The sequence below is a fragment of the Moschus berezovskii genome, chromosome Y (genome assembly GCF_049115385.1).
Source record: "Moschus berezovskii isolate FMDL1 chromosome Y, NW_MosBer_1.0, whole genome shotgun sequence".
Taxonomy (NCBI): domain Eukaryota; kingdom Metazoa; phylum Chordata; class Mammalia; order Artiodactyla; family Moschidae; genus Moschus; species Moschus berezovskii.
In genome coordinates, this window is record NC_142489.1 from 6,606,511 (window position 1) to 6,678,599 (window position 72,089).

General features: G+C 42.3%; 2 protein-coding genes across 2 annotated transcripts in view; one reads left to right on the forward strand and one right to left on the reverse strand.

Annotated features, from left to right (window-relative positions):
- Positions 1-4,086: 4,086 nt before the first annotated feature.
- LOC129535568 (odorant-binding protein-like) lies at positions 4,087-46,848 on the forward strand. Its single transcript, XM_088834382.1, has 6 exons — positions 4,087-4,164; positions 4,637-4,776; positions 11,368-11,435; positions 15,957-16,067; positions 17,993-18,094; positions 46,730-46,848. The coding sequence occupies exons 1-6, from the start codon at positions 4,087-4,089 to the stop codon at positions 46,846-46,848; spliced, it is 618 nt and encodes a 205-aa protein (XP_088690508.1).
- Positions 46,849-63,820: 16,972 nt separating this feature from the next.
- The window catches only part of LOC148773031 (odorant-binding protein-like), a 16,365-nt gene continuing 8,096 nt past the window's right edge, over positions 63,821-72,089 (reverse strand). Inside the window, exons 3-6 of the mRNA XM_088834394.1 lie at positions 68,478-68,588; positions 66,824-66,925; positions 66,567-66,610; positions 63,821-63,938 (exon numbers count right to left, since the gene is read on the reverse strand). Of these exons, the coding sequence (XP_088690520.1) occupies positions 66,591-66,610; positions 66,824-66,925; positions 68,478-68,588 (233 nt within the window). The 3' untranslated portion in view covers positions 63,821-63,938; positions 66,567-66,590. The remainder of the gene's footprint in view (positions 63,939-66,566; positions 66,611-66,823; positions 66,926-68,477; positions 68,589-72,089) is intronic.

Below are 72,089 nucleotides of genomic sequence, written 5' to 3' on the forward strand. Positions count from 1 at the left end.
AAGCAAAAATATACAAATGGGACCTAAGTAAAATTAAAAGCTTCTGCACAGCAAAGGAACCTATAAGCAAGGTGAAAAGACAGCCTTCAGAATGGGAGAAAATCATAGCAAATAAAACAACTGACAAAGAATTAATCTCAAAAATATACAAGCAACATCTGCAGCTCAATTCCAGAAAAATAAACTACCCAATCAAATAATGGGCCAAAGAACTAAACAGACATTTCTCCAAAGAAGACATCAGGTGGCTAACAAACACATGAAAAAGTGCTCAACATCCCTCATAATCAGAGAAATGCAAATCAAAACCAGAATGAAATACCATTTCACACCAGGCAGAATGGCTGCTATCCAAAAGTCTACATGCAATAAATGCTGGAGAGGGTGTGGAGAGAAGGGAACCCTCTTACACTGTTGGTGGGAATGCAAACTCGTACAGCCACTGTGGAGAACAGTGTGGAGATTCCTCAAAAAACTGGAAATAGAACTGCCATATGATCCAGCAATCGCATTCCTCGGCATACACACTGAGGAAACCAGAATTGAAAGAGACACGGGTACCCCAATGTTCATCGCAGTACTGTTTATAACAGTCAGGACATGGAAGCAACCTATTTGTCCATCTGCAGACGAATGGAAAAGAAAGCTTCGATACATGAACACAATGGAGTATTACTCAGCCATTAAAAAAATACATTTGAATCAGTTCTAATGAGGTAGATGAAACTAGAGCCTATTATACAGAGTCAAGTAAGCCAGAAAGAAAAACACCAGCACAGTGTACTAATGCATATATATGTAATTTAGAAAGATGGAAATGGCAACCCTGTATGCAAGACAGCAAAAGAGACACAGATGTATAGAACAGTCTTTGGGACTCTGTGGGAGTGGGTGAGGGTGGTATGATTTGGGAGAATGGCATTGAAACATGTATATTATCACATGTGAAACGAATCACCAGTTCAGGGTTGATGCATGTTACAGGATGCTCGGGGCTGGTGTGTGGGGATGACCCAGAGGAAGCATAAGGGGAAGAGGGAGGTTGGAGAGGGGTTCAAAAAGGGGAACTCATGTACACGCGGGGCAGATTCTTGTCAATGTATGCAAAACCAACCAATATATTGCAACATAATTAGCCTTCAATAAAAATAAATTTAAAAAAAAAAAGAATAAATTACCACACAAATTCCGAAGGCTGGCCCATCCTGGGATGTTCTGCAAGACTGAAAATCCTTTTTACTTTACTTTCTCACTGACTCTCACACTCTATTCTGCCTTTTGACTTTAGTTTGTCATCACTGCTCTCCCTCTGGCTCTATAAAAGACCTGGCCTCCAGACCCTGACAAGATGGTTTCTTCGAGACATTCGTCTACCATCGTCTCAGCCAAATGTCCAAAGTAATTTCGATTCCTTGCAGTCCCACCACCTTTCTGGGATTCACTGGTCTGTCAGTAGCACAACTAGAGAGTCCATGTGCCATGACTAAAGACCCCAGCTGTGATGAAACAAAGATTTTGCGTGCAGCAACTAAAACCTGGTGCAGACAAATAAATTAATGCAGAAATAAATAAATCTAATACTATATTTTTGTAATAAAAGTCATATACACAATTACTTTCTTAAAAATAGTGGGCTTGTGTTTTGTTGGCTCAACCTTAGACTCTAACTGCATTGCAACCTTGACCATGTATCCTGGAGGCAAGCTGGAATTTTGAGTGGCCAAGATCAATAGGCCTCCTAGCACTGTTTAGTTAGGAGTTGCGCAATCTAAAATGTAAAAACAGTGGTTACAGAAAGAAACAGAAAAGTAAAGCAAAATTAATAACCTGTTGTTAGAGGCTTCTCAGTTTCAAAAATACGAATAAATTTGAGGAGAAAACAGGAAGCTGTACCAAGCAGTACTTAGCTTTATTTGGAGGGAGTTACAGCAGTACTGTTTTTGTAAGATGGTTCTGGTTTTATTTATTATTCTATTGCCTACATTTTCACCAATATTAAGGAGAGCTGGGCTGAAAGGGCATACAAGACCTTTCAGTACAAAGCAATAGGTTTTTTTTTTTTTTTAATCAGTTTCCTTAAGAATGAAATCTTATTTCTTTTCAATTCTATCTTTTAATTGGTGGAGAATGTTTTACAATGTTCTCTGGGCTCCTGCCAATGCAAATCAGCCATAATTATTCATTAATCACCTCCTTTTTGTGCCCCCTCCCCTCACCGCATTTCACCCCTCCAGGACATCACAAGCGCCTCTCTGGGCTCCCTGTGTTTCACCAACTTCTCATCAGCTGCATATCGTTTGCGGGGAAGAAACAGAGAGGCAGATATAGAGAACAGAGTGTGAGCACAGGGAGGGAAGAAGAGTACGGAGGCCAGTGGAAACCAACAGGATTACTGCAACTGTCGCAAGAATCTCTGAGAACTAGTGTCTAATTTCCCCTTGATTGGCAGTTAGAAAGACTTCCTAAGATTGGATGGGCCTAGGATACACTCCCAGGGGACACACGTTGGTAAGAGTACAAAAGGAAACTTTGGGAATGCTGGTGGTACAAAAGTAGAGATGGAGGGGTGATGATAAAGGGTATTAGCTGGGATCAATTGACCACTCAAATTTATCTGAGTCAGGGACTTCTCTCGTGGTCCAGTGGTTAGGATTCTGTCCTTCCCCTGCACAGAGTATAGGGTTCATACGGGTTTCATCCCTGCAGGAGAACTAAGAACCTGAATGCTGAATGGGTCAGCCTAGATAAAGAAACAAACCAAAAAAAAAAAAAAAACAAAGAAAATTAATATCTGGGTCAAAGACCAAGGAGAGGAAACGGATTCAGGATATTCAAAGATATGAAACCTTCAATCACGCACTTTCCAGCTGAAAATATGACACGATAATATACAGAGGAATGCAGGAACAATGGAGATAACATGATAAAGTAAAAGGAAAAAATATAGATACTATTGTCAGTCCAGGTGAACATGAAGGGAAGTGATCCTCTGAGGATGTGAGCTGAGGCCGCCCTTGAGACGACAAACTCCCCTCAAAGGTCTGAATTCAATCCAAATGAAGGAATCTGAGCTCCAATCAGTCCCAGGAGCAGACAGCACTGGGTCAATTCTCACTTAGTTGACTCAGGAAATGTGAATCTCATTTCTTCTTTCCTATACTCAGAAAAAAATGAATCTTTTAAAGTATTTATTTGACAAATAACAGTGAATGAAGATGAAAATAAGTAAATTTTGATTAAAAAAAAAGACCAAAAAATAAAAAAATACTCACTGTTTCAGTGACCTACTGTTAGGAATTTTGATTTTTCCATTAAAAATTCTAACAATGGCAGGAACCTCTGTCCAGCGTTTTTTGCTCACTGTGAGAAACAACTGAGTTAGTGAATAAATATTGTATTACAGATTAAATTGGTAAAACGGTGTCTGGACAGAAATCACTGAAAATAAACTACTGATAGGCCTTCTTCAGATGACTTTCAGCAGTGTATTACCAGATCGCCCTCTTAGTACTTAGGAGGAAAAAGCCCACATTGGGGCAGGAGAAGGTGATGAATACTCTGTGCTGACCTGCTCCCCACCTCAGAATAATAGGATTCTTTCCAAGGTTCTCTTAGGAAATAGTGTTCCCTTGGCTAAACCACACTGTCAATCTTTACTTTTACAAAATAAATCTTACACTATCTCTTCCATATTAACAGAACCATGCAGAAGTGAGGCATATGTACCTGGGACAGCTCATCTCATTTTGGATCTCTTGATAAGCAGGAAAATAAATAATTGTCCTCTTGCTATATTGCAGGTACTGCAGTTTCTCACTTTAAAGGTCAAATGCCCACATCAACATATGCTTCTCTTAAAACAAATATCATTATTAAAATGACAGAATGCCAGAAAAGTTTATCTCTGCCAACAAGGATACTGAAGGTGCCATCTGCTTTAACTGTGGTCATATGACGAACAACCATTGGTTCAGGATGTGTCACGCCAACAGATACAGGCTATAAAAGCGGCAGCACTTTTGTATCCTTTCCAACCACTGGGACACCCTCGGCTTCTAGAGCAGAAGGGCCACGAGACTCAACAAGATGAAGGCTCTGCTATTCAGTCTTGTCCTCGGTCTGCTTGTTGCCAGTCAAGGTGAAGCTCAGACAGACGCCTCACAGGTACCAGGGCATTTGAACGGTGGACAAGCTTGGGAGGAGTTCTTAGCGTGTATCCGTGTGAGTGTCCTTTTCGAGGTTTTGGTCATGTGGACTGCTAAGTCTCGCCATCTCCCTGCAACTGAAAATTGCTCCATTCACTGGCTCTATGCCTGCTGTTTGTGAGGTCTGTATCATCTCTACCATCCATTCATCGGCTCTCGTGTATGTTCACTACTCGTGTAAAACCGAAGGATGGTCTCACAGGTGTTGGATTGGGTCTCCTGCATTTGACAACATAGCTCAAGCTATCTCAGTAATACCTCAATTATTTCCTTTATCTGAATTGAGTTTTCACGTGATTATATACGTAGGGCTGTGTTGATAAAGATAGGTAACTTCTGCTAAGTGAAAGGGCAGGGAACCACCTGAGGGATGGTATCGGGCAGAATTTACATAGATGGACTAAGTATTCTGAACGGATCTTTGCTTTTAGTTTACAGGAAGATGGTTAACCCAATACACGGCAGCCAATAACAAAGAGAAGATCACCGAGGGGGGGCCATTCCATGCTTTCAAGCGTTATATTGAGATTGATGAAGAAAATGGCACAATACACTTACAATTTTATGTCAAGTAAGTAAAACTCACCCAAAAGGAAAACACCTGTAAACTCTGGCCTGAGGGAGGGTGTCTCTTCCCCGTCTGCAGGAAGTTCTCGGGGTGATGTTGAGAGGAAGACACACTGAGCTGTGGGGCTGAGCTGGGGAGAGGGCAGTTTCTCTGTGAGCACCAGGGAATGTCCCGAAAAGTCTGCAGAGAGGGGAAACCAGAAGCTCCACTGTCATCAACTCATTAGAGAAAATAGGGACACAGCCGAGGAAAGAGGCTCATGTCCTGGAACCCACAGTTCCCACCAGGCGCTTGACCCCTTCCTGCAGAATTTGTAAGAGACGGTTCCCATTGAGCCCAGAAGTGAGAACAGTGGGGAGAGCACACAGTGAGCTCTGCCCTCGGGGCTTCCTCACGGGAAATTTCAACATCACTGAGTTTCCCAAAGTCGTCAGAGCCCCTAGTGACTTTCCCAAGTCCCTTCCCAGGCGCATCCATTGCACGTGACAGCAGTTCGATCACTGGTTTGGGAAGATCCCCTGGAGGAGGAAATGGTGACCCATTTCAGTATTCTTGCCTGGAGAATCCCATGAACAGAGATACCTGCTGTTCTATATAGTCCAAGGGGTCGCAAAAAGTCAGACAGCACTGAGCAACCAAGCACACACACACAGAGATCCAAGTACCATTCATGGAATGTCCACTATACGGCAGATGGTATCCTAGGAACATGCAAAGTATGGCAGAAATCAACACATTTCTTCAGCAATTATCTCCTACCCAACTCCACCCGAAAAAAGCAAACCAGAACATGGAACCTCAGGTATACATTGTGAGGAATAAAAATATTAAGAACAGAAACAACTAAATATGTTATGCTTGGAGATATTGCTTTATAAATATATATCACGGATTATGTATTGTATATAACCATATGTTACATAGCATCAGTTCATTCGCTCAGTTGTGTCTGACTCTTTGTGACCCCATGAACTGCAGCAAGCCAGGCATCCGTGTCCATCAACAACTCCCATAGTTCACTCAAACTCATGTCCATTGAGATGGTAATGCCATCCAACCATCTCATCCGCTGCCGTCCCATTCTCCTATTGCCCTCCATCTTTCCCAGCATCAGGGTCTTTTCTGAGGAGTCAGTTCTTTGCATCAGGTGGCCAGAGTATTGGACTTTCAGCTTAGCATCAGCCTTTCCAATGAATATTCAGGACTGATTTCTTTAGGATGGGCTGGTTGTATCTCCTTCCACTTCAAGGGACTCTCAAGAATCTTCTCCAATACCACAGTTCAAAAGCATCTATTTTTCGGTGCTCAGCTTTTTTTTTACATTCCCGCCTCACATCCATACATGACAACTGGAAAATCCATAGCCTTGTCTAGATAGACCTTTATTGGCAAAGTAATGTCTCTGCTTTTTAATATACCATCTCGATTGGTCATAACTTCCCTTCCAAGGAGTAAGCGTCTTTTAATATCCTGTCTGCAATCAGCATCTGCAGTGATTTTGGAGCCCCCAAAGATAAAGTCTGACAGTGTTTTCACTGCTTCCCCATCGATTTCCCATGAAGTGGTGGGACGAGATGCCATGATCTTAGTTTTCTGAATGTGGAGTTTCAAGCCAAACTTTTCATTCTCTTCTTTCACTTTCATCACGAGGCGCTTTAGTTCCTCTTCACTTTCTGCTATATGGGTAGTGTCATCTGCATATCTGAGGTTATTAATATTTTTCCTGGCAATCTTGATTCCAGCTTGCACTTCTGCCAGCCCAGTGTTTCTCATGATGTACTCTGCATATAAGTTAAATAAGCAGGGTGATATATACAGCCTTGACGAACTCCTTTTCCTATTTGGAACCACTCTGTTGTTCCATGTCCAGCTCTAACTGTTGCTTCCTGACCTGCATATACGTTTCTCAAGAGGCAGGTCAGGTGGTCTGGTATTCCCATCTTTTAAAGAATTTTCCACAGTTTATTGTGATTCACACAGTCAAAGGCTATGGCATAGTCATTAAACCCGAAATAGATGTTTTGGAACACTTTTGCTCTTTTGACGATCCAACAGATGTTGTCAATTTGATCTCTTGCCCCTCTGCCTTTCCTAAAACCTTCTGGAACATCTGGAAGTTCACGGTTCATGACTTGTTGAAGTCTGTCTTGGAGAATTTTGAGCATTACTTTGCTAATATGTGAGATGATTTCAATTGTTTGGCAGTTTGAACATTCCTTGCTATTCCCTTCCTTTGGCATTGGGATGAAAGCTGGCATTTTCCTGTCCTGTGGCCACTGCTGAGTTGTCCAAATGTATTGCCATATTGAGTGCAGCACTTTCATAGCATCATCGTTTAGTATTTGAGATAGCTCAACTGGAATTGCATAACCTCCGCTAGCTTTGTTCATAGTGATGCTTCCGTGGGCCATCTTCACTTCACATTCCTGGATGTCTGGCTCCTGGTCAGTAATCACACAATCGAGATTATCTGAGCCGTAAAAGTCTTTTTTGTATAGTTTTCTTTGTATTCTTGCCACCTCCTCTTAATATCTTCTGCTTCTCTTCGGTCCATTTCTGTCTTTATTGTGCCCATCTTTGCATGGAAAGTTCTCTTCAGTTCAGTTCAGTTCAGTGTCTCAGTCGTGTCCGAATCTTTGCGATCCCATGAATCACAGCACGCCAGGCCTCCCTGTCCATCACCAACACCCGGAGTTCACCCAAACTCATGTCCATCGAGTCAGTAATGCCATCCAGCCATCTCACTCTCCGTCGTCCCCGTGTCCTCCCATCTCCAATCCCTCCCAGCATCATACTACTTTCCAGTAAGTCATTTCGTCGCATGAAATGGCCAAAGTATTGGAGTTTCAACTTTAGCATCAGTCCTTCCAATGAACACCCAGGATTGATCTCCTTTTGAATGGACTGGTTGGATATCCTTGCAGTCCAAGGGACTCTCAAGAGTCTTCTCTAGCACCACAGTTCAAAAGCATCAATTCTCTAGCATCACAGTTCGGCGATCAGCGTTCTTCACAGTCCAACTCTCACATCCATACACGAGCACGGGAAAAACCATAGCCTTGACTAGAAGGACCTTGATTGGCAAAGTAATGTCTCTGCTTTTTACTATGCTATCAAGTTTGGTCATAACTTTCCTTCCAAGGAGTAAGAGCTTTTAATTTCCTGGCTGCAATCAGCCTCTGCAGTGATTTTGCAGCCCCCAAAAATAAAGTTTGACACTCTTTCCCCTATTTCCCCATCTATTTCCCATGAAGTGATGGGACCAGATGCCATGATCTTCGTTTTCTGAACGTTGAGCTTCAAGCCAACCTATTCACTCTAGTCTTTCACTTTCATCAAGAGGCCTTTGACTTCCTCTTCACTTTCTGCCATAAGGGTGGTGTCATCTGCATATCTAAGGTTATTGATATTTCTCCCGGCAATCTTGATTCCAGCTTGTGCTTCTTCCAGCCCAGCGTTCCTCATGATGTACTCTGCATATAAGTTAAATAAGCAAGGTGACACTATACAACCTTGACGGACTCCTTCTCCTATTTGGAACCAGTCTGTTGTTCCATGTCCAGTTCTAACTGTTGCTTCCTGACCTGCATAGTATCTCTAATTTTCTTGAAAAGATCGCTAGTCTTCTGCATTATATTATTTTCCTCTATTTCTTTGCACTGACCACTGAGGAAGGTTTTCTTATCTCTTCCTGCTATTCTTTGGAACTCTGCATGCAAACGGGTGTATCTGTCTTTTTCTCCTTAGCTTTTTGCTCTCTTCTTTTCACAGCTATTTGTAAGGCCCCTCAGATAGCCATTTGCTTTTATTCATTTCTTTACCTTGGGCATGATCTTGCTCCCTGTCTCCTATGCAATGTCACGAACCTCCGTCCATACTTCATCAGGCACTCTGTGTATCAGATCTAGTCCCTTAAATCTATTTCTCACTTCCACTGTTTAATCATAAGGGATTTGATTTAGGTCATATCTGAATGATCTAGTGGTTTTCCCTACTTTCTTCAATTTAAGTCAGAATTTGGCAATATGGAGTTCATGATCTGAGCCACAGTCAGGTCCCACTCTTCTTTTGGCGGACTGTATACAGCTTCTCCATCTTTGGCTGCAAAGAACATAATCTATCTGACCTCACTGTTGGCCATCTGGAGATGTCCATGTGTAGAGTCTTCTCTTATGCTGTTGAAGAGGCTGTTTGCTATAACCAATTCGTTCTCTTTGCAAAGCTCTTTTACCCTTTACCCTGATTCATTCTGTACTCCAAGGTCAAATTTGCTTGTTACTCCAGGAGTTTCTTGACTTCCAACTTTTGCATTCCAGTCCCCTATAATGAAGAGGATTTCTTTCTAGGATGTTCGTTCTAAAACGTCTTGTAAGTCCTCATGAAACCATTCTATTTCAGCTTCTTCAATGTTACTGGTTGGAGCATAGACTTGGATAACCGTGCTATTGATTGGTTTGCCTTGGAAATGAACAGAGGTCATTCTGTCGTTTTTGAGACTTCATCCAAGGTCTGCATTCCCGACTCTTTTGTTGACCATGATGGCTACTCCATTTCTTCTAAGGGATTCCTGCCCACAGTAGTAGGTATACTGTTCATCTGAGTTAATAATTCACCCATTCCAGTCCATTTTAGTTCACTGATTCCTAGAGTGTCGATGTTCACTCTTGCCATCTCTTGTTTTACCGCTTCAAATCGTCTTAATTCTTGCACCTAACATTCCAGGTTCCTATGCAATTTTGCTCTTTACAGCATGGGACCTTGCTTCTATCACCAATAACATCCCAAATGGTCGTTGTTTTTGCCATCCCTTCATTCTTTCTGGATTTTGTGTCTACTGATCTCCAGTAGCATATTGGGCACCTACCGACCTGGTGAGTTCACCTTTCAATGTCTATTATTTGCCTTTTCATACTGTCCTTTTCTTTACTCATCACTACATGTCTACGCCTAGAGCCATAGGTAAGAATAGATCTGCATATTCTAAACATCTTGGCTCTTCACGTGAGCAAATTATGCAGTCTGAATCATGTTTCCCAGCGTCCTCTCTCAGCACCAAGTTTAAAACTGTTATCAGTATCTGCATATGAAAGGAATCACGTTTTCCAAGCCATATGAAAGGAGTTTGTCTGCTCAGATAAAATGTTGTGTATTTGCAGTTATTTTGGATAATTGTTGTGTTCCCACTTTGTGGTTGTTTTTCAGTGAGCTCAATACATTTCAATTCCCTAATGACTAAGAGGGCTTCCCTAATAGTTGAGTTGGTAACAAAAGTCTGCCTGCAATGCAGGAGACCCTGGTCCAATTCCTGGGTCAGGAAGATCCCCTGGAGAAGGGATAGACTACCACTCCCGTATTCTGGCCTGGAGAAGTCCATGGACTCTATAGTCCATGGGGTCACAAAGAGGTAACATGAATGAGTGACTTGCACTTTCACTTTCAATGGCTGAGAACACTCACCACACTTCACTGTGGGCATTCTTTTCCAAGGTGTCTCTTCAAAATTTAATGCAGTTCCTATGGGGTAAAATGCCTTTTAGTATTTGTTTCATGAAAATTCTTTAAATGGGCCAAATACAACTTTATCACATACATGTACAGAGGACAAATGTGAAGCCACGTACTCCTGTTATAGAGGTGACAATATATACTTATCATATACTATATCCATAAATTTCTTCATGATATCGTACAAACACATCTTGCGTATTTAAGAGTTTGCTTGTGTAAGTGTCCGTGTGAGTGTGAAATGTGTCTGTATACAGACATGTGTCTTTCAAGTTTATTCCTCATATGGTATTGTGATGGAGGAAGAGTGTGTGTTTAGAGAAAATTAAACTTTTTTTTTTAATTTGTGATTTTTTTCTCTCATATTGTCTAATGAGGGCTTCCCTGGGAGCTCTTACATTGTGTAATAAAGCCTGGTGGATTTCATGTTGTCTGATAAGGCCTGGTGGCTCTCATATTGTTTAATAAGGGCTTTCCTGATATCTCAGAGGGTAAAGAATCTGCCTGTAATGCAGGAGACCCAGATTCGATCTCTGGGTCAGGAAATTCCCATGCAGAAGGAAATGGCAACCCACTCCAGTCTTCTTGCCTGGAGTTTCCCACAGACAGAGGAGGAGACTGGTGGGCTACAGTCCATGGGGTCGCAGAGAGTCAGACACAACTGAGTGACAAACTCTTTCCTTTCATTGTCTAATGAATCACTGCCAGGGTTGTGACCATGCTCAAGGTTTGTCTTGATGGCTATGCCTCTCAATTTTCAGAAACCATATAAAGGAAAAGTTCATTCTTTTTCTTTCTTCCTAAAATTCTAGATTTCACCATGGTTATTGTCTTACACACGACCTGTTTTGTATCTGTGGTTATCTTTGGAACTACTAGTCAGATTTAGTGTGTCGACAAATCATCCTTGCCGCTTGATAATTGCTGGATCTGAGACAGCATATGTTGTCTCTTTTGAAGGCCAATTTGTTCACCAGCACTGAGGTGATACCTGACACATATTCTTGGGTGTCATACAGAAAGAATCCTAAATATACATCAAGTTTTTATTATGTTAATCAACCAACATGAATATATTTTGTTTTTAAGGAAGAATGGAGAATGCATCAAAAAATATGTCTCAGGCACAAAGGAAGGAAACGTTTATGCTCTTGACTGTAAGTATGAATGTTTCACTGGAAAGACGACGTTCAGGTAGAAATCTTGGTTTCAGCTTTCTTCACTAATCCCATACACCTGAATTCTACTCCCACTGAAAATCAGAGGTCAGGGACTGGAAAGCCTTCCCTCAACGGAGTGTTACTCAGCGAGACCAGATCCAGACGTCTTAGACCGTGAAGTTAAGTGGGTCTTAGGAAGCATTATGGAGAAGGCAATGGCAAGTCACGCCAGTACTGTTGCCTGGAGAATTCCATGGATGGAGGAGCCTGGTAGGCTGCAGTCCGTGGGGTCGCTAAGGGTCGGACACGACTGAGAGACTTCACTTTCACTTTCACACATTGGAGAAGGAAATGGGAACCCACTCCAGTGTTCTTGCCTGGAGAATCCCGGGGTCGGGGGATCCTGGTGGGTTTCCATCTATGGGGTCACACAGAGTCGGACATGACTGAAATGACTTAGCAGCAGCAGCAGGAAGCATTATAAAATACGCTAGTGGAGGTGACAGAATTCAAACTGTGCTCTTTAAAATCCTAAAAAGTGATGCTGATAAGGGTTGTAAGCAATGTGTCAGCAACTTTGGAAACCTTGGGAGTGGCCACAGAACTGGAAAAGGTCAGTTTCCATTTCAATCTCCAAGAAAGACCATGACAAAAAATGTTCAAACTACCGAACAGCTATGCTCACTTCACATGCGAGCAAGGTTCAGTTCAGTGCAGTTCAGTCGCTCAGTCGTGTCCGACACTTTGCGACCCCATGAATCACAGCATGCCAGGCCTCCCTGTCCATCACCAACTCCCGGAGTTCACTCAAACTCATGTCCATCGAGTCAGTGATGCCATCCAGCCATCTCATTCTCTGTCATCCCCTTCTCCTCCTGCCCCCAATCCTTCCCAGCATCAGAGTCTTTTCCAGTGAGTGCTCAAGATCCTTCAAGTCAAAATTCAGCGGTACATGATCAGACAACTACCAGAAATATAGTCTTTTTTTGGAAAAGGCAGATGAACCCGATCTAATTGTCAACATTCACAGGATCATGGAGAAAGCAAGGCAATTCCAGAAAAAAAACAGTTTTTTTTTTTTTCTGCTTCATTGACTATGGTAAAACTTTTGACTTTGTGGAACACAACAAACTGTGGAAAATTCTTCAAGATATGGTAATCCTGGATTGCCTTACCAGGCTTCAGAGAAACCTGTATGTGGATCAGTCAGCAATAGTGAGAACTGGACACGCAACAACAGATTGGTTCAAAATTGGGAAAAGAGTACAAGATAGTATATACGGTCATGCGGCTTCTATAACTTATATACAAAGTACATCATGCTGAGTGTCAGGCTGGGTGAAAGACAAGGTGGAATCAAGACTACTGGAAGAAATAGCAACAGCATCAGATATGCAGATGATACAACTTTATGGCTGAGATTGAAGAGGAACTAAAGAGTCTCATGATAACGGAGCAAGAGGAGACTGAAAAAGCTGGTCTCAAACTCAACATTCAACACCAGGAAGATCATGGCCTCTGGTCCCCTCACTTTATGGCAAATAGAAAGTGCAAGAGTGGACGCAGTGACAGGTTTTCTCTTCTTGGACTCGAAAATCTCTGAGGATTGTGACTTCAGCCACGTAATTAAAGATAACTGATATTTGGAAAGAAGGCTGTGACAAACCAAGAGAGCTTAGTAAAATGCAGATACATCACTTTGCCAACAACGGCCCGTTTAGTCAAAAGTATGTTTATTTTTTTCCCCGCATTTATGTATGGATTTGAGCGTTGGACCGTAAAGAAGGCTGCGCACCAAATAACTGACGCTTTTAAACCGTGGTGCTGGGGAAGACTCTTGAGAGTGACTTGGACTGCAAGGAGATCAAACCAGTCCATTCTAAAGGAAACCAGTCCTGAATATTCATTGGAAGGACCGATGCTGAAGCTGAAGTCCCAGTACGTGGGCCACCTGATGGAAAGAACTGACTCATTGGAAAAGACCCTTATGCTGGGAAAATTTAAAGGCGGGAGGACAAGGGGATGACAGAGGATTATATGGTTGGATTGCAGTATCGACTAAAGTACACGAATTTGAGCAAATTCTGGAAGGTCATGGAGGACAGGGAACTTGGTGCAGTACAGTTCATGGGGTCATGGAGATTCAGACATGACATAGTGATTTAATATCAATAAGAACAACGTGGCTAACCATGAGTGTATAATTTCTATTTTTTAGGAGTCTCACAGAAAATTTACAACTGGTTTATGAACTAAGATCACGGGGTCTATATTGAGATGGCACATTAGTGCCATTCACTTTTATTTAATTATTTTTAATTTTAATTGGAGGCTAATTACTTGACATTATTGTATTGGTTTTGCCATACATTGACATGAATCTGCTCCGGGTGTACATGTGTTCCCCATCTTGAACCCCCTCCCGCCTCCCTCCCCATCCCATTCCTCTGGTTCATCCCAGTTCACCAGCCCTGAGCATCACTTTTTAAAAAGAATCTTATAATATCTGAGTCCATTCAAATTTAGATGGAGGAACTTGAACTCAAGGAAATCATCGAGAGTTCAACCATAAAGGCAGCTTCTATACAAAGCAATGGGCATGCTGGCTAAGCTTTGTATCTCTGAGCTCTTTATAATGGCCCTAAATAGCATTATTATTTTCACACAGCCTAAAGGATACATGTTTGATTAAAATTTAAACACATCAATATGTGATCACAACCCTTTCCTAAACGAAGAAGTCACACAGTACATATGGCATAGCCACAAATTAGTAAAATTCATGCCTGAAATATTTCCCCATACTTTGATGGATAGCTTCTGATATTTGAAGTTTTCAAAATTGTGCTTTCATTTTTCTTATTCCCACTATATGGTTTCTTTTCGCCGAATCATGAATGCTTCCACTGTCTTTATCCTTCTCCATTTTTGCAATCCATTTTAGCATGAATTTTACACAGTGACTAAAGAAGGAAGACAACAGAAATGCAAGACTCTAGGGTACCAGCCATTGCCGCGTTCAGGTTTGTTTGGAAACAGTGAAGTGTAGCTACCTCAGGCCCAGTTACCAGCAGTGGCCTTGATGGTGACCTGAAGCCCAGGAGACAGGTTTGCTCTCACTTTTGTATCACATTCATTAACATCACAGTCAATTCATTGATGTTGCTATGTCCACCTTGGTAAATCCATGGTGAACCACAAGTGGTCACTGATAATCTGAAGACATTCGTTGTCTGAATTAAGCTGTCCCAACGTGAGAAAGGCTTGTGGACTTAGCATGGCCTTGGGAAAATTGCATATTCTTGTCAGGGCTATGAGAGTCTGAAGCTGCTTTGGATGCCTTTTTTTTTTTTTTTTAAGCACACTGATAATTTTCAGTGGCTCAGACACTGAGCAGTGGTGTTTGCAGGCTTCAGTAATACAGATGTTCATTTTCACATTCCATGTTGCTGAATGATTGCAGGAAGGTGAGATGGAGGCCAGGAGAGAGAGAATGGACATTGAGGGTGTGGCGGTGACACACAGTAGGTCAGAGCTGTTTCTTGTCCAGACACGCGGGCAGGGCAGAGGGGAGTTGCAGTGCTCCAGGTGGGGAAGAGGCTCACCACTAGGAGGTCACTGCCTACCTGTCCCAGCAGGTAAGCTGTCTTCACACCAACAGACACGACAGGGGGCTGTATCATACTCCAGTGTGAAGGGTCGGGAAACACAATACTTAAAGTGCTCAAAAGGTTGCCTGGCCTAATGTCACCACTCAGGAACAGAAGTTGATGAACCCAAGGTAGGCTGACATTGGCCAATAGAAACCAATTCCATGGCTGGGGTCACAGCAATACAGAAAATTTTTGAACCTCGATTGGATAATATGTGTATGCTGCTTAAAACACTCTTGGGACTTCCCTGGTGGTCCCGCGGATAAGAATCTGCCAGCCAGGGCAGGAAACATAGGTTCAATCCCTAGTCCAAGAAGGTCCCACATGCCATGTCGGAACTAAGCTCATGTACCAAAACTACTGATCCTGCACTCTAGAACTCCGAGCTGTAACTACTGAAGCTCATGCACCCCAGTGCCTATGCTCAGCAACAAGAGAAGCCACTGCAGTGAGAAGTTCGCACAACACAATTAGACTGTACTCCACCGTCCCCACAAGTGGACAAAGCCCACGGGCAGCAGGGAAGACTCAGCAAATCAAAAATAATTAATTATAAATGCAGAAAAAGAATCTGTTAGGTTTATCAGCACACACGTTCTATAAAGCATCTTAGGCTTCTCAGAACACACATTCTATAAAGCATCTTAGTAAGACAGCAAGGAGTGACTGATTAATTGTAGGAAAAGGTGGGGATGAGGAAAATCGTACCTCCTTCTGTGGCCATGGTTAACGGCAGCATTCTGTGCAGGATGAAGTGAGTGGGTCCATACACGATGGACCGTTCTTCATGCCCGCCGTGTGTCACAATAATCTAACTGACAACAAGTTAAGGTGGGGCTGTTTGTATCTTTTCTCTCTCTCACAGACGCGGGTCACAATGAACTTCAACCCATTAGTGGGGACGAGAACACGCTCTTAACATATAATGTCAACCTGGATGGACATGGCAAGGAGACAAAACTGGTGGAATTATTTGGTAGGTATGATATTAAATTCCCATAACCATTGTCATGTAACACGCACACTGTAAGGACTTTCATTCAGAATATCAGGAAGTGCTGACAGCATTCCAAATTCAGGGTGCAAGGCCTGCGTGTTTATGCTCACCAAATTAAGGATCCTGGAAGGTAATCTACCAAGAAACAGGAGGCCATAGGGTGCAGAATATCACATCATCAGGCATTTCACAATGATTCCTATGTGTTCAAATATTAGAAAATGAAGTTTTGCTGGAATATTTTATTTTACATATGTCAATATATTTCAAGTCATGTCTATAATGAGGATGACAAATAATCAAAATATACAGTGTACCTTAGGAATAATTCCAGCTACTGAATAAATACTTGGTGTTTAACAAATATCAATAGGCTTTTTACCAAATTTATTCTTTGTACCTTGAGAAATGCAAATACAGAAGGCATACTATAAAATTTTTTCAGTATAGGACTTTTGACTTTGAAGAGAGAACTTAACCTAGGCCCGATGTTGTTTCAAGGACAGACACCTTCTCCAAATCTCAGTTACAGGCTCACGTTAATATAAACAGAAGTTCAAAGTTTTAGTGACTGAAAAGTTTTTCATTTTAATGACACAAATCTCTAAAGTCATGCTGATGAAGTTTTAATATAAAAAATTAGGTAAAATTTTATTTATTTATTTTAAATAAATAAATTTTAAAATTTTATTTATTTTTTAATTGAAGGATAACTGCTTTATAGATTCTACTGTTTTCTGCCATATACCAACACAAATCAGCCATAGGTATACATATGCTTGTGTGAAAGTTGCTCAGTCATATCTGACTCTTTGTGACCCCATGGACTATACAGTCCATTGAATTCATCAGGCCAGAATACTGGAATGGGTAGCCTTTCCCTTCTCCAGGGTAACTTCCCAACCCACAGATCAAGCTCAGGGCACCCACATTGCAGCAGAGTTCTTTCCTAGCAGAGTCACAAGGGAAGTCAATAGGTATATATATGACCCTTCCCTTTTGAAACTGCCTCCCATCTCCCTCCCACCCCTCTAGGTTGATATAGAGCCCCTGTTTGAGTTCCCTGAGACATACAGCAAATTCCCACTGGCTACCTATTTTAACTATGGTCATGTCATTTTGCATGATACTCTCTCCATATATCGCACCGTCTCCTCCCCTCTCCCCATGCACATACGTCTCTTCTCTATGACTGATTCTCCACTGATGCGCTGAAAATAAGTCCATTTTCAGTACCATCATTCTAGATTCCATAAGTATGTGTTAGAATACAATATCAGTTTTCTGATGCACTGTAAGCCTTGGAACACTTATAAGAAAATCTTTGACCTGTTCCATGTTTCAAATGCATTGTTCTTATGAAAACTGATATCACCCACTCAAGTAACCATGCAGAAGCACTGAGGGGTGTGTGTGCCATGGGGACAACAGTTGTCTATTTCAGAAAAGGTTATTGGGTACAATGGCAGGTTCATGAAAGAGTAAATCATGCCCTGTTATTATGTGTGATCCAGTGAATGTGTCCATGGAAGGGGAGAAAGGTGGTTCCTACTAAGCTTGGTGTACAAACAGATATGAGAGGCAGGTATATACGCGAGGAAGGTGAGACAAGCAAGTAGGCTCCATATTAGGATGGACTCAGCCCCAAATTCACGAAGATCCTGGCAAGTTTTTGGGGTCCAGGTCCTGATGCTGAGGAGTAGGGTGTCCTACTCACCAAGTTGGACTGGGGTCAATTCTTAAGACAGAAAGCACATATTTGTCTCGTGGAAACCACTGAAAGCTCTTAGATTCCAGAATTGAACATATGATTGTCACGTTCCATTTCTTCTTCTGTAGATTCAGAAATTTCCATGGGTTCCCCGGGGGTCGACAATTCTGTTTTCTGTTCTGTGATTTTACAGGCAAAGGAAATAATGTAGACTCGAAATACAAAGAGGAGTTTGACAGCATGGTGAGAGAAAAAGGGATTCCGGAAGAAAATGTCCTGAACTTAATCGACATTGGTAAAGGAATCATACTTTTTCCCCTGCCCATATCACTCACTTGTTGTGTATAAACCAGAAAACGAGTCAGCTTATTCAAAATATCTTCTTACACATTTAATCTCTTTGAAGATACTTTATTACAAGAAAGGAAGGAAGGAAGAAAACTTGGAAATGCTGGGGAGTGTTTCATTTCTCCCATTTTGTTTTTCCCTAGATAACTGTCCAGAGGAGTGAAAAAAAAGTGACTCTGGCACTCTCGTAAGTAAACTCAGTCCGTTTTAAACGATGCCCCTTCCAGATGAAGCAATAAGATAACAATGTTATTTCATATGTGTGAAATGTTTGTCCCACCACTTTAAATGTATCACTGAAGAATTTTCTATTCTGTAATATTGCTGCTCTTGAGCCATATTATTGTAAACACTTTGATTAATTAACGCCAAGCAGCTGTAGTGAGAGAGTCTTATCCTACAGAAATCTTGCAGACTAGAGTCATCTGACAGAAGCAGGAATCCCCGTGAGTTGGTGGAAATTATTAGTGTTCCCATCAGCCCTGACCTCGTGGTTGTCCCCACACATTCCTCCCCCAAGAGAATCGGTATGAAACAGAGCTCTGCTTCCCTGAAGCAGGGCTTCCCTGATACCTCAGTTGCTAAAGAATCCGCCTGCAATGCAGGAGACCCCGGGTCGATTCCGGGGTCTGGAGGATCTGATGGAGAATGGAAAGGCTACTCCAGTATTCTTGGCCTTCCATTGTGGCTCAGTGGGGGAGACCTGGGTTGGATCCCTGGGTTGGGAAGATTCCCTGGAGAAGGGAAAGGTTTCTCCAGTATACTAGTGTGGTGAATTCCATGGATTGTCACGGTCCATAGCATTACAAGGAGTTGGAGATGACCGAGCGACTTCCACTTTCACACTTTTCACAAGACCAGTGTTTGATCTCATATGATTCCGAGAGAAACAGTAGATGCCTTCCCACCACACTGTCTGAAACATGCATTTGCAATATATTCCTACTCAGATGTTATGGCGTTTAATGCTCTGTCGAGAAAGAATCTTAACAAAAAGAGTGACTAAAAGCACGAGCATCCAGGTGAATGTGATAACAGCGATGTGGTACCTATTTTCAATGGAACAATACTCAGCAAGAAAAAGAAGCAACTAACTCTATTTACAGCAACATGGATGGACCAAGATATTTGTCACGCTGAGTGAAAGAACTCAGAAAGAGAAAGACCAATGCCAGAAATGTCACTTCTAGGTTTCAGTTTAGTTCACTAATTGTCATATCCAACTCTTTGTGACCCCATGGACTGCCGTATTCCAGGAATCCCTGTCCATCATGAACTCTCAGAACTTGCTCTAACTCATGTCCATTGAGTCAGTGATGACATCCAACCATCTCATCCTTTCTCGTCCCCGTCTCCAACGCCTCCAATCATCCCCAGCATCAGGATGTTTTCAAATAGGTCATTTATTCGCATTAAGTGGCCAAAGTATTGGAGTTATAGCTTCTACATCAGTACTTCCAATGATTATCAAGACTGATTTCCTTTAGGGTGGACTGGTTGGGTCTCCTTGCAGTCCAAGGGACTCTCAAGGGTCTTCTACAACTCCACAGTTCAAAAGCATCAATTCCTTGGCGCTCAGCTTTCTTTAGAGTCCACCTTTCATTTTAGTGTAGATAAATGCCATGGTTCAGATGGTCACAAATTTGCCAACAATGCACGAGACCCACATTTGATCCCTGTTTCAGGAAGATCCCCTGGAGAGTGAAATGGTAGCACACTCTCTTATTCTTGCCTGGAGCATCTCCATGGACAGAGGAACCTGGTGGGCTACAGTCCAAGGGGTCACCAAGAGTTGCACACGACAGAGTGACTTTCACTTTCTCAAAGATATCACTTGTGCTTGGAATCTAAACCATGACATAGAGGAAAATATTTACAAAACGGAAACAGGCTCACAGAAGTGGAGAACAAACTTGTGGTTGTCAAATCGGAGGGACTTGGGGAAGAGAAGAATTGGGAGGTTTGTGGTTGAAAAGGGAAAGTGGAAGAAAGGGCTAGTTGCTCAGTCATGTCCGAATCTCTGCCACCCCATGCACCATAGCCTTCCAGACTCCTCTGTGCATGGGATTCTGTAGGGAAAAATACAGGCGAGGGTAGCCATTCCCTCCTATATAGGATCTCACCAACACAGGGATTGAACCTGGGTCTCCTGAATTGTTTGCAGATATCTTACACTCTGAGAAGTGTGAGGTTAGTAAATGCAAACTATTATATACAGGATGGATAGAGAATAATTTTCAACTGCATAGCACATGGGACTGTACACAATACTCTGTAAAGCCTAAATGGGAAAAGAATCTGAAAAAGAATAGATCCTAGTTTTTGTATGTATAATCACTTGGCTGTACACCTGAAATCAATGCAACATAGATAATCAACTATACTCTATAATTTAAAAAGCAAAGAAGTTAATTCTTGAGGACCCAGAAGACAAAACTTGCAGGATTAGAGCTGTCTGCTGCAATTACCGAGCCTTAAAACCATCACTAGAGGAAGATGTATATGCATTGTGAAATCATTACTCATAGAACCAATCCCCATGGGGAATTTCCAAACTTGTGTACATCCTAGGGACAATTCCACGGGCAACTTGCTGTCACAGAGATGTGGAGTGTTGAGGTCCACCTGGAATTGGACACTGGCTCAACTACCACCTCCCTGTAACCTGGACAGCTGACTGCCTGAAGCTCACCCCTGTCAGCCATTACACCGTTGACTGAACTAAACCTCTGGTTCTCTTTTATTCACCTAGAAAAAGAGTCACTGAGACCAGACATGTCCTTGTGTCCGTGGAATCAAGATCAACAACACGAAGACGACTTTCCTCGTTCCTGATTAACATGATCCTGCTCTCTTCACACTCACACTCCCACTTCCACCTCATCGCTCCCCATCATTACATCATGGCTTGATTCGTGTTATTTGATTGTTGAGGGTTTAAATAAATCGATTGAATATCTGCCCTGCACACGCATGTCTGTACAAAAGTCACCTCATTTAAAACACACAAAGTCCACATTAAGTATCCAGGAAACTGTGCCTTTCATAGGACAGGGGTTCATCAGAGACACTCCTTATGTAGATTTGGTAGATATGCCCTCAGATGTCCAGGGAAGAGGGAGAAAGGAGACTAAAGCATCATGGGGCAGGGTTATAGATCCTCCACCATACGGGCTTCTCTGATGGATCAGATGGTAAAGAATCTGCCGGCAATGCAGAAGACCCAAGGTCTATCCTTGGGGGAGGAAGATCCTCGGGAAGAGGAAACGGTAACCCACTCCAGTGAAGAATGCCATGGACAGAGGAGCCTGGTTGGCTACAGTCCATAGCATCCTAAAGAGATGGACAGGCCTGAGCGACTAACACTTTCACTTTCTGTCTCCTGTTCGGAAGGGGTCAGTCTGATCAAAGGAAAGTGTCTAAAATGCATCTTATTCATTCCCAAGAAAGGAACATACATTCCACTCACTAAGGCTTGTGCACAGAAAGCGCAGGATGACATTACTGTTCTATTCAGTTCAATTATTCAGTCGTCTCTAAATCTTTGCGACCCCATGAATCGCAGCATGCCAGGCCTCCCTGTCCATCACCAACCTCCGGATTTCACACAAACTCATGCTCATTGAGTCGGCGATGCCATCCAGCCATCTCATCCTCTGTCGTCCCCTTCTCCTCCTGCCCCCAATCCCTACCAGCATAAGGGTCTTTCCCAGTGAGTCAACTCTTCACATGAGCTGCCCAAACTATTGAAGCTTCAGCTTCAGTCCTTCCAAGGAACACCCAGCACTTATCTCATTTAAGATGGACTGTTTGGATCTCCTTGCAGTCCAAGGGACTTTCAAGAATCTTCTCCAACACCACAGTTCAAAAGCATCAATTCTTCAGTGCTCAGCTCTCTTTTATAGTCCAACTCTCACATCCATACATGACCACGGGAAAACCCATAGCCTTGGCTAGATGGACCTTAGTTGACAAAATAATATCTCTGCTTTTTAATATGCTGTGTAGGTGGGTCATAACTTTCCTTCCAATGAGTAAGCGTCTTTCCATTTCATGGCTATTATCACCATCTGCAGTGATTTTGGAACCCAAAAAATAAAGTTTGACACTGTTTCCCCCTCAAGTTCCCATGAAGTGATGGAACCAGATGCCACGATTTTGGTTTTCTGAATGTTGTGATTTCAGTCAACTTTTTCACTCTCCTCTTTCACTTTCATCAAGAGGCTCTTTAGTTCCTCTTCACTTTCTGCCATAACAGTGGTGTCATCTGCATACCTGAGGTTATTGACCATGTATCCTTGAGGCAACCTGGAATTTTGAGTGGCCAAGATCAATAAGCCTCCTAGCAGTGTTAAGTTAGGAATTGTGCAATCTAAAATGTAAAAACAGTGGTTACAGAAAAAAAAGAAAGAAAAGAAACCAGAAAAGTAAAACAAAATTAATAATCTGTTGTTAGAGGCTTCTCAGTTACAAAAACATGAATGAATTTGAGGAGAAAACAGGAAGATGTACCAAGCAGTACTTAGCATTATTTGTACGGAGTTACAGCAGTAAAAATTTTGTAAGATGGTTCTGGTTTTATTACTATTCTATTGCCTACATTTTGACCAATATTAATGAGAGTTGGGATGAAAGGGTAAAAGAGACCTTTCAGTACAAAGCAATAGAATTATTTTTTTATCAGTTTCCTTAGGAATGAAATCTTATTTCTTTTCTATTCTATCTTTTAGTGAGTGGAGAATGTTTTACAATGTTCTCTTGGCTTCTGCCATGCTGCTGCTGCTGCTAAGTCGCTTCAGTCGTGTCCAACTCTTTTGCAACCCCATAGACGGCAGCCCACCAGGCTTCCCCGTCCCCGGGATTCTCCAGGCAAGAACACTGGAGTGGGTTGCCATTTGCCATACAACAGTGCAAATCAGCAAAAATTATTATTTACTCACCTGCCTTTTGAGCTGCTCCCCTCACACCATCTCACCTTTCCAGAACATCACAAGCGACTCTCTGGGCTCCGTGTTTCACCAACTTCTCATCAGCTACATATCGTTTGCAGGGAAGAAACAGAGAGGCAGATATAGAGAACAGAGTGTGAGCACAGGGAGGGAAGAAGAGTGCTGAGACCAGTGGAAACCAACACGATTACTGCAACTGTCGCAAGAATCTCTGAGAAGAATTAGTGTCTAATTGCCCCTTGATTGGCAGTTAGAAAGACTTCCTAAGATGGGATGGGCCTAGGATACACTCCCAGGGGACACACGTTGGTAAGAGTCCAAAAGAAAACTTTGGGAATGCTGGTGGTACAAAAGTAGAGATGGAAGGGTGATGATAAGTGGTGTTAGCTGGGATCAATTGACCACTCAAATTTATCTGAGTCAGGGACTTCTCTCGTGGTCCAGTGGTTAGGATCCTGTCCTTCCCCTGCACAGAGTATAGGGTTCATTGGGGTTTCATCCCTGTTGGAGAACTAAGAACCTGCATGCTGCATGGGGCAGCCAAGATAAAGAAACAGACAAAAGAAAGAAAGAAAGAAAATGAATATCTGGGTCAAAGACCAAAGAGAGGAAATGGTTTCAGGATATTCCGAGACATGAAACCTTCAATCACGCAGACTTTCCAGCTGAAAATATGACAGGATAATATACAGAGGAATGCATGAACAAAGGAGATAACATGATTTTGCAACTGAAAGAAAAGAGAGCAAAAGGAGAAAATATAAATACTATTGTCTGTCCATGTGAACATGAAGGGAAGTGATCCTCTGAGGATGTGAGCTGAGGATGCCCTTGAGAGGACAAAGTCTCCTCAAAGGTCTGAATTCATTCCAAATGAAGGAATCTGAGCTCCAATCAGTCCCAGGAGCAGACAGCACTGGGTCAGTTCTCACTTAGTTGACTCGGGAAATCTGAATCTCATTTCTTCTTTTCTATACTCAGAAAAACATCTCTTCACAGCCACTCCAGCAAAGTGCAGCCGCTGTACCTTACCTTGGATGAGGGGTTTTTCCTCAAGGCCGCCCCTCCTGACCTTGAACGCGGAGTAGCTCCTCTCGGCCCTCCTGTGCCCGCTCAGCCACTGCCTGTTGGATGTGGGGTCTCTCCTCTTGGCCGCTGGCCCTGGCATCAGGCGTGGGGTAGCTCCTCTCGGCCGCGCCTCTTTGCCTGGTCGGCTGAAACGGGGCTGGCATCTCTCGCGTGAAGGTAAGAAAAACGCAAATAAGATGGTAGGTATTGCCACGGGGCATCAGAGGGCAGACACACTGAAATCATAATCACAGGAAACTAGTCGATCTGATCACATGGACCACAGCCGAATGTGGTCCACTGGAGAAGGGAATGGCAAACCACTTCAGTATACTAGCCTTGAGAACCCCATGAAGAATATCAAAGGGCAAAATGATAGGATACTAAATGAGGAATTCCCCAGGTCGGTAGGGGCCCAGTATGCTACTGGAGATCAGAGGAGAAGTAACTCTAGAAGGAATAAAGGGATGGAGCAAAAGCAAAACCAATACCCAGTTGTGGATGTGACTGGTGATGGAAGCAAGGTCCGGTGCTGTAAAGAGCAATATTGCATAGGAACCTGGAATGTTAGGTCCATGAATCAAGGCAAATTGGAAGTGGTCAACCAGGAGATGGCAAGAGTGAATGTCGACATTCTAGGAATCAGTGAACGAAAATGGACTGGAATGGGTGAATTTAACTCAGATGGCTATTATATCTACTACTGTGGGCAGGAATCCCTTAGAAGAAATGGAGTAGCCATCATGGTCAACCAAAGAGTCCAAAATGCATTACTTGGATGCAATCTTAAAAACGACAGAATGATTTCTGTTCTTTTCCAAGGCAAACCATTCACTATTACAGTAACCCAAGCCTATAACCCAACCAGTAACGCTGAAGAAGCCGAAGTTGAACAGTTCTATGAAGACCTCCAAGACCTTTTAGAACTAACACCCAAAAAAGATGTCCTTTTCATTATAGGGGACTGGAATGCAAAAGTAGGAAGTCAAGAAACACATGGAGTAACAGGCAAATTTGGCCTTGGAACACGAAATGAAGCAGGGCAAAGGCTAATAGAGTTTTGCCAAGAGAACGCACTGGTCATAGCAAACACCCTCTTCCAACAACACAAGAGAAGAATCTACACATGGACATCACCAGATGGTCAACACCGAAATCAGATTGATTACATTCTTTGCAGCCAAAGATGGAGAAGCTGTATGCAGTTAGCAAAAACAAGACCAGGAGCTGACTGTGGCTCAGATCATGAACTCCTTATTGCCAAATTCAGACTTAAATTGAAGAAAGTAGGGAAAGCCACTAGACCATTCAGATATGACCTAAATCAAATCCCTTATGATTATAGAAATAGATTTAAGGGTCTAAATCTGATAGATAGAGTACCTGATGAACTCTGGACGGAGGTTCCTGACATTGTACAGGAGACAGGGACCAAGACCATCCCCATGGAAAAGAAATGCAAAAAAGCAAAATGGCTGTCTGAGGAGACCTTACAAATAGCTGTGAAAAGAAGAGAAGCGAAAAGCAGAGGAGAAAAGGAAAGATATAAGCATCTGAATGCAGAGTTCGAAAGAATAGCAAGGAGAGATAAGAAAGCCTTCCTCAGTGATCAATGCAAAGAAATAGAGGAAAACAACAGAATAGGAAAAACAAGAGATCTCTTCAAGAAAATTAGAGATTCCAAGGGAATATTTCATGCAAAGATGGGCTCGATAAAGGACAGAAATGGTATGGACTTAACCGAAGCAGAAGATATTAAGAAGAGGTGGCAGGAATACACAGAAGAACTGTACAGAAAAGATCTCCACGAATAAGATAGTCAAGATAACGTGATCACTGACCTAGAGCCAGACATCTTGGAATGTGAAGTCAAGTGGGCCTTAGAGAGCATCACTACGAACAAAGCTAGTGGTGGTGATGGAAATCCAGTTGAGCTATTTCAAATCTTGAAAGATGATGCTGTAGAAGTGCTGCACTCAATATGCCAGCAAATTTGGAAAACTCAGCAATGGCCACAGGACTGGAAAAGGTCAGTCTTCATTCCAATCCCAAAGGAAGGCAATGCCAAAGAACGCTCAAACTACTGCACAATTGCACTCATCTCACACGCTAGTAAAGTCATGCTCAAAATTCTCCAAGCCAGGCTTCAGCAATATGTGAACCGTGAACTTCCAGATGTTCAAGCAGGTTTTAGAAAAGGCAGAGGCACCAGAGATCAAATTGCCAACAACCGCTGGATCATGGAGAAAGCAAGAGAGTTCCAGAAAAACATCTATTTCTGCTTCATTGACTATGCCAACGCCTTTATGTGTGGATCACAATAAACTGTGGAACATTCTGAAAGAGTTGGGAATAGCAGACCACCTGACCTGCCTCTTGAGAAACCTGTATGCAGGTCAGGAAGCAATAGTTAGAACTGGACATGGAACAACAGACTGGTTCCAAATAGGAAAAGGAATGCGTCAAGGCTGTATTTTGTCACCTGATTTCTTTAACTTATATGCAAAGTACATCATGAGGAACGCTGGGCTGGAAGAAGCACAAGCTGGAATCAAGATTGCTGGAAGAAATATCAATAATCTCAGATATGCAGATGACAATGCCCTTATGGCAGAAAGTGAAGAGGAACTCAAAAGCCTCTTGATGAAAGTGAAAGAGGAGAGTGAAAAGGTTGGCTTGAAGCTCAACATTCAGAAAACAAAGATCATGGCATCTGGTCCCATCACTTCCTGGGAAATAGATGGAAAAACAGTGGAAACAGTGTCAGACTTTATTTTTTTGGGCTCCAAAATCACTGCAGATGCTGATTGCAGCCATGAAATTAAAAGACGCTTACTCCTTGGAAGGAAAGTTATGACCAACCCTGATAATATACTAAAAAGCAGAGACATTACTTTGCAACCAAGGTCCATCTAGTCAAGGCTATGGTTTTTCCCTTGGTCATGTATGGATGTGAGAGCTGGACTGTGAAGAAAGCTGATGGCCGAAGAATTGATGCTTTTGAACTGTGGTGTTGGAGAAAACTCTTGAGAATCCCTTTTACCACCAGGAGATCCAACCAGTCCATTCTAAGGGAGATCGCTCCTGGGTGTTCATTGGAAAGACTGATGCTTAAGCTGAAACTGCAATACTTTGGCCACCTCATGCGACGAGTTGACTCACTGGAAAAGATTCTGATGCTGGGAAGGTTTGGGGGCGGGAGGAGAAGGGGACGACCGAGAATGGGATAGCTGGATGGAATCACTGACTCTGTGAACATGAGTTTGAGTGACCTCTAGGAGTTGGTGATGGACAGGGAGGCGTTGCGTGCTGTGATTCATGGGGTCGCAGAGAGTCGGACACGACTGAGCAACTGAACTGAACTGAACTGATACTCAGAAAAAAAAAATCTTTTAAAGTATTTATTTGCCTATTAACAGTGAATGAAGATGAAAATAAGTAAATTTTGATTAAAAAGAAAAAAAAAAAAGACTCACTGTTTCAGTGACCTTGTGTTAGGAATTTGCTTTTTCCATTAAAAACTCTAAGAATTGTAGGAACTGCTATTCAGATTTTTTTTTTGCTCAAGGGAGAAAGAACTGAGTTAGTGAGTAAATATTATATTAAGGATTAAATGGGTAAAAGGGTGTCTAGACAGAAATCGCTGAAAATAAACTACTGATATGCCTTCAACAGATGACTTTAAGCAGCATATAACCAGATCGCCCTCTTAGTACTTAGGAGGAAAAAGCCCACATTGGGGCAGGAGAAGGTGACGAATACTCTGTGCTACCTGCTCCCCACCTCAGAATAATAGGATTCTTTCCAAGGGACTCTTTGGAAATAGTGTTCCCTTGGCTAAATCACAAAGTCAATCTTTACTTTTAGAAAATAAATCTTACACTATCTCCTCCATATTAACAGAACCTTGCAGAAGTGAGGGATATGTAACTTGGACAGCTCATCTCATTTTGGATCTCGTGATAAGCAGGAAAATAAATAATTGTCTTCTTGCATTATTGGATGTACTGCAGTTTCTCACTTTAAAGGTCAAATGCCCACATCCACATATGCTTCTCTTAAAACAAATATCATTATTAAAATGACAGAATGCCAGAAAAGTTTATCTCTGCCAACCAGGATCCTGAAGGTGCCGTCTGTTTTAACTGTGGTCATTTGACGAACAACCATTGGTTCACGATGTGTCACGCCAACAGATGCAGGCTACAAAAGTCGCAGCACTTTTGCATCCTCTCCAACCACTGGGACACCCTCAGCTTCTAGAGCAGAAGGGCCACGAGACTCAACAAGATGAAGGCTCTGCTGTTCAGTCTTTCCTCGGTCTGCTTGTTGCCATTCAAGGTGAAGCTCAGACAGACGCCTCACAGGTACCAGGGCATTTGAACGGTGGACAAGCTTGGGAGGAGTTCTTAGCGTGTATCCGTGTGAGTGTCCTTTTCGAGGTTTGGTCATGCGGACTGCTAAGTCTCGCCATCTCCCTGCAACTGAAAATTGCTCCATTCGCTGGCTCTATGCCTGCTGTTTGTGATGTCTGTATCATCTCTACCATCCATTTATCGGCTCTCTTGTATGTTCACTACTCTTGCAAAACCAATGGATGATCTCTCAGCTGTTGGATTGGGTCTCTGGCATTTGACAACATAGCTCAAGCTATCTCAGTAATACCTCAATTATTTCCTTTATCTGACTTGAGTTTTCACATGATTTTATACTTAGGGCTGTGTTAGTAAAGATAGGTAACTTCTGCTAAGTGAAAGGGCAGGGAATCTCCTGAGGGATGGTATCGAGCAGAATTTACAGAGATGAACTAAGATTTCTGAAGGTAATTTTGCTTTTAGTTTACAGGAAGATGGTTAACCCAATACACGTCAGCCAGTAACATGGAGAAGATCACCGAGGGGGCGCCATTCCCCGCTTTCATGAGTTACATTGAGCTTGATGAAGAAAATGGAACAATACTGATGCACTTTTATGTAGTAAGTAAAAGTCACCCAAAAGGAAAACACCTCTAAACTCTGGCCTGAGGGAGGGTGTCTCTTCCCCGTCTGCAGGAAGCTCTCTGGCTGATGTTGAGAGGAAGACTCCCTGAGCTGTGGGGCTGAGCAGGGATCCTGGGCTGGGAGGAGGGCAGTTTCACTGTGAGCACCAGCGAATGTCCTGATAATTCTGCGGATTGGGGGAACCAGAAGCTCACTGTCATCAACTCATTACAGTAAAGAGGGACACAGCCGAGGGAAGAGGCTCATGTCCTGGAACCCACAGTCCCCACCAGGCGCTTGACCCCTTCCTGCAGAATTTGTAAGAGACGGTTCCCACTGAGCCCAGAAGTGAGAACAGGGGGAGCCCACACAGTGAGCTCTGCCCTCGGGGCTTCCTCATGGGAGGTTTCAACATTACTGAGTTTCCCAAAGTCGTCAGAGCCCCTAGTGACTTTCCCAAATCCTTTCCCAGGCACTGCCATTGCACGTGACAGCAGTTCAATCCCTGCGTCAGGAAGATCCCCTGGAGAAGGAAATGGTGACCCACTTCAGTATTTTTGCCTGGAGAATCCCATGAACAGAGATGCCTGCTGGGCGATAGTCCAAGGGTTCGCAATAGGTCAGACAGGACTGAACAACCAACCACACACACACAGAGATCCAAGTACCATTCATGGAATGTCCACTATATTTTAGGTGGTATGCTAGGAACATGCAAAGTATGGCAAAAATCAACACATTTGTTCAGCCATTATCTCCCACCCCACCCCACCCGAAAAAAACCAGAACATGTAAACTCAGGTATACATTGTGAGGAATAAAAGTATTAAGAACAGAAACAACTAAATATTTAATGCTTGGGGATATTGCTTTATAAATATATATCACGGATTATGTATTATATATAACCATATGGTTGATAGCATCAGTTCATTCGCTCAGTCGTGTCTGTCACTTTACGACCCCATGAACTGCAACAAGCCAGGCCTCCCTGTCCTTCAACAAGTCTCAGACTTCACTCAAACTCATGTCCATTGAGACGGTAATACCATCCAACCATCTCATCCTCTGTCGTCCCATTCACCTCTCGCCCTCAATCTTTCCCAGAATCAGGGTTTTTTTGTCCAAGGAGTCAGTTCTTTACATCAGGTGGCCAGAGTATTGGACTTTCAGCTTTGCATCAGACTTTCCAATAAATACTCAGGACTGATTTCTTTAGGATGGACTGGTTGGGTGTCCTTGCAGTTCAAGGGACTCTCAAGAATCTTCTCCAATACCATAGTTCAAAAGCATCTATTTTTTGGTGCTCAGCTTTTTTTTACAGTCCAAGCCTCACATCCGTACATGACAACTGGAAACACCATAGCCTTGACTAGATAGACCTTTGTTGGCAAAGTAAAGTCTCTGCTTTTTAATATGCCATCTCGATTGGTCTTAACTTTCCTTCCAAGGAGTAAGCGTCTTTTAATTTCATGTCTGCAATCAGGATCTGCAGTGATTTTGGAGCCCCCAAAAATAAATTCTGACACTGTTTCCACTGCTTCCCCATCTATTTCGCATGAAGTGATGGGACCGGATGCCAGGATCTTACTTTTCGGAATGTGGAGTTTCAAGCCAACTTTTCCACTCTCCTCTTTTACTTTCATCACGAAGCTCTCTAGTTCTTCTTTATTTTTGCCGTTAGGGTGGTGTCAATTGCACATCTGTGGTTATTAATATTTTTCCTGGCAATCTTGATTCCAGCTTGCACTCTGCCAGCCCAGTGTTTCTCATGATGTACTCTGCATATAAGTTAAATAAGCAGGGTGATATATACAGCCTTGACAAACTGCTTTTCCTATCTGGAACCAGTCTGTTGTTCCATGTCCAGTTCTAACTGTTGCTTCCTGACCTGCATATACGTTTCTCAAGAGGCAGGTCAGATGGTCCGTTATTCCCATCTCTTAAAGAATTTTCCACAGTTTACTGTGATTCACACAGTCAAAGGCTTTGGCATAGTCAGTAAACACGAAATAGATGTTTTGGAACACTTTTGCTCTTTTGATGATCCAACAGATGTTGTCAATTTGATCTCTGGTTCCTCTGCCTTTTCTAAAACCTTCTGGAACATCTGGAAGTTCACGGTTCATGACTTGTTGAAGTCTGTCTTGGAGAATTTTGAGCATTACTTTGCTAGTGTGTGAGATGAGTTCAATTGTTTGGTAGTTTGAGCATTCTTTGCTATTCCCTTTCTTTGGCATTGGGATGAAAGCTGTCATTTTCTTGTCCTGTGGCCACTGCTGAGTTCTCCAAATTTATTGCCATATTAAGTGCAGCACTTTCATTGCATCATCATTTAGTATTTTAGATAGCTCAACTGGAATTCCATCACCTCCACTAGCTTTGTTCATAGTGATGCTTCAGAAGGCCCAGTTCACTTCTCATTACTGGATGTCTCTCTCCTGGTCAGTGATCACACCATCGTGATTATCTGGGCCGAAAAGGTCTTTTTTGTACAGTTCTTCTGTGTATTCTTGCCAACTCTTCTTAACATCTTCTGCTTCTGTTCGGTCTATTTCTGTCCTTTATTGTGCCCATCTTTGCATGGAAAGTTCCCTTAGTATCTCTACTTGTCTTGAAGAGATCTCTAGTCTTTTGCGTTATATTATTTTCCTCTATTTCTTTGCACTGACCACTGAGGAAAGCTTTCTTATCTCTCCCTGCTATTCTTTGGAACTCTGCATGGAAACGGGTATATCTGTTTTTTTCTCCATTGCTTTTTGCTTCTCTTCTTTTCACAGCTATTTGTAAGACCCTTCAGATAGCCACTGTGCTTTTATTCATTTCTTGACCTTGGGGATGATCTTGCTCCCTGTCTCCCATGCAATGTCACCAACCACCATCCATAGTTCATCAGGCACTCTTTCTATCAAATCTAGTCCCTGAAAACTATTTCTCACTTCCACTGTTTAATCATAAGGGATTTGATTCAGGTCATATCTGAATGGTCTAGTGGTTTTCCCTACTTTCTTCAATTTAAGTCAGAATTTGGCAATATGGTGTTCATGATCTGAGCCACAGTCAGGTCCCACTCTTCTTCTGCCGGACTGTATACAGCTTCTCCATCTTTGGCTGAAAGAACATAATCTATCTGATCTCAGTGTTGGCCATCTGGTGATGTCCACGTGTAGAGTCTTCTCTTGTTCTGTTGGAAGACAATGTTTGCTAAGACCAGTTCGTTCTCTTCGCAAAACTCTATTAGCCTTTGCCCTGCTTCATTCTGTACTCCAAGGCCAAATTTACTTGTTACTCCAGGTGTTTCTTGACTTCCAATTTCTCCATTCAAGTACCCTATAATGAAAAGGACTTCTTTTTGGGTTGTTACTTCTAAAACATCTTGTAGATCCTCATAAAACCGTTCTATTTCAGCTTCTTCAATGTTACTGGTTGGGGCATAGACTTGGATTACCGTACTGTTGATTGGTTTGCCTTGGAAACAGAGGACATTCTGTCGTTTTTGAGATTGCATCAAAGTTCTGCATTTCCAACTCTTTTGTTGACTATGATGGCTACTCCATTTCTTCTAAGGGATTCCTGCCCACAGTAGTAGATACAATGGTCATGTGAGTTAAATTCACCCATTCCATGTCCATTTTAGTTCACTGATTCCTAGAGTGTCAGTGTTCACTCTTGCCATCTCTTGTTTGACCACTTCCAATTTGTCTTGATTCATGCACCTAACAGTCCATGTTCCTATGCAATATAGCTCTTTACAGCATAGGACCTTGCTTCTATCACCAGTAACATCCCCAAATGGGTGTTGTTTTTGCCATCCCTTCATTCTTTCTGGACTTCTTTTTCTACTGATCTTCAGTATCATATTGGGCACCTATTGACCTTGGGAGTTCACCTTTCAGTGTCCTATTATTTGCCTTTTCATACCGCCCTTTTCTTTACTCGTTATTAAATGTCTACGCCTAGAGCCATAGGTAAGAACAGATCTGCTTATTCTAAACTTTTCTGGCTCTTCACGTGAGAAAATTATGCACTCTGAATCATATTCCCCACCTTCCCTCTCTCAGTACAAAGTTTAAAGATGTAATCAGCGTCTGCATATGCAAGACGTTTTCCAAGCCAAATGAAAGGAGTTTGTCTGCTCAGATAAAATGTTGTGTATTTGCAGTTATGTTGGATAATTGCTGTGTTCCCACTTTGTGGTTGGTTTTCAGTGAATTCAATGCATTTCAATTCCCTAATGACTAAGAGGGCTTCCCTGATAGCTCAGGTAGTAAAGAATCTGCCTGCAATGCAAGAGAGCCTGGTTCAATTCCTGGGTCAGGAAGATGCTCTGGAGAAGGGATAGGCTACCAACTCCAGTATTCTGGCCTGGAGAATTCCATGGACTGTATAGCCCATGGGGTCAGAAAGAGGCAACATGAATGAGTGACTTGCATTTTCACTTTCAATGACTAAGAACACTCACCACACTTCACTGTGGGCATTCTTTTCCAAGGTGTCTGTTCAAAAATCAATCCAGTTCCTGTAGAGTTATATTCCTTTTAGTATTTGTTTCATGAAAATTCTTTATATGGGCCAAATACACATTTATCACATACATGTACAGTATGTGAAGCCACGTACTCCTGTTATAGAGGTGACAATATATACTTATCATATACTATATCCATAAATTTCTTCATGATATCATACAAACACATCGTGTGTATTTAAGTGTTTGCTTGTATAAGTGTCCGTGAGAGTGCAAAATGTGTCTGTATACAGACATGTGTCTTTCAAGTTTAATCCTCATATGGTATTGAGATGGAGGAAGAGTGTGTGTTTGGAGAAAATTAAACTTTCTTTAAATTTTGTGATTTTGGGCTCTCATATTGTCTAATGAGGGCTTCCCTGGGGGCTCTTATATTGTGTAAGAAAGCCTGTTGGATTTCATATTGTCTAATAAGTTCTGGCGGCTCTCTTATTGTCTAAAAAGGGCTTTCTCTGGTGTCTCAGAGGGTAAAAAATCTGTCTATAATGCAGGAGACCTGGATCCGATCTCAGGGTCAGGAAACTCCCATGCAGAAGGATTTCGCAACCCACTCCAGTCTTCTTGCCTGGAGTTTCCCACAGACAGAGGAGGAGACTGGTGGGCTACAGTCCATGGGGTCGCAGAGAGTCAGACACAACTGAATGACAAACACTTTCCCTTTCATTGTCTAATAAATCAGTGCCAGGGTTGTGACAATGCTCAAGGTTTGTCTTGAAGGCTAAGCCTCTCATTTTTCAGAAACCATATAAAGGAAAAGTTCATTGTTTTTCTTTCTTCCTAAAATTCTACATTTCGCCATGTTTATTGTCTTTGCACACGACCTGTTTTGTATCTGTGGTTACCTTTGGAACTACTAGTCAGATTTAGCGTGTAGACAGATCATCCTTGCCGCTTGATATATGCTGGATCTGAGACAACATATTTTGTCTCTTTTGAAGGTCAAATTGTTCACCAGCACTGAGGTGATACCTGACACATATTCTTGGGTGTCACAAAGAAAGAATCCTAAATATACATCAAATTTTTATTATGCTAATCAATCAACATGAACATATTTTGTTTTTAATGAAGAATGGAGAATACATAGAAAAATATGTCTCAGGCACAAAGGAAGGAAACGTTTATGCTCTTGACTGTAAGTATGAATGTTTCAGTGGAAAGACGACGTTCAGGTAGAAATCTTGGTCTCAGCTTTCTTCACTAACCCCATACACCTGAATTCTACTCCCACTAAATTCAGAGGTCAGGGACTGGATAGCCTTGCCTCAACGGAGTGTTACTCAGAGAGACCAGATCCAAACATCCTAGACTGAGAAGTTAAGTGGGTCTTAGGAAGCATTATAAAACAACGCTAGTGGAGGTGACAGAATTCAAGTTGTCTTCTTTAAAATCCTGAAAAATGATGTTGTTAAAGGGCTGCAAGCAATGTGTCAGCAACTTTGGAAACCTTGACAGTGGCCAAGGACTGGAAAAGGTCAGTTTCCATTTCAATCTCCAAGAAGGACCATGACAAAGAATGTTCAAACTACCGCACTGCTGTGCTCATTTCACATGCGAGCAAGATAGTGCTCAAGATCCTTCAAGTCAAGATTCAGAGGTACATAATCAGAAAACTTCCAGAAATATAGGCTTGATTAATAAAAGGTAGAATAACACGATGAAATTGTCAACATTCAGTGGGTCATGGAGAGAGCAAGGCAATTCCAGAAAAAACAATTTTTTTCCTGCTTCATTATGGGAAAGCTTTTGACTTTGTGGATCACAACAAACTGCGGAAAATTCTTCAAGATATGGTAATACTGGATTGCCTTACCAGGCTTCAGAGAAACCTATATGTGGATCAGTCAGCAACAGTGAGAACTGGACATGGAACAACATATTGGTTCAAAATTGGGAAAAGAGTACAAGATAGCAAATACGGTCATGCGGCTTCTATAACTTATATGCAGAGTACATCATGCTAAACCCCAGGCCGGATGAATGACAAACTGGAATCAAGATTGCTGGAAAAAATAGCAACAGCATCAGATATGCAGATGATACAACTTTATGGAAGAGAGTGAAGAGGAACTAAATAGTCTCATGATAACGGTGCAAGAGGAGACTGAAAAAGCTGTTCTCAAACTCAACATTCAACACCAGGAAGATCATGGCCTCTGGTCCCTCACTTTATGGCAAATAGAAAGTGCAAGAGTGGACGCAGTGACAGGTTTTATCTTCTTGGGCTCGAAAATCTCTGAGGATTGTGACTGTAACCACGTAATTAAAGATAACTGATACTGGGAAGGACAGCTATGACAATCCAAAACAGCTTATTAAAATGCAGAGACATCACTTTACCAACAAAGGTCGTTTTAGTCAACTGAATGTTTTTTTTTTCCCCCGTATTTATGTATGGATTTGAGAGTTGGACCATAAAGAAGGCTGCGCACCAACGAATTGATGCTTTTGAATAGTGGTGCTGGAGAAGACCCTTGAGAGTCCCTTGGACTACAAGGAGATCCAACCAGTCCATCCTAAAGGAAATCAGTCCTGAATATACATTGGAAAGAATGATGCTGCAGCTGAAGTCCCAGTCCTTTGGCCACCTGATGTGAAGAACTGACTCATTGCACAAGACCCTGATGCTGGGAATATTTGAAGGCTGGTGGAGAAGGGGATGACAGAGGATTAGATGGTTGGATGTAATTATCGGCTCAAAGTACACTAATTTCAGCAAAATCTGGAAGCTCATAGAGGACAGGGAACTTGGTGTGGTACAGCTCATGGGGTAATGGAGAGTCAGACATGACATAGAGATTTAATATCAACAAGAAGGATGTGGTAAACTTGAGTGTATATCGATTTTGTAGGATTCTCACAGATAATTTTCAACAGATTTATGAACTGAGGTCCCGCACACCACAACTAGACTGTACTCCACCGTCACCACAAGTGGAGAAAGCCAACGGGCAACAGGGAAGACTCAGCAAATCAAAAATAAATAAATAAAAATCAGAAAAAGAATCTGTTAGGTTTCTCTGCATGCACGTTCTATAAAGCATCTTAGGCTTCTCAGAACACACATTCTATAAAGCATCTTAGTAAGACAGCAAAGAGTGGCTGGTTAATTGTAGGAAAAGTTGTGGATGAGGAAAATCGTACCTCCTTCTGTTGCCATGGATAACGGTAGCATTCTGTCCAAGCATGAAGTGAGTGGGTCCATACAGGATGGACCGTTCTTCATGCCCGCCATGTGCCACAATAATCTAACTGACAAGTTAAGGGTGGGCTGCTTGTATCTTTTCTCTCTCTCACAGATGCGGGTCTCAATGAATTTCAACACATTAGTGGGGACGAGAACACTCTCTTAGTGTATAATATCAACGTGGATGGACATGGCAAGGAGACAGAACTGGTGGGATTATTTGGTAGGTATGATATCCTAAAATTCCCATAACCACTGTCATGTAACAGGTACACTGTCAGGACTTTCATTCAGAATATCAGGAGGTGCTGACAGTATTCCATATTCAGGGTGCAAGGCCTGCGTATTTATGCTCACCAAATGAAGGATCCTGGAAGGTAATTTACCAAGAAACAGGAGGCCATAGGGTGCAGAATATCACATCATCAGGCATTTCACAATGATTCCTATGTGCTGAAATCTTAAAAAAAAAATGCAGTTTTGCTAGAATATTTTATTTTACATATGTCAACAAATTTCAAGCCATGTCTGTAATGAAGCTGACTTCATTTCAGGTTTAAAATTTTATTTATTTTTTAATTGAAGGATAACTGCTTTATAGATTGTACTGTTTTCTGCCAAATATCAACATGAATTAGCCATAGGTAAACATATGATTGTGTGAAAGGTGGTCAGTCTTGTCTGACTCTTTGTGACCCCATGGACTATACAGTCCATCGAATTCATCAGGTCTGAATACTGGAATGGGCAGCCTTTCCCTTCTCCAGGGTAACTTCCCAACACACAGATCAAACCCAGGGCTCCCACACTACAGGAGAGTTCTTTACTAGCAGAGTCACAGGGAAGTCAATAGGTATATATATACATACACATATATGTCCCTTCCATTTTGAAACTGCCTCCTATCTCCCTCCCACCCCTCTAGGTTGAAACAGAGCCTGTGTTTGAGTTCCCTGAGACATACAGCAAATTCCCATTGGCTATCTATTTTTCATATGTTCATGTCATTTTGCATATTTCTCTGACCATACATCTTACCGTCTCCTCCCCTCTCCCCATGCACATACGTCTCTTCTCTATGACTGATTCTCCACTGATGCCCTGCAAATAAGTCCATTATCAGTACCATCTTTCTAGATTCCATAGATATGCAGATTCCATATGTATATGTTAGTATACAATAACAGTTTTTTGATACACTGTAAGCCTTGGAACACTTATCAGATAAACCTTTGACATGTTCCATGTTTCAAATGCATTGTTCTTATCAACACTGATATCACCCCGTCAAGTAACCACACAGGAGCACTAAGAGGTGTGTGTGCCATGCGGACAACAGGTGTCTATTTCAGAAAATGTTACTGGGTAGAATGGTAGGTTCATGAAAGAGTAAATCACGCCTGTTGTTATGTGTGATCAGGTGAATGTGTCCGTGGAAGGACAGAAAGGTGGTTCCTACTAAGCCTGGTGTACAAACAGATATGAGACGCAGGTATATACGCAAGGAAGGTGAGACAAGTAAGTAGGTTCCATAGTAGGATGGGCTCAGCCCCAAATTCATGAAGATCCTGGCAAGTTTTGGGGGTCCAGCTCCTGATGCTGAGGAGTAAGTTGTTCTACTAACCAAGTTGGACTGGGGTCAATTCTTACGACAAAAGCACATGTTTGTGTCGTGGGAACCATTGAGCGCTCTTGGATTCTACAAGTGAACATCTGATTGTCACGTTCCATTTCTACTTCTGTAGATTGAGAAATTTCCATGGGTTCCCGGGGGTCGACAATTCTGTTTTTTGCTCGGTGATTTTACTGGCAAAGGAAATAATGTAGACTCGAAATAAAAAGAGAAGTTCGACAACGCGGTGAGAGAAAAGGGGATTCCAGAAGAAAATGTCCTGGACTTCATCGACATTGGTAAAGGAATTAAATTTTTTCCCTGCACATACCATTCACCTGTTGTGTATAAACCAGAAAACAAGTCAACTTATTCAAAATGTCTTCTTCCACAAGTAATCTCTTTTAAGATCCGTTATTAAAACAAAGGAAGGAAGGAAGGAAGAAAACTTGGAAATGCTGGGGAATGTTAGTAATCGGTGGCTCTTTCATTTCTCCCATTTTGTTTTTCTTATTTTGTTTTTCATTTCTCCCATTTTGTTTTTCAGAGGAGTGAAAAAAAGTGACTCTGACACTCTTGTAAGTAAACACAGTCCATTATTAACGCTACCCCTTCCAGATGAAGCAACAAGTAACACTGTTATTTCATATTTGTGAAATGTTAGTTCCACCACTTTAAATGTATCACTAAAGAATTTTTTGTTCAATAATGTCGCTGCTCTTGAGCCATATTATTGAAAGCACTTTGATTAATTAATGCCAAGCAGCTGTGGTGAGAGTCTTATCCTGCAGAAATCTTGCAGATTAGAGTCATCTGACAGAAGCAGGAATCCCCATGAGTTGGTGGAAATTATTAGTGTCCCCATCCGTCCTGACGTCGGGGTTGTGCCCACTCATTCCTCCCCCAAGAGAATCGGTATGAAACAGAGCTCTGCTTCCCTGAAGCAGGGCTTCCCTGATACCTCAATTGGTCAAGAATCCGCCTGCAATGCAGGAGACCCCGGATCGATTCCTGGGTCTAGAGGATCTGCTGGAGAATGAAAGGCTACACATTCCAGTATTCTTGGGCTTCCCTTGTGGCTCAATGGGGGAGACCTGGGTTGAATCCCTGGGTTGGGAAGATTCCCTGGAGAAGGGAAAGGCTTCTCCAGTATACTGGTGTGGTGAGTTCCATGGACTGTCATGGTTCATGGCATTACAAGGAGTTGGAGATGACCAAGCGACTTCCACTTTCACACTTTCCGCAAGACCACTGTTTGATCTCATATGATTCTGAGAGAAACAGTAGATGCCTTCCAACCACACTGTCTGAAACATGCATTTGCGATATATTCCTTCTCTGGTCTCACCTCCTAGTGGTGAGTTCCTTCCCCACCTGGAGCGCTGCCCCTCCGCTCTGCCCTGCCTGCGTGTTTGGACAAGAAGCAGCTCTGACCTACTGTGTGTCACCGCCACACTCCCTATATCCTGGCCTCCATCTCACCTTCCTGCAATCACTCAGCAACATGGAATGTAAAAATGCACATCTGTATTCCCGAAGCCTGCAAACAGCACTGCTCAGCGTCTGAGCCACTGAAAATTATCAGTGTGCTTAAAAAAAAAAAGAAAAAAAAAAAATAGAAGGCATCCAACGCAGCTTCAGACTCTCATAGCCCTGACAAGAACATGCAATTTTCCCAAGGCCATGCTGAGTTCACCATCCTTGCTCACGTTGGGACAGCTTAATTGAAACTATGAATGTCCTCAGATTATCAGTGACCACTTGTGGTTCACCATGGATTTACCGAGGTGGACATAGCAACATCAATGAATTGACTGTGATGTTAATGAATGTGATAGGAAAGTGAAAGCAAAGCTATCTTCAGGGCGTCAGGTACCATCAAGGCCACTGCTGGTAACTGGGCTTGAGGTAGCTTCACTTCACCGTTTCTAAACAAACCTGAAGGCTGCAATGATTGGTCCCCTAGAGACCTTCCAAGAAGTTTTGCACTTTTGTTGTCTTCCTTCTTAAGTCACTGTGTAAATTTCAAGCTAAAATGGATTGCAAAAATGGAGAAGAGTAAGGCAGTGGAAGCGTTCATGACTTGGCCAAAAGAAACCGTATAGTGGGAATAAGAAAAATGAATCTTGACTTGAAGGATCTTGAGCACTCACTGGAAAAGACTCTGATGCTGGGAAGAATTGGGGGAGGGAGGAGAAGGGGACGACAGAGAATGAGATGGCTGGATGGCATCACCGACTCGAGGCACTTGAGTTTGAGTGAACTCTGGGAGTTGGTGATGGACAGCGAGGCCTGGCGTACTGTGATTCATGGGGTCGCAAAGGGTCGGACACGACTGAGGGACTGAACTGAACTGAACTGAACCTTGTTCGCATGTGAAGTGAGCATAGCCGTGTGGTAGTTTGAACATTGTTTGTCATGGTCCTTCTTGGAGATTGAAATGGAAAATGACCTTTTCCAGTTCTGTGGCCACTGCAAAGGTTTCCAAAGTTGCTGACACATTGATTGCAGCCCTTTAACAGCATCACTTTTTAGGATTTTAAGAGCACAGCTTGAATTCTGTCACCTCCACTAGCATTGTTTCATAATGCTTCCTAAGACCCACTTAACTTCTCAGTCTAGGATGTCTGGATCTGGTCTCCCTGAGTAACACTCCGTTGAGGGAAGGCTATCCAGTCCCTGACCTCTGATTTTTAGTGGGAGTAGAATTCAGGTGCATGGGGTTAGTGAAGAAAGCTGAGACCAAGATTTCTACCTGAACGTCATCTTTCCAGTGAAACTTTCATACTTACAGTCAATAGCATAAACGTTTCCTTCCTTTGTGCCTGAGACATATTTTTCTATGCATTCTCCGTTCTTCCTTAAAAACAAAATATATTCATGTTGGTTGATTAACATAATAAAAATTTGGATTCTTTCTGTATGTCACCCAAGAATATGTGTCAGGTATCACCTCAGTGCTGGTGAACAATTTGACCTTCAAAAGAGACAAAATAGGTTGTCTGAGATCCAGCATATATCAATCGGCAAAGATGATTTGTCTACACGCTAAATTTGACTAGTAGTTACAGAGATAACCACAGACACAAAGCAGGTCGTGTGTAAAGCAATAAACATGGCGAAATCTAGAATTTTAGGAAGAAAGGAAAAGAATGAACTTTTCCTTTATATGGATTCTGAAAACTGAGAGGCTTAGCCATCAAGAAAAACCTTGAGCATGGTCACAACCCTGGCAGTGATTCATTAGACAATGACAGTGAAAGAGTTTGTCATTCAGTTGTGTCTGACTCTCTGTGAACCCATGGACTGTAGCCCAACAGTCTCCTCCTCTGTCTGTGGGAAACTCCAGGCAAGAAGCCTGGAGTGGGTTGCCATTTCCTTCTGCATGGGAATTTCCTGACCCAGAGATCGAATCCGGGTCTCCTGCATTACAGGCAGATTCTTTACCCTCTGAGACACCAGGGAAAGCCCTTATTAGACAATATGAGAGACACCAGGCCTTATTAGAAAACATGAAATCCACCAGGCTTTCTTTCACAATATACGAGGCCCCAGGGAAGCCCTCATTAGACAATATAAGAGCCCAAAATCACACAATTTAAAAAAAGTTTAATTTTCTCCAAACACACACTCTTCCTCCATCACAATACCATATGAGGATTAAACTTGAAAGACACGTGTCTGTATACAGACAGATTTTACACTCACACGGACACTTAACAAGCAAAAACTTTAGTACACACGATGTGTTTGTACGATATCATGAAGAAATTTATGGATACACTATATGATAAGTATATATTGTCAGCTCTATAACAGGAGTACGTGGCTTCACATATGTCCTCTGTACATGTATGTGAAAAAGGTGTATTTGGCCCATTTAAAGAATTTTCATGAAACAAATACTAAAAGGGTAATAACTCTACAGGGACTGGATTAATTTTTGAATAGACACCTTGGAAAAGAATGCCCACAGTGAAGTGTGGTGAGTGTTCTTAGTCATTGAAAGTGAAAGTGCAAGTCATTCAGTCATGTTTCCTATTTGCGACCCCATGGACTATAGATTCCATGAAATTCTCCAGGCCAGAATACGTGAGTTGGTAGCCTATCCTTTCTCCAGTGCATCTTCCTGACCCAGGAATTTAACCAGGGTCTCCTGCATTGCAGGCAGATTCTTTACTAACTGAGCTATCAGGGAAGCCCTCTGAGTCATTAGGGAATTGAAAGGCATTGAACTCACTGAAAACCAACCACAAAGTGGGAACACAGCAATTATCCAACATAACTGCAAATACAAAAAAATTTTATCTGAGCAGACAAACTCCTTTCATTTGGCTTGGAAAACGTGATTCCTTGCATATGCAGACACTGATAACTGTTTTAAATTTTGTGCTGCGAGAGGAAGGTGGGGAAGATGATTCAGACTGCATAATTTTCTCACGAGAAGAGCCAAAACGTTTGCAACATGCTGATCTGTTCTTACCTCTGGATCTAGGCATAGACATTTAATGATGAGTAAAGAAAAGGACAGTATGAAAAGGCAAAAAATAGGACACTGGAAGGTGAACTCCCTTGGTCGGTAAGGGCACAGTATGCTAGTGGAGATCAGTAGAGAAAGAAGTCAAGAAAGAATGAAGGGATGCCGAAAACAACGCCCATTTGGGGATGTTACTGGTGATAGAAGTAAGGTCTGATGCTGTAAAGAGGAATATTGCATAGGAACCTGGACTCTTAGGTGCATGAATCAAGACAAATTGGAAGTGGTCAAACAAGAGATGGCAAGAGTGAACACTGACACTCTAGGAATCAGTGAACTAAAATGGACTGGAATGGGTGAATATTAACTCAGATGAACAATATACCTACCACTGTGAGCAGGAATCCCATAGAAGAAATGGAGTAGCCAACATGGTCAAGAAAAGAGTCGGGAATGCAGAACTTTGATGCAATCTCAAAAACGACAGAAAGATCTCTGTTCATTTCCAAGGCAAACCAATCAACAGTACGGTAATCCAAGTCTATGCCCCAACCAGTAACATTGAAGAAGCTGAAATAGAATGGCTCTATGAGGACCTATAAGACGTTTTAGAACTAGAATTCTAAAAAGAAGTCCTTTTCATTATAGGGGACTGGAATGGAAAAGTTGGAAGTCAAGAAACACCTGGAGTAACAAGCACAATTGGCCTTGGAGTACAGAATGAAGCAGGGCAAAGGCTAATAAGCTTTGTGAAGAGAACGAACTGGTTATAGCAAACAGCCTCTTCCAGCAGCACAAGAGAAGACTCTACATATGGACATCACCAGATGGCCAAAACTGAGATCAGATAGATTATGTTCTTTCAGCCAAAGATGGAGAAACTGTATACAGTACAGCAAAAGAAGACCAGGAGCTGACTGTGGCTCAGATCATGAACTCCATATTGCCAAATTCTGACTTAAATTGAAGAAAGTAGGGAAAACCTTTAGACCATCCAGATATGACCTAAATCAAATGCCTTATCATTAAACAGTGGAAGTGAGAAATAGATTTCAGGGACTAGATCTGATACACAGAGTCCCTGATGAAGTATGGAAAGAGGTTCGTGACATTGCATGGGAGACCGGGAGCAAGATCATCCCGAAGGTAAAGAAATGAATAAAAGCAAAATGGCTGTCTGAAGGGCCTTACAAATAGCTGTGAAAAGAAGAGAAGCAAAAAGCAAAGGAGAAAAAGACAGATATACCCATTTGCATGCAGAGTTCCAAAGAATAGCAGGGAGAGATAAGAAAGCCTTCCTCAGTGGTCAGTGCAAGGAAATAGAGGAAAATCATATAATGCGAAAGACTAGCGATCTCTTCAAGAAAAGTAGAGATCCTAAGGGAACATCCCATGCAAAGATGGGCACAATAAAGACAGAAATGGACCGAACAGAAGCAGAAGATATAAAGAAGAGGTGGCAAGAATACACAGAAAACTATACAAAAAAGACCTTTTCGGCCCAGATATCATTATGGTGTGATCACTGACCAGAGCCAGACATCCAGGAATGTGAAGTGAAGATGGCCCACGGAAGCATCACTATGAACAAAGCTAGCGGAGGTTATGCAATTCCAGTTGAGCTATCTCAAATACTAAACGATGATGCTATGAAAGTGCTGCACTCAATATGGCAATAAATTTGGACAACTCCGCAGTGGCCACAGGACAGGAAAATGCCAGCTTTCATCCCAATGCCAAAGGAAGGGAATAGCAAGAAATGCTCAAACTACCAAACAATTGAACTCATCTCACACACTAGCAAAGTAATGCTCAAAATTCTCTAAGACAGACTTCAACAAGTCATGAACCGTGAACTTCCAGAAGTTCCAGAAGGTTTTAGAAAAGGCAGAGGAACCAGAGATCAAATTGACAACATCTGTTGGATCATCAAAAGAGCAAAATAGTTCCAGAAAACCATCTATTTCGAGTTTACTGACTATGCCCAAAGCCTTTGACTGTGTGAATCACAATAAACTGGAAATTCTTAAAGAGATGGAAATACCAGATCATCTGACCTCCCTCTTGAGAAATGTATATGCAGGTCAGGAAGCAACAGTCAGAACTGGACATGGAACAGCAGACTTGTTCCAAATAGAAAAAGCAGTTTGTCAAGGCTGTATATATCACCCTGCTTATTTAACTTATATGCAGAATATATCATGAGAAACACTGGGCTGGCAGAAGTGCAAGCTGGAATCAAGATTGCCAGGAAAATTATTAATAACCACAGATGTGCTGTTGACACCACCCTAATGGCAAAAATAAACAAGAACTAGAAAGTCTCGTAATGAAAGTGAAAGAGCAGAGTGGAAAAGTTGGCTTGAAACTCCACATTCCGAAAACTAAGATCCTGGCATCCGGTCCCATCACTTCATGGGAAATAGATGGGGAAGCAGTGGAAACAGTGTCAGACTTTATTTTTGGGGGCTCCAAAATCACTGCAGATCCTGATTGCAGACATGAAATTAAAAGACGCCTGCTCATTGGAAGAAAGTTATGACCAATCAAGGTGGCATATTAAAAAGCAGAGACATTACTTTGCCAACAAAGGTCTATCTTGTCAAGGCTATGGTTTTTCCAGTTGTCATGTATGGATGTGAGGCTTGGATTGTAAAAAAAGCTGAGCACCAAAAAATAGATGCTTTTGATCTGTGGTATTGGAGAAGATTCTTGAGAGTCCCTTGAAGTGCAAGGAGATCCAACCAGTCCATCCTAAAGAAATCAGTCCTAAATATTCATTGGAAAGGCTGATGCTAAGCTGAAATTCCAATACTCTGGCTACCTGATATAAAGAACTGACTCCTTGGAAAAAACCCTGAAGCTGGGAAAGATTGACGGCAACAGGTGAATGGGACGACAGAGGATGAGATGGTTGGATGGTATTACCGTCTCAATGGACCTGAGTTGGGTGAAGTCTGAGAGTTGTTGATAGACAGGGAGGCCTGGCTTGCTGCAGTTCATGGGGTCGCAAAGTGACAGACACGACTGAGCGAATGAACTGATGCTATCAACCATATGGTTATATATAATACATAATCGGTGATATATATTTATAAAGCAATATATCCAAGCATAAAATGTTTAGTTGTTTCTGTTCTTAATACTTTTATTCCTCACAATGTATACCTGAGTTTACATGTTCTGTTTTTTTTCGGGTGGGGTGGGGTGGGAGATAATTGCTGAACAAATGTGTTGATTTTTGCCATACTTTGCACGTTCCTAGGAAACCATCTGCAGTATAGTGGACATTCCATGAATGGTACTTGGATCTCTGTGTGTGTGTGGTTGGTTGCTCAGTCCTGTCTGACCTATTGCGAACACTTGGACTATCGCCCAGCAGGCATCTCTGTTCATGGGATTCTCCAGGCAAGAATACTGAAGTGGGTCACCATTTCCTTCTCCAGGGGATCTTCCTGACCCAGGGATTGAACTGCTATCACGTGTAATGGCAGCGCCTGGGAAGGGACTTGGGAAAGTCACTAGGGGCTCTGACGACTTTTGGAAACTCAGCAATGTTGAAACCTCCCATGAGGAAGCCCCGAAGGCAGAGCTCACTGTATGCTCTCCCCCTGCTCTCACTTCTGGGCTCAGTGGGAACCGTCTCTTACAAATTCTGCAGGAAGGGGTCAAGCGCCTGGTGGGGACTGTGGGTTCCAGGACATGAGCCTCTTCCCTCGGCTGTGTCCCTCTTTATTGTAATGAGTTGATGACAGTGAGCTTCTGGTTCCCCCTCTCTGCAGAGGTTTCGGGACAATCCCTGGTGCTCACAGGGATACTGACCTCCCCCCAGCTCAGTATCCCTGCTCAGCCCCACAGCTCAGGGCGTCTTCCTCTCAACATCAGCCAGAGAGCTGCCTGAAGATGGGGGAGAGACACCCTCCCTCAGGCCAGAGTTTAGAGGTGTTTTCCTTTTGGGTGACTTTTACTTACTTGACATAAAAGTGCATCAGTATTGTTCCATTTTCTTCATGAAGCTCAATGTAACGCATGAAAGCGTGGAATGCGCCCCCCCCCTCAGTGATCTTCTCTTTGTTACTGGCCGCCACGTATTGGGTTAACCATCTTCCTGTAAGCTAAAAGCAAAATTCCCTTCAGAAATCTTAGTCCATCTCTGTAAATTCTGCTCGATACCATCCCTCAGGAGATTCCCTGTCCTTTCACTTAGCAGAAGTTACCTATTTTTATGAACACAGCCCTAGGTATAAAATCACGTGAAAACTCAAGTCAGATAAAGGAAATAATTGAGGTATTACTGAGATAGCTTGAGCTATGTTGTCAAATGCAAGAGACCCAATCCAACAGCTGTGAGATCATCCTTCGGTTTTACAAAAGTAGTGAACATACATGAGAGCCGATGAATGGATGCTAGAGATGATACAGACCTCACAAACAGCAGGCATAGAGCCAGTGAATGGAGCAATTTTCAGTTGCAGGGAGATAGCGAGACTTAGCAGTCCACATGACCAAAACCTCGAAAAGGACACTCACACGGATACACGCTAAGAACTCCTCCCAAGCTTGGACCACCGTTCAAATACCCTGGTACCTGTGAGGCGTCTGTCTGAGCTTCACCTTGACTGGCAACAAGCAGACCGAGGACAAGACTGAACAGCAGAGCCTTCATCTTGTTGAGTCTCGTGGCCCTTCTGCTCTAGCAGCTGAGGGTGTCCCAGTGGTTGGAGAAGATGCAAAAGTGCTGCCACTTTTATAGCCTGCATCTGTTGGCGTGACACATCATGAACCAATGCTTGTTTCTCTTATGACCACAGTTAAAACATAAGGCACCTTCAGTATCCTAGTTTGCAGAGATGAACTTTTCTGGCATTCGGTCATGTTAATAACGATATTTGTTTTAAGAGAAGCATATGTGGATGTGGGCATTTGACCATTAAAGTGAGAAACTGCAGTACGTCCAATATTGCAAGAGGACAATTATTTATTTTCCTGCTTATCACGAGATCCAAAATGAGATGAGCTGTCCAAGGTACATATCCCTCACTTCTGCATGGTTCTGTTAATATGCAGGTGATAGTGTAAGATTTATTTTCTAAAAGTAATGATTGACAGTGTGGTTTAGCCAAGGGAACACTATTTCCAAAGAGACCCTTGGAAAGAATCCTATTATTCTGAGGTGGGGAGCAGGTTAGCACAGAGTATTTGTAACCCTCTCCTGCCCCAATGTGGGCTTTTTTCCTCTAAGTAGTAAGAAGTCGATCTGGTAATGCACTGCTTAAAGTCAACTGAAGAAGGCATATCAGTAGCTTATTTTCAGTGATTTCTGTAGAGACCCCCTTTTACCCATTTAAACCTTAATATAATATTTACTCACTAACTCAGTTGTTTCTCCCAGTGAGCAAAAAAGGCTGGATAGCAGTTCTTGAAATTTTTAGAATTTTTAATGGGAAAAAAAATTTCCTAACTCAAGATCACAGAAACAGGGAGTCATTTTGTTCATTTTTTACATCAAAATTTACTTATTTTCATCTTTATTCACTGTTTTTTTTTTCAAATAGATACTTTAAAAGATTTATTTTTTTCTGAGTATAGAAAAGAAGAAATGAGATTCAGATTTCCTGAGTCAACGAAGTGAGAAGTGACCCAGTGCTGTCTGCTCCTGCGACTGATTGGAGATCAGATTCATTCATTTCGATTGAATTCAGACCTTTGAGGAGAGTTTGTCGTCTCAAGGGCGTCCTCAGCTCACATCCTCAGAGGATCACTTCCCTTCATGTTCACATGGACCGAAAATAGTATCTATATTTTCTCCTTTTACTCTCTTTTCTTTCAGTTGCAAAGTCATGTTATCTCCATTGTTCATGCATTCCTCTGTATATTATCGTGTCATATTTTCAGCTGGAAAGTCTGCGTGATTGAAGGTTTCATGTCTCTGAATATCCTGAAACCGTTTCCTCTCCTTGTTCTTTGACCCAGATATTAATTTAATTTTTTTGTTTTTGAGTCTGTTTCTTTATCTAGACTGCCCCATGAAGCATGCAGGTTCTTAGTTCTCCAACAGGGATGAAACCCGTATGAACCCTATACTCTGTGCAGGGGAAGGACAGGATCCTAACCACTGGACCACCAGAGAAGTCTCTGACTCGGATAAATTTCAGTGGTCCAGTGATCCCAGCTAACACCCCTTATCAACCCATCATCACCCTTCCATCTCTATTTTGTACCGCCAGCATTCCCAGGGTTTTCTTTTGGACTCTTATCAACGTGTGCCCCTGGGAGTGTATCCTAGGCCCATCCCATCTTAGGAAGTCTTTCTAACTGCCAATCAAGGGGAGATGAGACACTAGTTCTTCTCAGAGATTCTTGCGACAGTTGCAGTAATCGTGTTGGTTTCCACTGGTCTCCGTACTCTTCTTCCCTCCCTGTGCTCACACTCTGTTCTCTATATCTGCCTCTCTGTTTCTTCCCTGCAAACGATATGCAGCTGATGAGAAGGTGGCGAAACACAGGGAGCCCAGAGAGGCGCTCTGTGGTGACCTCGAGGGGTGAGATGCAGTGAGGGGTGGAGGCTCAAAAAGGAGGTGATTAATGAATAATTACAGCTGATTTCCAATGTTGTATGGCAGGAGCCCAGAGAACATTGTAAAACATTCTCCACCAATTAAAAGATAGAATAGAAAAGAAATAAGATTTCATTCTTAAGGAAACTGATTAAAAAAATCCTATTGCTTTATACTGCAAAGTCTCTTATGCCGTTTCATCCCAACTCTCTTTAATATTGGTGAAAATGTAGGCAATAGAATAATAAATAAAACCAGAACCATCCTATAGAATCAGTACTGCTGTAATTCCCTCCAAATAAGCCTAAGTACTGCTTGATACAGCTTCCTGTTTTCTCCTCAAATTTATTCATATTTTTGTAACTGAGAAGCCTCTAACAACAGGTTATTAATTTTCCTTTACTTTTCTGTTTTTCTTTTCTTTTTCTTTCTGTAACTACTGTTTTTACATTTTAGATTGTGCAACTCCTAACTAAACAGTGGTAGGAGGACTATTGATCTTGGCCACTCAAAATTCCAGGTTGCCTCAAGGATATATGGTCAAGATTGCAATGCAGTTAGGGTCTAAAGTTGAACCAACAAAACACAAGCCCACTATTTTTAAGAAAGTAATTGTGTATATGACTTTTATTACAAAAATATAGTACTAGATTTATTTCTGCATTAATTTATTTGTCTGCACCAGGTCTCAGTTGCTGCACGCAAAATCTTTGTTTCATCATAGCTGGGGTCTTTAGTCACGGCACATGGACTCTCTAGTTGTGCTACTGACAGACCAGTGAACCTGAGAAAGGTGGTGGGGAGACAAGCAATAGGAATTACTTTGGACAGTCGGCTGAGAAGATGGTAGACGAATGTCTCGAAGTAACCATCTTGTCAGGGTCTGGAGGCCAGGTTCTTGTATAAAGCCAGAGGGAGAGCAGTGATGACAAACTAAAGTCAAAAGGCAGAATAGCACGTGAGAGTCAGTGAGGAAGTAAAGTAAAAAGGATTTTCAGTCTTGCAGATCTTCCCAGGATGGGCCAGCCTTCGGAATGTGTGTGGTAATTTCTTTTATTTATTTAATTTATTTTTATTGAAGGCTAATTATTTTACAATATTATATTGGCTGCTTTTGCCATACATTGACATGAATCTGCCCCGCCTGTATATGAGTTCCCCTTCTTCAACCCCTCCGTCCTCCCTCCTCCCCTTATCCTTCCTCTGGGTCATCCCCGCACACAAGCCCTGAGCATCCTGTAACATGCATCGACCCTGAACTGGTGATTCATTTCACATATGATAATATACATGTTTCAGTGCCATTCTCCCAAATCATCCCACCCTCACCCTCTCCCACAGAGTCCCAAAGACTGCTCTATACATCTGTGTCTCTTTTGCTGTCTTGTATACAGGGTTGTCATCTCCATCTTTCTAAATTCCATATATATGCATTAGTATACTGTGCTGCTGTTTTTCTTTCTGGCTTACTTCACTCTGAATAATAGGCTCTAGTTTCATCTACCTCATTAGAACTGATTCAAATGCATTCTTTTTAATGGCTGAGTAATACTCCATTGTGTATGTGTACCAAAGCTTTCTTATCCATTTGTCTGCAGATGGACATCTAGGTTGCTTCCATATCCTTAGTGTTATAAACAGTGCTGCGATGAATATTAGGGTACACGTGTCTCTTTCAATTCTGGTTTCCTCAGTGTGTATGCCCAGGAATGCGATTGCTGGATCATATGGCAGTTCTATTTCCAGTTTTTTGAGGAATCTCCACACTGTTTTCCATAGTGGCTGTACTAGTTTGCATTCCCACCAACAGTGTAAGAGGGTTCCCTTCTCTCCACAGCCTCTCCAGCATTTATTGCTTGTAGACTTTTGATAGCAGCCATTCTGGCTGGTGTGAAATGGTATTTCATTGTGGTTTTGATTTTCATTTCTCTGATTATGAGGGATGTTGAGCATTTTTTCAAGTGTTTGTTAGCCACCTGTATGTCTTCTTTGGAGAAATGTCTGTTTAGTTCTTTGGCCTATTGTTTGATTGGGTCATTTATTTTTCTGGAATTGAGCTGCAGGTGTTGCTTGTATATTTTAGAGATTAAATCTTTGTCAGTTATTTCATTTGCTATGATTTTCTCCCATTCTGAAGGCTGTTTTTTCACCTTGCTTATAATTTCCTTTGTTGTGCAGAAGCTTTTAATTTTAATTAGGTCCCATTTGTATATTTTTGCTTTTATTTCCAATATTCTGGTAGGTGGGTCATGGAGGATCCTGCTGTGATTTATGTCGGAGTGTGTTTTGCCTATGTTCTCCTCTAGGAGTTTTATATTTTCTGGTCTTACATTGAGATCTTTCATCCATTTGGAGTTTATTTTTGTGTATGGTGTTACGAAGTGTTCTGGTTTCATTCTTTTACAAGCGGCTGACCAGTTTTCCCAGCATCACTTGTTAACGATACTGTCTTTTCTCCATTTTATATTCTTGCCTCCTTTGTCACAGATAAGGTGTCCATAAGTGCCTGGATTTATCTCTGAGCTTTCTATTTTCTTCCATTGGTCTATATTTCTGTCTTTATGCCAGTACCATACTGTCTTGATGACTGTGGCTTTGTTATACAGCCTGAAGTCCGGCAGGTTGATTCCCCCAGTTCCATTTTTCTTCCTCAAGACTGCTTTGGCTATTCGAGGTTTTTTGTATTTCCATACAAATTGTGAGATTATTTGTTCTAGCTCTTTGAAAAATATCGTTGGTAGCTTGATAGGCATTGCATTGAATGTATAAATTACTTTGAGTAGTATACTCATTTTCACAATATTTTTTCTTCCAATCCTCAAACACGGTATATTTTTCCATCTATTAGTGTCCTCTCTGTTTTCTTTCACCAGGGTTTTATAGTTCTCTATGTACAGGTCTTTGTTTCTTTAGGTAGATATATTCCTAAGTATTTTATTCTTTTCGTTGCAACAGTGAATGGAATAGTTTCCTTAATTTCTCTTTCTATTTTCTCATTATTAGTGTATAGGAATGAAGGGATTTCTGTGTGTTGATTTTATATCCTGCAACTTTACTGTAATCATTGATTAGCTCTAGTAGTTTTCTGGTAGAGTCTTTAGAGTTTTCTGTGTAGAGGATCATGTCATCAGCGAACAGTGAAAGTTTTACTTCTTCTTTTCCCATGTGGATTCCTCTTATGTCTTTTTCTGCTCTGACTGCTGTGGCCAAAGCTTCTAAAACTATGTTGAATAGTAGTGGTGAGAGTGCGCACCCTTGTCTTTTCCTGACTTTAGGGGAAATGCTTTCACTTTTTCACCATTGAGGATAAAGTTTGCTGTGGGTTTGTCATAAATAGCTTTTCTTATGTTGAGGTATGTTCCTTCTATTCCCAACTTCTGGAGGGTTTTTAATCATAAATGGATGTTGAATTTTGTCGAAGGCTTTCTCTGCATCTACTGAGATAATCATATGATTTTTATTTTTCAGTTTATTAATGTGGTGTATTACATTGATTGATTTGCGGATATTGAAGAATCCTTGCATCCCTGGGATAAAGCCCATATGGTCATGATGTTGGATCTTCTTATTGTGCTGTTGGATTCTGATTGCTAGAATTTTCTTAAGGATATTTGCATCTATGTTCATCAGTGATATTTTCCTGTAGTTTTCCTTTTATGTGGGATCTTTACCAGGTTTTGGGATTGGTGTGATGGTGCCCTCATAGAATGAGTTTGGAAGTTTACCTTCCTCAGCAACTTTCTGGAAGAGTTTGAGTAGAATAGGTGTTAGCTCTTCTCTAAATTTTTGGTAGAATTCAGCTGTGAAGCCGTCTGGACCTCGGCTTTTGTTTGCTGGAAGATTTCTGATTACCTTTTCAATTTCTGTGCTTTTGATGGGTCTGTTCAGATTTTCTATTTCTTCCTGGTTCAATTTTGGAAAGTTGTACTTTTCTAAGCCTTTGTCCATTTCTTCCAAGTTGTCCATTTTATTGCATATAATTGTTGATAGTATTCTCTAATGATCCTTTTTATTTCTGTGTTGTCGGTTGTGATCTCTCCATTTTCATTTCTAATTTTATTGATTTGGTTCTTGTCCCTTTGTTTCTTGATGAGTCTGGCTAGTGGTTTGTCAGTTTTATTTACCCTCTCTAAGAACCAGCTTTCGGTTTTGTTTTTTGCTATGGCCTCTTTTCCTTCTTTTGCATTTATTTCTGCCCTAATGTTTCAGATTTCTTTCATTCTACTAACCCTGGGTTTCTTCATTTCTTCCTTTTCTAGTTTCTTTAGATGTAGGGTTAGGTTATTTAGTTGACATTTTTCTTGTTTCTTGAGGTGTGCCTCTATTGCTCTGAACCTTCCCCTTAGCACTGCTTTTACAGTGTCCCAGAGGTTTTGGGTTGTTGTGTTTTCACTTTCATCATTTCTATGCATATTTTGATTTCTTCTGTGGTTTGTTCATTATTCAGCAGCGTGTTGTTCAGCCTCCATTTGTTGGCATTTTTAATAGTTTTTCTCCTGTAATTGAGATCTAATCTTACTGCATTGTGGTCAGAAAAGATGCTTGTAATGATTTCAATGTTTTTGAATTTACCAAGGCTAGATTTATGGCCCAGGATGTGATCTATCCTGTAAAAGGTTCCGTGTGCGCTTGAGAAAAAGGTGAAATTCATTGTTTTGTGGTGAAATGACCTATAGATATCTATTAAGTCTACCTGGTCTATTGTATCATTTAAAGTTTGTGTTTCCTTGTTAATTTTCTGTTTAGTTGATCTATCCATAGATGTAAGTGGGGTACTAAACTCTCCCACTATTATTGCATTATTGTTAATATCCCCTTTCATACTTGTTAGTAATTGTCTTACGTATTGCGGTGCTCCTATGTTGAGTGCATAAATATTTATAATTGTTATATCTTCTTCTTGGATTGATCCTTTGATCATTATGTAGTTTTCTTCTTTGTCTCTTTTCACAGTCTTTGTTTTAATCTCTATTTTATCAGATATGAGTATTGCTACTCCTGCTTTCTTTTGGTCTCTATTTGCGTGGAATATCTTTTTCCAGCCCTTCACTTTCAGTCTGTATGTGTCCCTCGTTTTGAGGTGGGTCTCTTGTAGACAACATATATGGGGGTCTTGTTTTTGTACCCATTCAGCCAGCCTTTGTCTTTTGTTTAAGGCATTCAACCCATTTACGTTTAAGGTAGTTATTGATAAGTATGATACCATAGCCATTTTCTTTATTGCTTTGGGTTCAAGTTTATACACCCCTTCTGTGTTTGCTGTCTAGAGAAGATCCTTTAGCATTTGTTGGAGAGCTGTTTTGGTGATGCTGATTTCTCTCAGCTTTTGCTTGTCTGTAAAGCTTTTGATTTCTCCTTCATATTTGAATGAGATCCTTGTTGGGTACAGTAATCTGGGCTGTAGGTTATCTTCTTTCATCACTTCAAGTATGTCTTGCCATTCCCTCCTGGCCTGAAGAGTTTCTGTTGAAAGAATAGCTGTTATCCATATGGGAATCCCCTTGTGTGTTATTTGCTGCTTTTCCCTTGCTGCTTTTAATATTTGTTCTTTGTGTTTGATATTTATTAATTTGATTAATTTGTGTCTTGGGGTATTTCGCCTTGGGTTTTTCCTGTTGGGGACTCTCTGGGTTTCTTGGACTTGGGTGATTATTTCTTTCCCTATTTTAGGACAGTTTTCAACTATTATCTCCTCATGGTCTTTCTTTTTGTCTTCTTCTTCTTCTGGGAATCCTATGATTCGAATGTTGGGACGTTTAGCATTGTCCCAGAGTTCTCTAAAATTGTCCTAATTTCTATCAATTCGTTTTTCTTTTTTCCTCTCTGGTTCATTTATTTCTACAATTCTATCTTCTAGCTCACTTATCCTGTCTTCTGCCTCTGTTATTCTACTGTTTGTTCCCTCCAGAGTATTTCTGATCTCATCTATTGCATTTTTCATTGTATATTGACTTTTTATTTCCTCTAAATCCTTATGGAATCTTTCTTGCATCTTCTCAATCCTTTTCTCCAGGTTTTCTATCTGTAACTCCATTTTGCTTTCAAGATTTTGAATCATTTTCACCAGCAATATTCAAGATTCTTTATCGGGTAGATTCCCTATATCTTCCTCTTTTGTTTGTGTTGGTGGGCATTTATCTTGTTCCTTTACTTGCTGGATATTTCTCTGCTTCTTCATCTTGCTTATATTGCTTTGCTTGGGGTGGCCTTTCCATCTTCTGGCAGTTTGTGGAGTTCTCTTTATTATGTAGTTTCCTTGCTGTGTGTGGGGTTGGTTGGGTGGCTTGTCAAGGTTTCCTGGTTAGGGCAGCTTGTGTCAGTGTTCTGGTGAGAGGAGCTGGATTTCTTCTCTCTGGAGTGTAATGAATTGTCCAGTAATGAGTTATGAGATGTCAGTGGGTTTGGAGTGACTTTTGGCAGCCTGTATATTGAAGCTCAGGGCTATTTTCCTGTGTTGCTGGAGAATTTGCGTGGTATGTCTAGCTCTGGAACTTGTTGACCCTTGGGTGGTGTTTGGTTTTAGTGTAGGTATGGAGGCATTTGATGAGCTCCTATCGATTAATGTTCCCTGGAGTCAGGAGTTCTCTGGTGTTCTCAGGATTCGGGCTTAAGCCTCTTTCCTCTGGTTTTCGGTCTTATTCTTGGAGTAGCCTCTAGACTTCTCTATCTGTCATTTCCAAGGTGGTTCCCTCTGTTTTAGCTTCTGGTTGGTGGTCTCTTCAGTGTCTAATTTCAGCCCTGACACTAGGGCGCGGTGGTGGACACTTTTTAAGGGTCAGTTTTTCAGTCTTTTTCTGGAAAGGGAGGAACGCTGCAGACAAATATCTCTGGCATCTGTGGGGATTGCTCGCAGTGTCTCAGCCACAGTGGGTTTGTCCCCACTCACAGCATGTGTGCTGTCTCAGTCTATACTGCACAGGCTCTAGGTTGCTCTGCTGGGAATTGTCCGAGGCCGGAGCTGGGTTGTATGCACTTCCCAGGTCTGAGCGGCTCAAGTTCAGTTTCTCGGGTACTCCACACAGGCGCAGGCTAGGTAGGGCCTGCGTTTTGTGCCTTCCCCTGTCCAAGCAGCTCAGGTGACCAGGTGTTTTGTGAGTTCGGTCTCTGTAACTTATGGCCTCCCCAGTCCCTGCCACTCGGTTTTCTGGGTGTACAACCGACGCACTTTCTGAGGTGGATATCGAACGGCCCGAGCCCAAGAAATCTTGATTAGCAACAAAGCCTGCCTGCAGTTTGGTATCGGATGTGTTTCTGGATCCGCGGTTGCCCCCTCTGGCTCTGGCTGCTATCCCTGCCTGTCTCGGTGGGGGATGGGGTTCTTTGTTCTCTGAGTGGTGCTGGCACCGTCTTAGGTTAGCTCTTTCAACCTTTTCACGGGGGACGCTATCCCAGTCTGCTTTGCTATCCCCAGTTAGTTCTCTCAGATGGTTCTCATGGCTTTCATGCCCAGTCCTCTCTCTAAGCAGTTCAGCCGACTCCTCCCTGCCCAGCCCCCTCTTGCTAATGGCGGATGCAGGCGCCAGTGCTGCATCTCCTCTTGGAGTTAATGTTTGGCGGGTAATCTGTGGGTTTTAATTCTTTCTTTCTTTTTCCTCCTGGTTATGTGGCCCTCTGAGGTTCCAAGGCTTGCCACAGACTCACCAGTCAGTGTTTCCTGGTGTTTGGAAACTTCTCTCCCTAGCGTGGACGGAGCACCATCCTTACATCTTCTGTGTCTCTTCTTCTCTTTTATGTTTTTTCCTACCTCCTTTTGAAGACAATGGCTGCTTTTCTGGGTGCCTGATGTCCTCTGCCAGCATTCAGAAGTTGCTTGGTGGACTTTACTCCGCGTTCAAATGTTCTCTTGATGAATTTGTGGGGGAGAAAGTGGTCTCTCCATCCTGTTCCTCCGCTATCTTGTTTCCTTCCCCTGGGTAATTTCTTCTTTTCATAGCTGGGTAGGGTCAGTTTATCTCCCTGTGAGCTGAGAAAAGGCACTTTCACAGTCAGGCTGAAGGGTAGGGCCTTCTGAGGCAGGCCATAATGTATCATTATAGTAAGAATGGCAACAGAAAGCAAGTCAAAGAAACAGTTCCAAATGGATTCACCTTTGGTTCTTCGCCAAATTTGACACTCTCAAAGTCCATTCCACAATCTTATGGAAAAGAGGGTAATGGCTGTTCTGCTTCATCAGAAGGACGCTTCTGGGAGTGTCAAGGGACAGGGGCTCTGGGAGTGGGTATGGCATAATTCCTCCTGGAGGAGGCCGCCATTAACCCCACGATAGAGTTGGCAGAACTTACACAGGACTCGAAATAGACTCTTGGAGGGCACAGCAGGAATTTGTGCACCAGGACCAAGGAGAAAGGAACAGTGACCCCACAGGAGACTGTCCCGGACTTGCCTATGGGTGTCCGGGACTCTCTGTTGCCGGGAGCCAGCGAGGGAAATCCTACCTGTGGCAAAGGTCAACTGGGGAAGAGGCCTGACGGGCAAAGGCTAATCAGGGCTCGAGGAACCCCCTGGACTTACCTGAGCATCTACCCCAAAGAAAACTGGAGTCTGACTGCTTTACTATCTTACGCCTCTTACCAAGTCCTCTAATACTTACAGGGGCTTCCCCCCAACCACCTTTCTCTGAAAACATTAATTCAGAGCTGTAGTTTAAAAGTTCTCCTCGGCTTAATAGGAGTGTTCCAATCCAAGCCCCTCTGATAGCTTTCTAACTTGCATGACAAGTTTGTCCGGGCTCTTACAACTATGAGTGTGACTGTTTATAGCCTCCCAGCCATGCAAGGACAGAAAGCCTAATATTCTAAAATACAGGAATCTGTTGAAGAAGTTAAAATCATTAGAATAGTACTAGAAAAGATTTCATTGTTGAATCAATGCTTGCTGCAGTTTCCTCTATTGTATCCTTGGAAATATATTAATCCTTTGACTTAACCACATCAGATCTTAAGTTAATAAGTTCCTTTCTTGCAGCTCACTACACCGGTGCCTTATAGGAATGTAACTTTGTTATGTGTCTACCACCTAACTTTAGGAAAGTCACCTTAAAAGAAAAGTCTTTTACTTGCTAACTAACCTATTGTCAGGAGAGAGGGCCATAAAACTGTTAGCAGGCCCCCTGGCCAGAAGATGATGTAAATCACCTAAAACTTTTATCACACAAAAATAAGCCCTGATCCTGATAAGGGTCAAGACTGCTGACCCCACGTGATTTTGGTGTGAATCTATACCTCCCTTTCTCTGTTTCTTATGCGCATAACTTAGGGTATAAAAGCAGCACTGGAAAATAAAGTTTTGGGCCTTGCTCACTGAAGCTTGGTCTCCCCGTGTCGTTCTTTCTCTTTTTCCATCCTTTTCTCTATTCTCCGTTTTCTGGTTGAGATCCTTGGAGCGCTGGGCCCTCTGAGTTTACTTATCTGCCTGGGCTTCTAAGACCCACTCGAGGGGGTGCCCTGGTGGGGTGCCTCAAGTGATTTGAGAGGGCGCCTGCGGCCTACGTAAACAGAGCAAGCCCTGTGCTGGGGTTTTATTGGTCTCCAGCGTAAACCAAGGAATCATCAGCCCCTGTCTCTCTCTCTCTTTCTCTCTCTCTCTCTGACGCCGACGCCGTTCATCCCGAGGATACCCTGGGTCATATCGGGGCAGGACCCCGATACTCTGTTGGGTGAAAGTGTGGATTGGTGGTGGCCTGTTTCAGGGTAAAGCACAGGAACTCTAGCAGTACATGCATGGGACAATTTGAGGGAGGTCACCATTATCTTCAATACTTGCACCATAGTTTGGCCCGGAGGGAACACAGCTCCACCCATCAACCGAAAACTGGATTAAAGATTTACTGAGCAGGGTCTCACCAATCAGAACAAGACCCAGTATCCCCCTCAGTGAGACTATCCTATCAGGAATCTTTCATAAGCTTCTGATCCTTTTCCATCAGAGGTCAGATAAACTAAAAATCACAATCATAGAAAACTAAACAATCTAATGACATGGACGACCGCCTTTTCTAACTCAATAAAATATGAGCCAGGCTGTGTACGGCCAGCCAAGAATGACGGGGCGTGGTGGAGAGATATGACAAAATGCGGTCCATTGGAGAAAGGAATGGCAAACCACTTCCGAATTCGTTCCTAGAGAACCCCATAAACAGTAAGAAAAGGCAAAAAGATGCGGCACTGAACGATCACCGCCCCAAGTCAGTAGGCGACCAATAGGCTACTGGAGATCAAAGGAGAAATATCTCCAGAAAGGTTGAAGAGACGGAGCCAAAGCAAAAACAGTACCTTGCTGTGGATGTGACTGGTGATACAAACAATGTCCGATGCTGTAAAGAGCAATATTGCTTAGGAACCTGGAATGATAGTTCCATAAATCAAGGTAAATTGGAAGTGATCAAACAGGAGGTGGCAAGAGTGAATGTCGACATTTTCGGAACCAGCGAACTAAAATAGACTGGATTGAGTGAATTGAGCTCAGATGACCATTATATCGACTTCTGTGGGCAGGAATCCCTTAGAAAATGGATCAGCCATCATAGTCAACCAAAGAGTCCAAAATGCGGTACTTGAATGCAGTCTCAGAAACGACAGAAGGATCTCTGTTCATTTCCAAGAGAAACTATTCAATATCACGGTAATCCAAGTCTATGCCCAGACCAGTAATGTTGAAGAAGCTAGAGTTCAACAATACTATGAAGACTTACAAGACCTTCTATAACTAACAAAATAAAAAAAGATGTCCTTTTCATTATAAGGCCTGGAAGACAAAGTAGGATGTCAAAACGCACCTGGAGTAACAGGCACATTTGACTTGGAGTACAGAATGAAGCTGGACAAAGGCTAACAGAGTTCTGCCCAAAGAATGTACTGGTCATAGCAAATACCCGCTTCCAAAAATACAAGAGAAGTCTAGACACATGGACATCCTCAGATGGTCAGCACTGAAATCACATTGATTATATTCTTTGCAGCCAAAGATAGAGAAACTCTATGTAGTCAGCAAAAACAAGCCCGGCAGCAGACTGTGGCTCAGATCGTGAAATCCTTATTGCCAAAGTCAGCCATAAAATGAAGAAAGTAGGGAAAACCACTAGACCATTCAGTTCAGTTCAGTCGCTCAGTCGTGACCCTACGAATCACAGCACGCCAGACCTCCCTGTCCATCACCAACTCCCGGAGTTCACTCAAACTCATGTCCATCGAGTCGGTAATGCCATCTAGCCATCTCATTCTCTGTCGTCCCCGTCTCCTCCCACCGCCAATCCTTCCTAGCATCAGATTCTTCCAGTGAGTCAACTCGTTGCATGAGGTGGCCAAAATATTGGAGTTTTAGCTTTAGAATCAGTCCTTCCAATCAACACCCAGGATTGATCTACTTTAGAATGGACTGGTTGGATATCCTTGCAGTCCAAGATACTCTCAAGCATCTTCTCCAGCAACAGAGTTCAAAGGCATCAATTCTTTGGCGATCAGCTTTCATCACAGTCCAACTATCACATTCAAATATGACCACGGCGAGGAATGACCTAAATCATATCCCTAACGATTACACAGTGGAAGTGAGAAATATATTTAAGGGACTAGATCTGATAGACAGAGTTACTGAAGAACATTGGACAGAGGTTCATGACATTGTACACAAGACAGGGAGCAAAACCATCCCCAAGAAAAATAAATGAAAAAAAAAAAAAAGGTGTCTGAGGAGGCCTTACCAATAGTTGTAAAAAGAAGAGAAGCAAAAGGCAAAGGAGAAAAGGAAAGATATAAGCATCTGAATGCAGAGTTCCAAAGAATAGGAAAGAGAAGTAAGAAAGACTTCCTGAGCGATCAATGCAAAGGAATAAAGAAAAACAATAGAATGGGAAAGACTAGAGATCTTTTCACGAAAATTAGAGATATCAAGGGACCATTTCATGCAAAGATGGGCTGTAGAAAGGACTGAAATTACAGGGACCTAACAGAAGCGGAAGATATTAAGAAGAAGTGGCAAGAATACACAGAACAACTGTACAAAGAAGATCTTCAAGACCCAGATAATCACGATGGTGTGATCACTCACATAGAGTCAGACATCCTGGAATGTGCAGTCAAGTGGGCCTTAGGAAACCTCACTACGAAGAAACCTAGTGGAGGTGATGGAGTTCCAGTTGAGCTCTTTGAAATCCTGAAAGGTGATGATGTGACAGTGCTTGACTAATTATGCCAGCCAATTGGGAAACCTCAGCAGTGGACGCAGGAATGAAAAAGTTCTTTTTTCATTCCAACCCTAAAGAAAGGTAGTGCCAAAGAACGCTCAAAGTACCGAAAAATAGCACTCATCTCACATGCTAGTAAAGTCATGCTCAAAATTCTCCAAGCCAGATTTCAGCAATATGTGAACCGTGAACTTCCAGATGTTCAAGCCGGTTTTAGAAAAAGCAGAGGAACCAGAGATCAAATTGCCAACATCCGCTGAATCATCGAAAAAACACGAGAATTCCAGAAAAAATATCTATTTCTGCTTTATTGACTATGCCAAAGCCTTTGACTGTATGGATCAGAATAAACTATGAAACTTCTGAAAGAGATGGGAATACCAGATCACATGACCTGCCTTTTGAGGAACCTGTATGCAGGTCAGGAGACAACAGTTAGAACTGGACATGGAACAACAGACTGGTTCCCAAAAGGAAAAAGAGTCCGTCAAGGCTGTATATTGCCACCCTGCATATATAAAGTATATGCAGAGTACATCATGAGAAATGCTGGGCTGGAAGAAGCACAAGCTGGAATCAAGACTGTCGGGACTAATATCAATAACCTCAGATATGCAGATGACCCCACCATTATGGCAGAAAGTGAAGAGGAACTAAAGAGCCTCTTGATGAAAGTGAAAGAGAAGAATGACGGGACTAATATCAATAACCTCAGATATGCAGATGACCCCACCATTATGGCAGAAAGTGAAGAGGAACTAAAGAGCCTCTTGATGAAAGTGAAAGAGGAGAATGAAAAAGTTGGCTTAAAGCTCAACATTCAGAAAACCAAAATCGTGGCATCTGGTTCCAACACTTCACGTGAACTAGGTGGGGAGACAGTGGAAGCAGTGTCAAACTTTATTTTTGGGGGTTCCAAAATCACTGCAGATGGTGACTGTAGCCATGAAATGAAAAGACGCTTTCTCCTTGGGAGGAAAGTAATGACCCACCTACATAGCATATTAAAAAGCAGAGATATTATTTTGTCAACTAAGGTCCGTCTAGTCAAGGCTATGGTTTCTTCAGTGGTCTTGTATGGATGTGAGAGTTGGACTGAAAAAGAGAACTGAGCACTGAAAAATTGATGCTTTTGAACTGTGGTGTTGGAGAAGATTCTTGAGAGTCCCTTGGACTACAAGGAGATCCACGCAGTCCATCCTAAATGAGATCAGTCCTGGGTTTCATTGGAAGGAGTGATGCTGAAGCTTAAGCTCCAATACTTTGACCACCTCATGTGAAGATTTGATGCACTGGGAGCGACCCTTATGGTGGGAGGGATTGGGGGAAAGAGGAGAAGGGGAAGACAGAGGATGAGATGGCTGGATGGCATCACCGACTCAATGGACATGACTTTGGGTGAACTCCGGGAGTTGGTGATGAACAGGGAGGCCTGGGTTGTGTGATTCATACGGTCGCAAAGATTCGGACACGACTAAGCGATTGAACTGAACTGAAGAGTAATGTCATCCTGCGCTTTCCGTGCACAAGCCTTAGTGAGTAGAATGTATGTTCCTTTCTTGGGAATGAATAGGATGCATTTTAGACACTCTCCTTTGATCAGACTGACCCCTTCCGTACAGTACACTGGAAATTAAAGTGTTAGTCGCTCAGGCCTGTCCATCTCTTTAGAATGCTATGGACTGTAGCCAACCAGGCTCCTCTGTCCATGGCATTCTTCACTGGAGTGGGTTACCGTTTCCTCTTCCCGAGGATCTTCCTCACCCAAGGATAGACCTTGGGTCTTCTGCATTGCCGGCAGATTCTTTACAATCTGATTCACCAGAGAAGCCAGTATGGTGAAGGATCCATAACTCTGACCCATGATGCTTTAGTCTCCTTTCTCCCTCTTGCCTGGACACCTGAAGGCATGTCTACCAAATCTACATAAGGAGTGTCTCTGATGCACACCTGTCCTATGAAAGGCACAGTTTCCTGGATACTTAATGTGGACATTTGTGTGTTTTAAATGAGCTGACTTTTGCACAGACATGCGTGTACAGGGCAGATATTCAATCGATTTATTAAAACCCTCAGCAATCTAATAACACCAATCAAGACATGATGTAGTGACGGGGAGCGATACGATGGGAGAAGGAGTGTGAGTGTGAAGAGAGCAGGATCATGTTAATCAGGAACCAGGAAAGTCGTCTTCGTGTTGTTGATCTTGATTCCACGGATACAAGGCCATGTCTGGTCTCAGTGACTCTTTCTCTAGGTGAATAAAACAGAACCAGAGTTTAGTAGAGTCGACTGTGTGATGGCTGACAGGGGTGAGCCTCAGGCAGTCAGCTGTCCAGGGTACAGGGAGCTTGTCGCTGATCCAGTGTCCAATAACAGGTGGACCTCAGCATTCCACGTCTCTGTGACAGCAAGTTGCCTGTGGAATTTTCCCTAGCATGTACACAAGGTTGGAAATTTCCCATGGGGATTGATTCTATGAGTAATGATTTCACAATGCATGTACATCTTCATCTAGTGATGTTTTTAAGGCTCGGTATTTGCAGAAGAGAACTCTAATCCTGCAACCTTTGTCGTTTGGGTCCTCAAGAATTAACTTCTTTACCTTTTTAAGTATAGAGCACAGTTGATTATCAATGTTGCATTGATTTCAGGTGTACAGCCAAGTGATTATACATACAAAAACAAGGATCTATTCTTTTTCAGATTCTTTTCCCATTTAGGCTTTACAGAGTATTGCATAGAGTCCCCAGTGCTATGCAGTTGAAAATTGTTCTCTATCCATCCTGTATATAATAGTTTGCATCTACTAACCCCACACTTCTCAGAGTGTAAGATATCTACAACAATTCAGGAGACCCAGGTTCGATCCCTGTGTTGGTGAGATCCTATATAGGAGGGAATGGCTACCCTTGCAAGCATTTTTACCTGCAGAATCCCACGCACAGAGGAGTCTGGAAGGCTATGGTGCATGGGGTCGCAGAGATTCGGACATGACTGAGCAACTAGCCCTTTCTTCCACTTTCCCTTTTCAACCACAAACCTCCCGATTCTTCTCTTCCTCAAGTCCCTCCGACTTGACAACCACAAGTTTGTTCTCCACTTCTGTGAGCCTGTTTCCATTTTGGAAATATTTTCCTCTATGTCATGGTTTAGATTCGAAGCAGAAGTGATATCTATGGAAAAGTGAAAGTCACTCTGTCGTGTGCAACTCTCGGCGACCCCTTGGACTGTAGCCCACCAGGTTCCTCTGTCCATGGAGATGCTCCAGGCAAGAATAAAAGAGTGTGCTACCATTTCACTCTCCAGGGGATCTTCCTGAAACAGGGATCAAATGTGGGTCTCCTGCACTGTTGGCAAATTTGTGACCATCTGAACCATGGCATTTTATCTACACTAAAATGAAAGGTGGACTCTAAAGAAAGCTGAGCACCAAGGAATTGATGCTTTTGAACTGTGGAGTTGGAGAAGACCCTTGAGAGTCCCTTGGACTGCAAGGAGATCCAACCAGTCCACCCTAAAGGAAATCAGTCTTGATATTCATTGGAAGTACTGATGTAGAAGCTATAACTCCAATACTTTGGCCACGTAATGTGAATAAATGACCTATTTGAAAACATCCTGATGCTGGGGATGATTAGAGGGGTTGGAGACGGGGACGAGAATGGATGAGATGGTTGGATGTCATCACTGACTCAATGGACATGAGTGAGAGCAAGCTCCGAGAGTTCATGATGGACAGGGAGGCCTGGACTACGGCAGTCCATGGGGTCACAAAGAGTTGGATATGACAATTAGTGAACTAAACTGAAACCTAGAAGTGACATTTCTGGCATTGGTCTTTCTCTTTCTGACTTCTTTCACTCAGCGTGACAAATATCTTGGTCCATCCATGTTGCTGTAAATAGAGTTAGTTGCTTCTTTTTCTGGCTGAGTAATGTTCCATTGAATATAGGTACAACTTTGATATCACATTCACCTGGATGCTCGTGCTTTTAGTCACTCTTTGTTAAGATTCTTTCTCGACAGAGCATTAAACGCCATACTTTAGATCAGTGTCCTTTCTGGAGGTTGTATTAGTTTAGAAAGTTAAAATATCTCCCTTTTGGAACATCTGAGTAGGAATATATTGCAAATGCATGTTTCAGACTGTGTGGTAGGAAGGCATCTAATGTTTCTCTCGGAATCATATGAGATCAAACACTAGTCTTGTGAAAAGTGTGAAAGTGGAAGTCGCTCGGTCATCTCCAACTCCTTGTAATGCTATGGACCGTGACAATCCATGGAATTCACCACACTAGTATACTGGAGAAACCTTTCCCTTCTCCAGGGAATCTTCCCAACCCAGGGATCCAACCCAGGTCTCCCCCACTGAGCCACAAGGGAAGCCCAAGAATACTGGATTGGGTAGCCTTTCCTTTCTCCATCAGATCCTCCAGACCCAGGAATCGATCCGGGGTCTCCTGCATTGCAGGCAGATTCTTTAGCAACTGAGGTATCAGGGAAGCCCTGCTTTAGGGAAGCAGAGCTCTGTTTCATACCGATTCACTTGGGGGAGGAATGTGTGGGGACAATCACGGGGTCAGGGCTAATGGGAACACAAATAATTTCCACCAACTCATGGGGATTCCTGCTTCTGTCAGATGACTCTGGTCTGCAAGATTTCTGCAGGCTAAGACTCTATCATCACAGCTGCTTGGTGTTAATTAATCAAAGTGTTTGCAATAATATGGCTCAAGAGCAGGGACATTATGGAACAAAAAATTCTTTAGTCATACATTTAAAGTGGTGGAACAAACATTTCACACATGTGAAATAACTGTGTTACCTTATTGCTTCATCTGGAAGGGGCAGCGTTTATAACGGACTGAGTTTACTTACGAGAGTGTCAGGGTCACTTTTTTTTCACTCCTCTGGACAGTCATCTAGGGAAAAACAAAATGGGAGAAATGAAAGAGCCACCGATTAATAACACTCCCCAGCATTTCCAAGTTTTCTTCCTTCCTTCCTTTCTTGTAATAAAGGATCTTAAAAGAGATTAAATGTGGAAGAAGACATTTTGAATAAGTTGACTTGTTTTCTGTTTTATACACATCAGGTGAATGGTATGGGCAGGGGAAAAAGTATAATTCCTTTACCAATGTCGATTAAGTTCAGGACATTTTCTTCTGGAATCCCTTTTTCTCTCACCGCGTTGTCGAATTTCTCTTTGTATTTTGAGTCTACATTATTTCCTTTGCCTGTAAAATCACAGAGCAAAAAACAGAATTGTCGACCCCCGGGAACCCACGGAAATTTCTGAATCTACAGAAGAAGAAATGGAACGTGACAATCAGATGTTCAATTCTAGAATCTAAGAGCTTTCAATGGTTCCCACGACACAAACATGTGCTTTCTGTCTTAAGAATTGACCCCAGTCCAACTTGGTGAGTAGGACACCCTACTCCTCAGCATTAGGACCTGGATCCCAAAAACTTGCCAGGATCTTTGTGAATTTGGGGCTGTCTCCATCGTAATATGGAACCTACTTGCTTTTCTCACCTTCCTTGTGTATATACCGGCCTCTCATATCTGTTTGTACACCAAGCTGTGTAGGAACCACCTTTCTCCCCTTCCATGGACACATTCACTGGATCACACATAATAACAAGGCATGATTTACTCTTTCATGAACCTGCCATTGTACCCAATAACCTTTTCTGAGATAGACAACTGTTGTCCCCATGACACACACACCTCTCAGTGCTTCTGCGTGGTTACTTGAGGGGGTGATATCAGTTTTCATAAGAACAATGCATTTGAAACATGGAACAGGTCAAAGATTTATCTTATAAGTGTTCCAAGGCTTACAGTGCATCAGAAAACTGATATTGTATTCTAACACATACCTATGGAATCTAGAATGATGGTACTGAAAATGGACTTATTTTCAGCGCATCAGTGGAGAATCAGTCACAGAGAAGAGACGTATGTGCATGGGGAGAGGGGAGGAGACGGTGCGATATATGGAGAGAGTATCATGCAAAATGACATGACCATAAGTAAAATAGATAGTCAGTGGGAATTTGCTGTATGTCTCAGGGAACTCAAACAGGGGCTCTATATCAACCTAGAGGGGTGGGAGGGAGATGGGAGGCAATATCAAAAGGGAAGGGTCATATATATACCTATTGACTTCGTTGTGACTCTGCTAGGAAAGACCTCTCCTGCAATGTGGGTGCCCTGAGCTTGATCTGTGGGTTGGGAAGTTACCCTGGAGAAGGGAAAGGCTACCCATTCCAGTATTCTGGCCTGATGGATTCAATGGACTGTATAGTCCATGGGGTCACAAAGAGTCAGATATGACTGAGCAACTTTCACACAAGCATAAGTATACCTATGGCTGATTCATGTTGTTATTTGGCAGAAAACAGTACAATCTGTAAAGAAGTTATCCTTCAAGAAAAAATAAATAAAATTTTAAACATGAAATAAAGTCATCCTCATTATAGATATGACTTGAAATATGTTGACATATGTAAAATTAAATATTCTAGGAAAACTTCATTTTTTAAAATTTGAACACATAGGAATCATTGTGAAATGCCTGATGATCTGATATTCTGCACCCTATGGCCTCCTGTTTCTTGGTAGAATTCCTTCCAGGATCCTTAATTTGGCGAGCATAAACACGCAGGCCTTGCACCCTGAATATGGAATGTTGTCAGCACCTCCTTATATTCTGAATGAAAGTCCTGACAGTGTACGTGTTACATGGCAATGTTTATGGAAATTTTAGAATACCGTACCTACCAAATAATCCCACCAGTTTTGTCTCCTTGCCATGTCCATCCACGTTGACATCATATGCTAAGAGTGTGTTCTCGTCCCCACTAATGGGTTGAAATTCATTGTGACCCGCGTCTGTGAGAGAGAGAAAAGATACAAACAGCCCCACCTTAACTTGTTGTCAGTTAGATTATTGTGACACACGGCGGGCATGAAGAACGGTCCATCGTGTATGGACCCACTCACTTCATGCTGCACAGAATGCTACCGTTAACCATGGCCACAGAAGGAGGTACGATTTTCCTCATCCCCACCTTTTCCTACAATTAACCAGTCACTCCTTGCTGTCTTACTAAGATGCTGTATAGAATGTGTGTTCTGAGAAGCCTATGATGCTTTATAGAACGTGTGTGCTGATAAACCTAACAGATTCTTTTTCTGCATTTATAATTAATTATTTTTGATTTGCTGAGTCTTCCCTGCTGCCCGTGGGCTTTCTCCACTTGTGGTGACGGTGGAGTACAGTCTAATTGTGGTGTGCGAACTTCTCACGGCAGTGGCTTCTCTTGTTGCTGAGCATAGGCACTGGGGTACATGAGCTTCTGTAGTTACAGCTCGGAGTTCTAGAGCAGGATCAGTAGTTGTGGTACATGAGTTTAGTTCTGACACGGCATGTGGGATCTTCTTGGACTAGGGATTGAACCTATGTTTCCTGCCCTGGCTGGCAGATTCTTATCCGCGGGACCAACAGGGAAGTCCCCGAGAGTGTTTAAAGTAGCATACACATATTATCCAATCCAGGTTCAAAAATTATTTGTATTGCTGTGACCCCAGCCATGGAATTGGTTTCTATTGGCCAATGTCAGCCTACCTTGTGTTCATCACCTTCTGTTCCTGAGTGGTGACATCAGGCCAGGCAACCTTTTGAGCACTTTAAGTATTGTGTTTCCCGAGCCTTCACACTGGAGTATGATACAGCCCCCTGCCGTGTCTGTTGGTGTGAAGACAGCTTACCTGCTGGGACAGGTAGGCAGTGACCTCCTAGTGGTGAGCTCCTTCCCCACCTGGAGCACTGCCCCTCCCCTCTGCCCTTCCTGCGTGTCTGGACAAGAAGCAGCTCTGACCTACTGTGTGTCACCGCCACACCCTCTATGTCCATTCTCTCTCTCCTGGCCTCCATCTCACCTTCCTGCAATCATTCAGCAACATAGAATGTGAAAATGAACATCTGTATTCCTGAAGCCTGCAAACACCACTGCTCAGTGTCTGAGCCACTGAAAATTATCAGTGTGCTTAAAAAAAAAAAAAGAAGGCATCCAAAGCAGCTTCAGACTCTCATAGCCCTGACAAGAATAAGCAATTTTCCCAAGGCCATGCTGAGTCCACCAGCCTTGCTCACGTTGGGACAGCTTAATTCAGACTATGAATGTCCTCAGATTATCAGTGACCACTTGTGGTTCACCATGGATTTACCGAGGTGGACATAGCAACATCAATGAATTGACTGTGATGTTAATGAGGGTGATAGGGAAGTGAGAGCAAACCTGTCTCCTGGGCTTCAGGTCACCATCAAGGCCACTGCTGGTAACTGGGCCTGAGGTAGCTACACTTCACTGTTTCCAAACAAACCTGAACGCTGCAATGGCTGGTACCCTAGAGTCTTGCATTTCTGTTGTCTTCCTTCTTTAGTCACTGTGTAAAATTCATGCTAAAATGGATTGCAAAAATGGAGAAGGGTAAACACAGTGGAAGCATTCATGATTCGGCGAAAAGAAACCATATAGTGGGAATAAGAAAAATGAAAGCACAATTTTGAAAACTTCAAATATCAGAAGCTATCCATCAAAGTATGGGGAAATATTTCAGGCATGAATTTTACTAATTTGTGGCTATGCCATATGTACTGTGTGACTTCTTCGTTTAGGAAAGGGTTGTGATCACATATTGATGTGTTTACATTTTAATCAAACATGTTTCCTTTAGGCTGTGTGAAAATAATAATGCTATTTAGGGGCATAAGCTCAGAGATACAAAGCTTAGCCAGCATGCCCGTTGCTTTGTATAGAAGCTGCCTTTATTGTTGAACTCTCGATGATTTCCTTGAGTTCAAGTTCCTCCATCTAACTTTGAATGGACTAAGATATTATAAGATTGTTTTTAAAAAGTGATGCTCGGGGCTGGTGAACTGGGATGAACCAGAGGAATGGGATGGGGAGGGAGGTGGGACGGGGGTTCAAGATGGGGAACACATGTACACCCGGAGCAGATTCATGTCAATGTATGGCAAAACCAATACAATAATGTCAAGTAATTAGCCTCCAATTAAAATTAAAAATAATTAAATAAAAGTGAATGGCACTAATGTGCCATCTCAATATAGACCCCGTGATCACAGTTCATAAACCAGTTGTAAATTTTCTGTGAGACTCCTACAAAATAAAAATTATACACTCATGGTTAGCCACGTTGTTCTTGTTGATATTAAATCGCTATGTCATGTCTGACTCTCCATGACCCCATGAACTGTACTGCACCAAGTTCCCTGGCCTCCATGACCTTCCAGAATTTGCTCAAATTCATGTACTTTGAGTCGATACTGCCATCCAACCATATAATCCTCTGTCATCCCCTTGTCCTCCCGCCTTTAAATTTTCCCAGCATGAGGGTCTTTTCCAATGAGTCAGTTCTTTCCATCAGGTGGCCAATGTACTGGGACTTCAGTTTCAGCATCGGTCCTTCCAATGAATATTCAGGACTGGTTTTCTTTAGAATGGACTAGTTTGAGCTCCTTGCAGTCCAAGTCAATCTCAAGAGTCTTCCCCCTCACCACCGTTTAAAAGCATCAGTTCTTTGGTGTGCAGCCTTCTTTACGGTCCAACGCTCAAATCCATACATAAATGCGGGAAAAAAAAATAAACATACTGTTGACTAAACGGACCTTTGTTGGCAAAGTGATGTATCTGCATTTTACCAAGCTCTCTTGGGTTGTCATAGCCTTTTCTCCAAATATCATCGTTAATTACGTGGCTGAAGTCACAATCCACAGAGATTTTCGAGTCCAAGAAGAGAAAACCTGTCACTGCGTCCACTCTTGCAGTTTCTATTTGCCATAAAGTGAGGGGACCAGAGGCCATGATCTTCCTGGTGTTGAATGTTGAGTTTGAGACCAGCTTTTTCAGTCTCTTCTTTCACCGTTATCATGAGACTCTTTAGTTCCTCTTCACTGTCTTCCATAAAGTTGTATCATCTGGATATCTGATGCTGTTGCTATTTCTTCCAGCAATCTTGATTCCAGCTTTTCTTTCATCCAGCCTGACACTCAGCATGATGTACTCTGTATATAAGTTATAGAAGCCGCATGACCGTATATACTATCTTGTACTCTTTCCCCAATTTCGAACCAATCTGTTGTTGCATGTCCAGTTCTCACTATTGCTGACTGATCCACATACAGGTTTCTCTGAAGCCTGGTAAGGCAATCCAGGATTACCATATCTTGAAGAATTTTCCACAGTTTGTTGTGATCCACAAAGTCAAAAGTTTTACCATAGTCAATGAAGCAGAAAAAAAAAATTGTTTCTTTTGTGGAACTGCCTTGCTTTCTCCATGATCCAGTGAATGTTGACAATTTGATCG

Bases quoted from the DNA above. Each gene is read 5' to 3' on its own strand.
- LOC129535568 (XM_088834382.1), top strand. From the start codon at position 4,087: ATGAAGGCTCTGCTATTCAGTCTTGTCCTCGGTCTGCTTGTTGCCAGT. The intron at 16,068-17,992 runs GTAGGTATGATA...GTGATTTTACAG, and splicing joins AAAACTGGTGGAATTATTTG to GCAAAGGAAATAATGTAGAC. The intron at 18,095-46,729 runs GTAAAGGAATCA...CCCTCTCTGCAG, and splicing joins CCTGAACTTAATCGACATTG to AGGTTTCGGGACAATCCCTG.